This window comes from Somniosus microcephalus, chromosome 13, assembly GCF_052327205.1.
Source record: "Somniosus microcephalus isolate GS21.2 chromosome 13, FLI_Smic_1.0, whole genome shotgun sequence".
NCBI classification, from domain to species: Eukaryota; Metazoa; Chordata; class Chondrichthyes; order Squaliformes; family Somniosidae; genus Somniosus; species Somniosus microcephalus.
The window spans coordinates 23,068,587-23,140,675 of NC_140999.1; positions in this window are offsets into that span (position 1 = coordinate 23,068,587).

Consider the following 72,089-nt stretch of genomic DNA (forward strand, 5'->3'; position numbering starts at 1 on the left):
CTTGGACAGAGTGAAGCCCTGATGTAGTGTGCACTGCCTCCCATGGTGGAATAGCTTGGACAGAGTGAAGCCCTGATGTACTGTGCACTGCCTCCCATGGTGGAATAGCTTGGCCAAAGTGTAGAGTGCCGAATGGCCATTTGATGCTCATGACTGTCCCAATGCTGCTGGCTGAGGGCTGGCCAATAGGACTTTCAGGTCCCTTTGCCCATCATGTCAGGTGTACATGCAAGAATGAGGAGGAGACTGGAAAGGCTACTCACCTTCACAATCCTGGTCAGATCGTTGTATTTCTTACGGCATTGTTTGTGGGTCCTGGGGGCCTCGCCGGTGAATGTCACCCTCTGGGCGATCTGCTTCCAGGCTTTGGTGTAGTCATGGTGGGTTGGATTCCTCCCACTCTCTGGAAACAAGATCTTGCGCCTCACCTCCAGAGCTGTGACCATTATGTCCAGATCACCCTCTGAGAAGCGCAGGGCACGCTGACGGGCCTTCTCTGGCGTTGCCATGACTCCCTGGGGCTGAGCAGCAGTGTTGAGGCCTCTTTGCAAGGCTGCAGTGTGCAGGGCGTGGCAGCAGACCAATTCGTCCCTTCCCCCTTTAAGAGCTGGTCGGCACCACGGGGTCTGCTGTCAGTGCAAAAATGACCGCACCCGTGCTGCGCCCCGCCTGGGCGCTATCCCTCTGGACCGCCGGCTTAGCGCCTAAAGGTAGGAGTGGAACGCCTCTTTTAGCGCTCCACCACTCTCTTAGGGCGAAGCCACTGAATTTCCGGCAACGGGGCGCTACTTTGGGGCGGGCGCTAACTTCGGGCGGGCGCTAAGGTTAGCGCCCCAAAACTGTCTATACTGAAAATCTAGCCCTTTATTCTCTGGGAGTCGCTCGTTGTATCATTCTAGAATGATGGCCTAGAAATTGAGTTTGCGCTGCGCCAGGGCTTTAGCGCCGGAAGTTAGCGCCGGCGCTAAGTCCCTTTGCGCGCGCCAAAAATTCAGTAGCGCCACGCCCAAATGGCTGCTGGCGCTACTGAAGGGTTTTAGCGCCTGAAAACTGGCGCAACGCGCCGCATTGCGGCGCTATTCCGACGCTGCGGTGCCCGCTGCGGTGCGGCAGGCTCGGGAAGTGCAGGCCTCCTCCTTCCGTTAAGGAGGAGCTGCCTGCACCCGACCGCGGCACGCGCAAAACTCTTCAAAAATGAGCCCGGCACCTCGGACAAGTGCCGGGCTTGCATCTGTTCCGGGGGGGGGGGGGGGGAGAAGTCCGGGGAGGGAGCTGCGGGCAGGCGGCCGGCGGGAAAGCGGCCGGCCGCCGCGCCTCCTTAAAGCGCCGGCGCAGACTCCGGCAACACTCGTTTGCCGGAGTCTTAGTTGCGGCTGCCACTGGCGAGGCGGCCGCAACTGAAATTCGGCTTGGGGCCGGGTTACCACGGCAACCGGGACGCTGCGCACACCGATGACGTCATCGGTGCCGGCGCAGCGCTACCGGTCTACCGCCGCGGAAGGGCCCCAGGCAATTTAGGAACCGGCGCCAATTGCAGCGCTAGGCCCTCTAGCGCCGCAAAATCGGTGCTAAGGGCACTGAATTTCTAGGCCAACGTGTAATGAGTAAAGCAAGATCCAAATGCTTTAATTAGCTTTTTTATAACATGAAGAGAGACCCTGAAACATTGAATATCATCCATTAAATATAAAGGAATCCAGGCCTTCTTTTGACATAGTGGCATTGAATAGAATGGCATGTGTCTGATTCCACCACCTGCTTCCTGAGTGAGTTTACCTAGTAGAGAGATTTTTAACTAGTGTCCACATGGACTTTAACGGTTTATCACCCAATACGGTCAGATTATGTTAATCAGGGTGGGATAACAGTAATTGCTAGGCACCGAAAGATGGCCTTTGTATACAGGTGTAATGATGTAGAGACAAAAAAAATTGCAGCCTTATCATTGCACCATGCATTAAAGGTTTTTTTTGAATTTATATAGCACCTTTCATAACCTCAGGCGGTCCCAAAGCACTTTACAGCCAATGAAGTACTTTTGAAGTATAGTCACTGTTGTAATGTGGGAAACACAGCAACCAATTTGCACACAGCAAGCTCCCACAGACAGCAATGTGATAACTACCAGATAATCTGTTTTAGTGATGTTGGTTGAGGAATAAATATTGGCCAGAACACCAGAACTCTCCTGCTCTTCTTCAAATAGTGTCATGGAATCTTTTACATCCGCCTGAGAGAGCAGACGGGGTCTCGGTTTAGCATCTCATCTGAAAGGCAGCACCTCCGACAATGCAGCATCCCCTCAGTTCTACACTGAAGTGTCAGCCTAGATTTTTGTGCTCAAGTCTCTGGAGTGGGGCTCTGAACCCACAACCTTCTGACTCAGAGGCAAGTGTGCTACAAACTGAGCCATGGATGACATCTATGGGAAAAGATCAGGAGAGTGGGACTGATTGGATGGCTCTTTCAAAGGCAAGATGGGCTGAATGGCCTCCTTCTGTGCTTATGATTCTATGATAATTATAAATGCATATTAAACTTTTAGTTCCCCTTTAATTCAACATACAAGTGGAATATTATATTCTAATAGCTTGTGAATCATGGAGAATATTATTCTGCAGTGACGATATGGCAATAGCCTCTCATCATTTCAGCCCTAATTTTAATCATCATCACATTGATTTCAATTGATAAAAGTATCTATTTTAAAACATGTTTGATAAGCAGTGAGTCAATAGTGATGAATTAATGAAGGGTTTCAAATGTCGATAAACCATTCAAACTTCTCTCCTGTGGTTTTTGACACCTGAACCGTTGAATTACGTTGCAGCCTAATGATTCACCTCTATCTATCTCTAATTCTTTATTTATACGTATAGACTGGCTCATGATTTCGTAGGATAATATCGCTGAGCTACTATTTTCACAGGCCCAGTTTCACACTACTGTAAATTGTTATTTTACTTTACTTATAACTTTATTTATTATTTTCAAGCACTTTAAATGATAATTTGCCTTTGCCTCTGCCACATTGGGATTCCTATTGGATGCAATTTATAACATTAAAATCGGTATATGTGTCACATGCTTCATATTAGAGACAGGTAAACATCTCATCTGAGTTTTCCAATGTTAAAATATCAACAGTTGGAGGTCAGCATTCCCTACATGTCTGTAGCTGCTCTCTCGATAGGATTTCCCATAGTAAAGTGAGCAATTAGCTGGCGCGGCCCCAGTCAGACTAACAGGCCAAGCGCTACCATGAGATGGTGCTTCAGAGCCCCCACTTCCCCAGATCACAGGCAGTATTGCAGCCTTCCTGCCTGGATAGAGGCAGGTTCAGAACAACTGCTGAATATATCTTTTGCTTTCCTCAGTAATGTTATTAAATAATGAATTTGTATCCTTTTAAAAATAATCTGTGGTTCAATTTTCCTAGCTCAATCATACCTCTCTCCCTCCTCCTTGTCTTCCCACCTCGCCTTTCCCTGTTTCTTCTCCTTCCTTTTCTCCCTTCCTTCCCCCTCTCCCAGCACCTTCTTGCCCTTTCCTTGCTCCTGGCATATTCTATAGAGGCAAAGGGGTTTCCTGTGAGGGGAAGAGTGAGTGCACTGTCCTGCCTCCCTTTCTCCTTCTCCCCCTCACCATCTTTCTTCTCCCCTCCCTATCTCCTTTCCCTCCCCCCTCCTCATCCTCCCTGCCCTCATTTCCCCACCCTACCCTCCCTCTGCTATCCAACTTCCCCTCTCCCTCAGCCCCCTTTACCCTCTGTTGCTCCTCTCTACTCTCCCCCATTCTCTCTGCCCAACTCCCACATTGCTCTGTTCCCCTCCCCTGTCCTTCTCCACATCTCTCCCTGCCCCTCTCTGTCCCTGCTTCCCCGTTTCCCCCCCCCCTTCCCTGCCCTGCCCCTCCTCACACCTCCTTCTCCATACTTGTGTCACTGGGTACATCAGTGCAACCACTTCCCCTGGGCTCCAGCCCCACTCCAGCATCCTTTGGCAGCCTTCGACTCCCTCCCCAGCCTAGACCTCTAACTCTCCTTTGACCTTTTATTATGTTCTACTTTCCCCCTCTACCTCTCCTGGTCTCTAGCATCACAGTACTCCCTCAAGCCTGCTCCAATTATCCCCACCTCCCTGACCCCACTTGACCTGAAGACTGCATTTGGTCTTGACTCCCCATATGCAAGGCCACGAGACATTGACTAGTAGTTATCCAAATTACAGCAATTCCCCAAATGTATCTCCCTCGGGAGCTCCACTGATGGCTCCACTGATAACTGCACTGACCAGTGTCTAACTGAACTTTAAAGAACAGGAACATGTCCGGTTTGATTCCTGCTGTGTGCTGATTGAGCTGATCTCAGCTGCAAGGCAGCGGTTAGGGGTGTTACAATTGGCCTCAAGAGCACTCAGTCTGTGATGGAATAAGTACCTGCTGCTGCCTGCTATCCGGTAAAATACACCTTGTTTTAAGAACTTAGCTCCCATTGTGATGAAAAGCATATAGCAACCAAATTCCTGCAGGCAAATATTTACCACTTGGAATTCTGTCTGTTGTATGCAAAAGTTCAAATGCAGAGCTAACGATCACCTCTTAATCCTGATTGGTAGAGTATGCATCAGGCGACATTGCTGTCTCAGTATATTTTACGTGCGCCTGACCAATAGGGCCAAAGTTGTGAAACATCGGTCCTTTCACAGTTACCTGTAGCTGTTGTCCCGCTTTTGTAGCACTTCATCATTAAAATAAAAGATAGAATGTGGCCGGTAGCAGCCCCAGTGTATTTAACCCTTTATCCACACTCATTTCAAAACTTTTCCTAAGCAGATGGAATATGATTAGTTGTATTGCTGCAGAGGTAAAGAGAGCAGATAATGGAAGGCCTAACAAAGCAACTAAGTTGAGATTTTATTGTATCTAAACTTATTTAGTACGTTCGTACTCGTATGCATTCTTACACACTCAATCCTTCTTGGACCTCAGATGGTCTATGGGCCAGTAATGAAGTGACACCATCAATTTCTATCTTATGCTCTGCATTTGAATTAATATTATGATTATTGATATCGCTTAAAATGACTGCACGAGGAATGTCTCGATCCACATAGATGCCTCTTCCTTGAGTTGCCAGACCAAGGTAGATATTTATCATTTATTATTAGTACATGCAGTTAAATATGCTATTCAAAAGAATCATTTTCTTTATCACAGAAACCTCTTGAGTCTTTTTCGGTCACTCGTTGACAACGGAGCCTAGATATCAGTGTTTGGGTTATTAGTATATGAACACTGGAGATGTTTGAATGGCATTTCGCTGTCTGCTATTTTAATTTTCTTTATTCATTCACGGGATGTGGGATGCATTTATTTAGTAACTTTAACATACAACATGCATAATGTCACTTTAGAGAAACATAATAATGAGGCTAGGTCGGAGTGAAACAAGGCAAGGGCAGTTCCGCAGACCTGGACAACAGAGAAGAGGCAGTGGAAGAGGGCGACAGGGTCAAAAGTGCCAAATGTTACAGACGGGTCAGACATAATCTAGGCACACTCTGCAATACCTTTCAGAAGATCCAGCGCCAGGTCCATGGACGTGAACCTCAAATTCTCTTGCTTCGTGTGATTTTATGTGGAGAGGCTACATTGGGAAAAAAATATTTCTCAATCCTCCGAAGACTTCTTTATAAAGCTGCAAACAAAATAAGCTATTACGTTTCAATAAAATCAATGCTGATCGATGTGTGGTTACCACAGCAGTTGTTGCGGGGTAAATGTCTTATTTAAATAGCTGCTTGTAATAGCTTTTCCAGGAAAGATTACCGTTATCATTTATTTAGTTCTTTATTTTTGCACAATTTTCAGAAAATGCAGCTCTTCAACATATGCTAAACCTGTAATACCAGAAGCTTAAATTCCCAACGGTGTCAGGTTTCTCAACCAAGTGGTGTCAGTCCAATATATTCCTGAATATGAATACAAAGACATTGCTGAAATGTCATCCCTAATCGGAAGTCTGTTGTATTAATCATAATTTTAATATAGGAAAACAATTTATACATCAGTGCAATTTACTCACCTGATTTAAACTGCTCATTTTCCTGTCATAACAGCAGCATGTCATAGAAATAAAACATCATGCACATCGCAGTATGGTAAACTGACAAAATCCCTTTTCTCTGTGGAGCCATGATCCTGATTCCAGTATTACCAGAGATTCTCAACTTCATACTGTATTTGTGTAAGTGAGCAGTTGTAGGTTGCTACTTGTCATCCTATTTACAATTAAAATATTGCCCTTCAATTACTGAAACCGTGACAAACCCCCAGGAATAAATATTTGGATCAGCATGCCTACACGTTTGTAGCCCACAGCACTAACCACTGCTTTCAGGGGCTTGAATGCAGGATCATTCTCGTTCGGTTCTGGTCCCAGCTCCACTCCTGAATGTACCAGTGCTGCCATCGGTGATTCAGGCCACTCATATCAGCTGTGAGTACTCAAAATTGAAGCATGCAAAAGATGACTGTGCATGGTGTTGCTTGTACACAGTGGGAGTTACCTTTCCTGTGCATTAGAGCTAGCGCAAGCATTACCTGTGTGTTAATATTTTGTCCACAATACCCAAGTTGCTTCTTAGAGTTACCAAGGGGGAAAAATTGTGTATCGCCCATTTTGGGCGCTAATATTGGCCGGGCGCAAAGTTTAGCACCCGGCGCTAATTATCGTCACCGACTGCAAAATTCGCCTCCATCGCCCCTGGAGGTAATTTGAGCGCTAAATCAGGCACTACACACCTCTCTTAAGATGCTAACGTCGGGGAGCGAGGCGCTACCTCAGAACGCTACCGAAGCTCAGGCGATGTCAGTTACCACGGAGCTCAGACAGACTGGCGCCGTCCAGTTCTTAAAGGGGAGGGGCCATCTTGCTGGCTAGCCACACCCTGCTCATTGCAGCCTTGAATCTCAACCTACAAATACCTAAACCACCATTGTGCTTAAAGTAGTGATGGATAAGCCCAGGGAAAGAGCTCGGCGCTTTAGCGACCAGGCATTGGTGGCTCTGGTTGGCACTGTCGAACGGCGAGAGTGGCAGGAGGCCATTGTCCCGGGAGTTTCGAAGATTGTGGAGGGAGGTGGCCCAGCACGTGTCATCAAGGAGCCTGGTGCCGTAGACACATACTCAGTGTTGGAAGAAGTTCAAAGACCTCACTCGGGTGGTCAGGGTGAGTACCTACTTTTCAATACCTCTACATCCCACCATCTCAACTTCACTCTGTGCCCAGGTGGTGTAAATAACCAAATGCCCAACACTCATCCAACAACTATGGCCATCTCATAAAACTCACATGCACACTCATTCACACACTGTGCTTTTTCTTGCAGGCCAAGCTTTCACATAATCGAAGAGAGACGCAGCGGATGGGAGGAGGACAGGCGGACCTACACCCCCTCACTGAATTGGAGGACAGAGTCCACAGAGTCATTGCGAGCCAGGTTGTAGTTGCGTGACTGGTGGAGAGGTCGACCCCCTCGGGGACAGCAATGGTGATGTAAAAAGACTACTGAGCCCTTGGTTTGAGTATAAAACAAGGCTTTAATCAACTGTTTCAAAACCATGGGATTCTAGTTACATCACTAGTTCCTTGTTACAGAAACATCCTGAGCAAGCTGGGCCCATGCCCGAGTATTTATACTCCTTGGACAGCGCCACCAGCTGGCTGCCCAGTGTTACTTCATGAGTCATGATAAGATTCATGACATCCTTCCCGCCTGAAAGTTTTGGAAGTCCGACGACTTCCTTCTAGTGGATTAGGCGGACCACGAATAGGCGCAGTCATTTAGATCTTCGCTTGTGGCTGGAAGGCATGTCTCCTCGGGCCATGTCTTGGTCCCTGGGTCGCTTGGTCCATACTGGTAGATCGACAGGGCCTGTGTCGCCTTGATCGACCTGCGGAAGACGGGGGAGATCGTGACTCTGGGTGCAGGTCCCCACAGGCACAGAGCTGGTGTCATCTTGGTTGGTAGCTGGGGATTGACCGGCGTCCTGGCTTCGGGTGGCCATCCCATGGGAAGCGCTCGGCTCCCCGAGTTGATCCGGTGGAGTAGCCGGCAGATCCCTTGATGTCCCAGGTAGGGCGTCATCCTCAAAGGAGCACAGAGCGTCGGCATCATTACCATGGGTTCCTCTACCAGTTGGGTCCGTGGGACTGGTTGGACAGGGAGCCAGATCTCGGAGTGAAATGGTGGACTCCCAGCCATCAGGGTACCGCACATGCGTGCAAGTGGGATTAACGTCCGTTAGTTCCACCTCGTCGACGTGGGGATCGTTTCTGGAAGATCGGACGAATCTTCGGAGCAGCACGGGCCCGGGAGCTGCCAACCATGATGGTAGGGATGTCCCATGATTGGAGCGACGCTGGAACCTGAAGAATCGCTCGTGAGGAGTGACATTGGTGGATGTAGAAAGAAGAGACCTGATGGAATGCAACGCGTCAGGGAGCATAGTTTCCCACTGCTGGTCTGGTAGGTTGTGTGACCTCAGTGCAAGACGAACAGTGTTCCAAATGATAGCGTTATATCTCTCAACCTGTCCATTACCGATGGGATGATACGGTATTGTTTTACTTGTTGCGATTCCCCGTTGGGAGAGATAACTTTTGAGTTCGCTTGACATGAAGGAGGGACCCCGATCAGAGTGGATGAAATTGGCCGTACCGCAAAGGGAAAAGACTTGATCAAGGCATTTGATCACTGTGGAAGTAAGCATATTGGGACACCGGAAAGCAAAGGGAAAGCATGAATATTCATCCACCATAGTAAGCAAGTAGGTGTTTCGCGTTGAGGAAGGCAATGGCCCTTTAAAGTCAATGCTGAGTTGCTGCATAGGCTGCATAGCGTGTATGAGCGAGCCATCCGACGGACGGAAGAATTGCAGTTTTAATTCCGCACAGATTCTACAGGTGGAGCAAGTTCTTTTCACATCTTCCGTAGAAAATGGGAGATTTTTAGGTTGCACAAACATACGGGTAACGCCAGGATGGCATAAGTCAGTATGAAGGTCCGCAAGAGTCTAAGTTGACATAGAAGAGCAGAATGCATGCATGAGGGTGTCCGGGGCCAGATTCTCTTTGCCGGGTCGATAATGTATGGTGTAGCCAAAGGCGGCCAATTCCATCCTCCAGAGTTGTATTTTGTTATTCTTGATCTTAATGCGCTTCCGGTTATCCAGCATAAAGGCCACGGAGCGCTGATCGGTTATAAGTGTGAAATGGTGACGAGCGAGAAAATGACTCCATTTACGTACTGCTTCGATGATAGCCGTAGCCTCTTTCTCGACAGGAGGATAATGGAGCTCACTACCCTGAAAAGTTCTGGACAGAAATGCAATGGGTCGACCATCTTCATTCAAGGTAACCAAGATCGCCACCTCCGATGCATCGCACTCGACCACGCAAGGAAGATTTTCATCGATGGAACGAAGCGTGGCTTTTTCCAGTTGTTGCTTGAGGAGGTTAAAAGCTGAAATAGCCGTTGCCTCCAACGGAAATGACTTTGCGTGAAGCAGGTGCTGGATCTTGTCGGAGAAGTGGGGTATCCACTTCACATAATAGGCAAACATGCCGAGTGCCCAACAAAGAGAGCTGAGATTCATTGGGGGAGGGAGCTCCTGAAGCGGACGAAGTCGCTCCGGATCTGGTTTGATGACACCGGTGCCCACCCAGTAGCCAAGAATGTTGACTGATGGTACTGATTTCACAGATTTGGACTCATTTAGGGTTAAGTTGCGACGACGGAGAACATCAAAAAATTTCTGGAGGTTGGCATCATGCTCCTTCTGGTCATGACCAGCAATGGTGATATTATCCAGATATGGAAAAGTGTCCGTTAAGTTCTCCTGTTTGACTAGGCTATCCATTGCCCGTTGAAAGACGGCCACCCCATTGGTGACCCCAAATGGAAGGCGACAAAACTGATAAAGCCGACCATTGGCCTCAAAGGCCGTATACTTTTTGTCAGAGTCCTTTAACGGTACTTGATGGTATGCGCTCTTTAAATCAAAAGTTGAAAATACCTTGTAGTTGGCAAGGTTATTGACCATGTCATTGATGCGTGGTAGTGGGTAGGCATCCAGGTCGGTATACTGGTTAATAGTTTGGGAGTAATCGATGCAAAGACGTTTCTTGTGTTGCTTCAGAGGATTTTTAACAACGACGACTTGAGCCCGCCAGGAAGATGAACATGGCTCAATGATACCGTCAGCTAGAAGGCGAGAGATTTCTGCCTCGATAAAGGAGCGATCATCTTGGCTGAAACGTCGTGATTTAGTGACTATGGGCTTACATCGGGGGGAAAGATTGGTAAACAAGGAGGGCTCGTCGAGTGAAGCCGCCGAAAGCACACAAAACGGTACTTTGGAAATAGTAAGCTCCGGCTTTGACCCTCCAAACTCGAAAGTGAGTCTTTTGTGTTGTTTCTGGAAATCCTGTCCCAGGAGCACATCACTGCATAGGTTTTTGAGGACTCCGAGCTGGGTGGAGAAATAAGTGTGGCCATTGAGAATAAGGTCAACAAAGCAAAAGCCGGAAGAGTTGGTGGTCAGTGTCGTCAGAGCCATTGCAATTTCCCTGTCCGAGGGGTAAATACGCAGTTTTAACTTACTGACAGCCCGCTCACTAATGAAGCTGTCAGAGCTGCATGAGTCGATTAGTGCACTCAAAATGTGTCCATTTACCAAAACCTTCGTGGCTGCATGGGACAGACTTTGGGAAAAAACAGCTGTGATGGGAGGAGGGGCAGTTTTACCCTTGACAGCTGTAACCTTAGTAGTGGTTCTTGGGGGAGGAGCAGTTTTATAGATTGCAGCTGTAACCTTAGTAGTGGCTCGTGAGGAGCAGTTTTATAGATAGTAGCTGCAAAACTAACAGGGGCTCTCGACCGGTATACCTTAGAAAAGTGGCCTTTCTTACTAACAGAGGCTCTTGACTGGCATACCTTAGAAAAGTGACCTTTCTTATTTCAATGATTGCAGGTTGCGTTACGAGCAGGACAAAATTTCCTATAGTGGAATGCACCTCCACAGAAGAAACACTTCCTTCCAGATTGCCAAGATGCCGCTAGGGCAGGGTCGTCATCAGTGAAGGCTTCTAGGGTAGGGTTGTCATCCGCTAGGTTAAAGTCATCATCAGTGAGGGCTTCTGCCCGAGACCTATCGAAGGAGTCATTAAAAGTGATAGCAGCAGCCCGTGCACGTGGTAAAAGATAGGTATCTGCATTTCTCTTTGCTAAGTCCAGGGAACATGCCTGGTCAAAGGCAGCCTGTAACTCAAGGGTTTTATCCTCCAACAGATGCTGGCGTATGAAGGGAGACCTAATTCCGTTAATAAAAGAATCACGAATTAGTTCCTTCTGGTACTGCTCAGCTGTGACAGCTTTAAGATTACAATCCTTGCTGAGCCTGCGAAGCTTTTGGAGGATTTAATCAAGTGATTCCCCAGGTTGTTGTCGAGTAGTGGCCAGTAGATGCCGAGCAAAAATTTCGTTTGGGGCCTTAATATATAGTCGCTGTAATATTAGGATAACGATGTCATAGTCTACACAGTCTTCGATATAATCAAACGCATGAGGAGATACATAATTGGCAAGTATCTCTAATTTATCAGGAACATTCTCACCACACACCCTGAGGAAGTTGCTGAAGGTACGATACCAGTGTTTCCATACCTTAGCAGTTGTAGGTGAATTCGGGTCCAGGTCAAGACGGGCGGGTCTGAGTAGTTTGTCCATGATGGATTGATTACTACATCAGAGTTCTCTTCTACAGTTGAAGTCATAGCTGGCTGTTCCCGAAATTACTCCGAGCGTGGAGCCGATTAGGCCACTTTTCTAAGGTATGCCAGTCAATTAAATTGATGTAAAAAGACTACTGAGCACTTGGTTTGAGTATAAAACAAGGCTTTAATCAACTGTTTCAAAACCATGGGATTCTAGTTACATCACTAGTTCCTGGTTACAGAAACATCCTGAGCAAGCTGGGCCCATGCCCGAGTATTTATACTCCTTGGACGGCACCACCAGCTGGCCGCCCAGTATTACTTCATGAGTCATGATAAGATTCATGACAAACAGTATGTTCATCAGCTTTCTCTCCTCTCTCATACCACTTCCCCCACACAACACCAGCCTTTTACACTTTCAACCTAACTAACTCTCTCCAGCCCTTGCTCCCTTTCTGCCCCCTGCCCTCATGCTAAAGCCACTCCTGTGCCTTCCTGCTTTCAGATAGTGAACCACCAGCTGACCAGCCTGTCCCTCAGCCTGCCAGTGGCAGCGATGCACCAGAGAAGGAGGAAGAGGAAGCCGGAGCCCCACCGCCTGCGTCTCCCGAGGGTGACACTTCTGACACTGGGGTCACACGTTCCATGGAGGGGAGCAGTTAGGATCTGATGTGGGTGAAGCTCCTGGACCCAGCGGGCTGCAGCAACGCCATGGGGGTAGGGAAGCTTGGGGGCCATCTCCCCGGAGGGTGAGTGCTACACAGGACTCGGATGAGGACCTTGACATCGGGGCCATGAATACGCAGGCCTTGAGCATGCACACCGAGCTCATGGGTACAATGGCAAGGGTGCCCAACAGCACTGATGCACTGGCTAGGAGCGTGGAGGAGTCCGCCGCTAGCAAAGCTGTCACCTGTGTGCAAACCCTTGAACCCATCCTTGCCTCGTTGCAGTGGATGGTTGAATTGTACAGAGACCGTGGGGACCCAGAGCCCAGGCCGCGTGTAATGGGTCAGGTGGCAGGATCCATTGCAGCACAGGCCGACGCAACGCAGTGGCTTAGTGCTGCAATTGAGTCATTGGCTGGTGCCATCCAGTCTCAGACTGTTCTCATGCAGTCTCAGATTGATGCCACGCAAGCGCTGACTGCTGCCACCCTTGCTGGGTCACCCACAGTCCACTGCGGATCTCACAGTGCCGCAGCAGGCCAGCAATCTGTGCTTGAGCAGACTGCTCCGGTTGCTGAGGTTCTGCCCCGGGGGAGTGGCAGTGTGTTGGTCGAGCAGGAAGGTGCTGTCCTCTCTCTAGATGACAGCACTCCTGCCCCCACCACTGCCACTTCCCCATTGCACTTGCCTGTAACACAGCCAGCCCACACTGCTGCCGCCCATGCAGAGTTGGTGCAGTCTGCAGCTGGGCCCTTCAGGCCCAGAGCTGGTCGAGGGCGTCTTTCAAGGCCATCGCCAGTCTCTGGATCCAACATTCAGCAGCCTTCCACCAGCCTTGCTGCAGCCACTGAGGCCACATTACGGAGGAGCAATAGGGTGGGAAGGGGGGAAGTGCACAGGGGAGGGAGATCACCCTCGAAGGCCGAAAACTAAAAATCTATCTATATATATATATCTAATATATATATCAATAAAAATTGCTCTTCTGTCCTTCCGTCTGTCTGTCTGTCTGTCTGTCTGTATGTACGCTATAAACTCAAAAGTTATAGAGTGTACCTACACGTGTGTTATATCAAAAGAAAGCTTATGATTCCGGAATGGTCATAAGTGTATTTACTTTTTGGTCAGACAAAAATTGTTCAGACAGTATCCAAAAAACGTTCAAAATTCTGCTCATTATCCGCTCATTAGCATTGAGTGACGTGAAGGTTGACCAATCGTACAGTTGAGCGACCTGACGGTTGACCAATCACTGTGTCACGGGGGCGGGTTCATTGCGTGTGCGGGCGGGCCATCCTAGAGTTGAGTGACGTTACGATTGACCAATCCTACAGTTCAGTGACCTGACAGTTGACCAATCTGTGTGGGCGGGCCTAATCCTTCTGAGCTGAGGTGAGTGGCCGCCATCTTGATTCTAACTATTTTTTTATTTTTCCCACTTTCTGTGTGTTAGGGAACTAAGGAAAAGAACAAATTAATTCAGTTTTAAATAGTATTTAGGAGGCTCGCCTACTTTGACATTTTAAATAGTATTTAGGAGGCTCGCCTACTTTGACGGCCATTTCGAGCGGCTGTGCCGGCGCCGGGCGCGGCCCTGCAACGCAAGAAGCCTGGGCCTTAAGTTGAAAGCCCGGGGGAAGAGGGGAGCGAGCAGGTGAGCGATGGCATCTCGCTCTCCCCCCCCCCCACTGCAGCAAAAGGCGTTCGTCTGCCGCCCAGCGAAACACCCCCCAGTCTCTCTCTCTCTCCAGTGCTCGGGAGGGCGGGGTGCCGGGGCTCAGGAGGGCGGGAAGGGTTACCCCGGCAACCGGGCCCGGCCCTCTCTCCAGTGCTCAGGAGGGCGGGACTCAGGAGGGCGGGGGGCCGGTGCTCGGGAGGGCGGGGCTCGGGAGGGCGGGGGGCTGGTGCTCGGGAGAGCGGGGCTCAGGAGGGCGGGAGCGCGGGGCTTGGGGGGGTGGGGCTCGGGAGGGCGGGAAGGGGGGGAAGGGTTACCCCGGCAACCAGGCCCGGCCCTCTCTCACAGCCTCAAGCCGGCTCACGCGCGGTCCCGGGGCTTGGCTCCATTTGCGTCCGCAGGCCGGGGACTCGTCCTCTCTATCTCCTTCCCTCTGTCTCTCTCACCTCCCCCCGCCCCTCTCCCCCCTCCCCTCTCCCCTCTCCCCCTCCCTCTCCCCCCTCTCCCCCCTCCCCCTCCCCTCTCTCTCCCCCCTGCCTCACCCTCTCTCTCTCCCCCTCTCTCTCTCCCCCCTCTTTCTCTCCCCCCTCCCTCCCCCTCTCTCTGCCCCCTCCCTCCCCTTCTCTCTGCCACCTCCCTCCCCCTCTCTCTCTCTCCCCTCCTTCCCCCTCTCTCCCTCTCCCGCCTCCCTCCCCCTCTCTCTCTCCCCCTCTCTCTCTCTCCCCTCCCTCCCCCTCTCTCTCTCCCCCTCCCTCCCCCTCTCTCTCTCCCCCTCTCTGTCCCCCTCCCTCCCCCTCTCTCTTTCCCCCTCTCTCTCCCCCCCTCCCTCCCCCTCTCTCTCTCCCCCCCGTCCCCCTCTCTCTCTCCCCCTCCCTCCCCCTCTCTCTCTCCCCCTCCCTCCCCCTCTCTCTCTCCCCCCTCCCTCCCCCTCTCTCTGCCCCCTCCCTCCCCTTCTCTCTGCCACCTCCCTCCCCCTCTCTCTCTCCCCCCTCCCTCCCCCTCTCTCTCTCCCCCCTCCCTCCCCCTCTCTCTTTCCCCCCTCCCTCCCCCTCTCTCTCTCCCCCCTCCCTCCCCTTCTCTCTCTCCCCCTCTCTCTCTCCCCCTCCCTCCCCCTCTCTCTCCCCCCTCCCTCCCCTTCCCCCCTTCTCCCTCCCCTTCCCCCTTCCCCTCTCCCTCCTCCCTCCCCTTCCCCCCACCCCCTTTCCCTCCCCTTCCCTCCTCTCCCTCCCCTTCCCCCCACCCCCTCTTATCTCTATATTGTGTATATTCTCGCTTCCCCGCTCACTCACCATATCCCGGGAACTCCAGCTCCAACACAGCATCACTCGGGCCGGGCCTGACAACCGCTCGGCCCGAGACACAGAGCGGGGGAGCGGCAGCAGCCGGCCGTCAACCGCGTGGCCCGAGACACAGAGCGTGGGAGCGGCAGCGGCCGGCCGTCAACCGCGTGGCCCTCTAAACTGCCCTGGCACCACCGGGCCCCCCCAGCTAGTCTATATATATAAAAGGATCGATCTGTCTGACTGTCTGTCTGTGTGTATGTCCGGGCATCACTCAAAAGTTATAGAGCGTACCTACACATATGTTATATCAAAAGAAAGCTTATGATTAGGGGAGCGTCATAGGCATATTTACTTTTTGGTCAGACAAACATTGTTCGGACAGTATACAAAAAACGGCAAAATTCCGCTCATTAGTGGTTGACCAATCCTACCGCTCATTAGCATTGAGTGACGTGAAGGTTGACCAATCCTACGGGGGGAGCGCGCTGCATCACGGGGGGCTTTTCATGGCGTGTGTGGGCGGGGCCTAATCTTTCAAACTGCCGTTAATTCGGCCATCTTTACCTCAGCTTTTACTTTTATTCACATTTTAACAGCTGCCACCTTCCTGTTCTATATGGCTTAATGCCAGATCATGAAGTGCAGTTGTCTTCTTAGCTATGGGGTGCTTAAAAACCTGAACTTTAATACAGGGAACTAAGGAAAAGAACAAATTAATTCAGTTTTAAATAGTATTTAGGAACAGTTAGAAATGAAGTGATCCATTTCAAGTGTGAAGGAACTCAGTTGTCTTCCAGGGAAGGTCTCCCCACCTTGTGGAGCTGGAGGCCCCAGCCGGGGACTCGGGCTTTCCCCCCCTCGGCCCGGTCCTAGGCTTCGTTTGCAGCCGCGGGCCGGGGACTCGGGCTTTCCCCCCCTCGGCCCGGTCCCGGGGCTCGGCTCCGTTTGCGGCCGGGGACTCGGCCTTTCCCCCCCCTCGGCCCAGTCCCGGGGCTCGGTTCCGTGTGCGGCCGCGGGCCGGGGACTCAGCCTTTCCCCCCCTCGGCCCGGTCCCGGGGCTCAGCTCCGTTTGCGGCCGCGGGCCGGGGATTCGGCCTTTCCCCCCCCCTCGGCCCGGTCCTGGGGCTCAGCTCAGTGTCCCAGCACCGATAACCATGTGACACCCCCGCCCGGGTATCACCCTACTCGGTCCGCTCTCAGTGTCCCAGCCCAGCAACTGCCGGAGGGAGTCTGACAAACCCGGCTCCGAGAACCACGTGACACCCCGCCCCACCCCCGCCCATGGGGTTCACCCTACTCGGTCCGCTCTCAGTGTCCCAGCCCAGCAACTGCCAGAGGGAGTCTGGCAAACCCGGCTCCGAGAACCACGTGACACCCCGCCCCACCCCCGCCCATGGGGTTCACCCTACTCGGTCCGCTCTCAGTGTCCCACCCGGGGAGGGAGGGAGCGGGTGGGCAAAAGCGATCACGTGCTTTCTCCAATGGTTTTGTTTGATTTCAAACTCTGGCGCGCTCCCTGTTTCTCGCTCCTTGTTTCTCGCGCGCCGCCCACTCGTGCTCTTGCTTTTTCCCGCCTTCCCCGCCCCAATGGCCGGCCATTGGCAAACCGCCGCCATCTTTCCTGTGGCAGCTCATTGAAGCTCTCTCCGCTTTGCATTTTTATTTTTGGAATTAACTGTCACTTTTCTTCTCCAGCAATAATAATTCACTTTTTTTTTAATGGCTTTCTCCTTCAAAAATCTGAAGTAATGTCTGAAACAAGCCCAAGGTGTTTATTTTCCCCCCTTTCATTTGAAGTTTCATCCACATTTGTTCAATTTCCAAATCTGGTAGCCTTTGACACAAACATTGGCATCTCAGATGACTGGTAAGAGTGGTAGGGGGGGTTTTGTTGTTGTTGAGAGAAACAGTGAGGTGAATTGCCAACCTCATTAGCGGTTGACCAATCAGGGGAGTGTCATAGGCGTATTTACTTTTAAAAAACGTTCAAAAAACGGACAAAGTCCACTCATTAGTGGTTGACCAATCAGGGGAGTGTCATAGGTGTATTTACTTTTTTTAAATGTTCAAAAAATGGACTAAATCCGCTCATTCGCGGTTGACCAATCCTACCGCTCATTAGCGTTGAGTGACGTGATGGTTGACCAATCCTACGGGGGAAGCGCGGTGCATCACGGGGGGTGTTTCATGGCATGTGTGCGTGGGGCCTGGGTTAGATACAGAGTAAAGCTCCCTCTGCATTGCCCCATCAAACACTCCCAGGGCAGCGACAGCACGGCTTAGATACCGAGTAAAGCTCCCTCTACTGTCCCATCAAACACCCGAGATCCCGGGGGAGAGGGAAGCGAGCAGGTGAGCGCAAGATAAACTGCCTACCCCTTCCCCGCGGTATCAACTGCGCGGCCCGAGAGCCCGGGGGAGAGGGAAGCGAGCAGGTGAGCGGTGGCGCACGGGGGCTCCAGGTCACCAAGGCCTCTCTGTCTCTCTCTCCTTCCCTCACACTCTCTCCCCTTCCCTCTCTCTCTCTGTCTCTCTCTCCTTCCCTCTCTCTCTCTCCTTCCCTCTCTCTCTCTCTCTCCTTCCCTCTCTCTCCTTCCCTCTCTCTCTCTCTCCTTCCCAATTCCAATTCCAATTCCAATTCAAATGCTTTATTGGCATGAAAGTTTACAGAGAACCATATTGCCAAAGCTTACATAGCAAAAAGGTACAGTTTTCCAACATTCTGTAGGTGTCAATCGATTTGACATTTGTTGGGTACATACAATATTACTTTTAAACAATATTAATTTTAAACAGTCTTTGTACTTCATTTGGTACGTTCAATATTAATTTTAAACAGTCTTAATTTTAAACAGTCCTCAGGTTGTGACATGTTGTTACATATTTGGCCCCAAGGTATGGTCTGTCTCCTTCTCCTAGGACTAATCTCAATTTTGACAGGTCATCCAATTCCTTGAAATCTGGGGTTGTTTGGCTTAGCTTGTTGAATAATATGTTTCTTGATGTGTTGAATTTTTCGCATTTTAGGAGGAAATGCATCTCTGTTTCAACCTCGCCGGCCAGACATTGATCGCATATTCTATTCTCTCTAGGCTGCCAGGATTTCTTGTATCTGCCTTTTTCAATTTCCAGTTGGTGGTCGCTTAGTCTGTACCTGGTGAGGGTCTGTCTCTGTTTTGTGTCTCTGATGGTCGTGAGGTAGTCTGCCAGTTTATATTCTCTTTTTAGGGCCCGGTAACATTCTAATCTGCTTTGGCTTTCGGTTGTTTTGTTCCAATGTTCCAGGTAGGTTTCTTTGCATTTTTTAATGATTTGGTTCACTCGGATTGGTGTTTGGACGGCTGTGTTGGTCTGGGGCTGGTCAGGGTCCGGCTGAGTACTTAGTTTCCGTAGCAGCTGACTCAGGGGACTCTTTTCTGGGTTTAGCTCTTGGGTCTGAAAGGCTTTGAAATGAAGGGTGTCTGGGGAGCTAGATTTGAGGTGATTTAGGAAGTTTAGTGCTCGTTTTTGGATGTTTATTATCAGTGGGTATCTGCCTAGTTCGGCTCTGCATGCATTTGTTGGCGTTTTTCTTTGGGTGCGAAGGATGCTTCGGCAGAATTCTGCATGTAGGGCTTCTATTGTATGTTTTTCCCATTTAGTGTAGCTTTGGTGATTTAGCGGGCCCCATACTTCACTACCGTACAGTGCAATGGGCAGGATTATGCTGTCTCTGTCTCTCTCTGTCTCTCTCTCCTTCCCTCTCTCTCTCTCCTTCCCTCTCTCTCTCTCTCTCCTTCCCTCTCTCTCCTTCCCTCTCTCTCTCTCTCCTTCCCTCTCTCTCTCTCTCCTTCCCTCTTTCTCTCTCTCTCCTTCCCCCTCTCTCTCTCTCCTTCCCCCTCTCTCTCTCTTTCTCCTTTCTCCTTCCCCTCTCTCTCTCTTTTTTCTCTCTCTCTCTCCTTCCCTCTCTCTCTCTCTCCTTCCCTCTCTCTCTCTCTCCTTCCCTCCCTCTCTTTCTCCTTCCCCCCTCTCTCTCTCTCTCCTTCCCTCTCTCTCTCTCTCTCCTCCCCTCTCTCTCACTCTTCTCTCTCTCCTTCCCTCTCTCTCTCCCTCCCCTTCCCGCTCTCCTTCTCTCCCTCTCTTTCTCCTTCCCACTCTCTCTCTCCTTCCCACTCTCTCTCTCTCCTTCCCACTCTCTCTCTCCTTCCCTCTCTCTCTCTCTCTCCTTCGCCCCTCTCTCTCTCTCTCCTTCCCCCTCTCTCTCTCTCTCCTTCCCTCTCTCTCTCTCTCTCCTTCCCACTTTCTCTCTCCTTCCCACTCTCTCTCTCTCCTTCCCTCTCTCTCTCTCTCTCCTTCCCCCCTCGCTCTCTCTCTCCTTCCCCCCTCTCTCTCTTTTTTTCTCTCTCTCTCCTTCCCTCTCTCTCTCCTTCCCTCTCTCTCTCTCTCCTTCCCTCTGTCTCTCTCCTTCCCCCTCTCTCTCTCTCCTTCCCTCTCTCTCTCCCTCCCTCTCTCTCACTCTCCTTCCCTCTCTCCTTCCCTCTCTCTCTCTCTCCTTCCCTCTCTCTCTCTCTCCTTCCCTCTGTCTCTCTCCTTCTCTCTCTCTCTCTCTCTCCTTCCCCCTCTCTCTCTCTCTCCTTCCCCCCCCTCTCTCTCTCTCTCTCCTTCCCCCTCTCTCTCTCTCTCTCTCTCTCTCTCCTTCCCACAGACAGACAGACGGACAGACTCATTGATATATATAGATAAAAATTATTTCTACTTTTTTCATAACAACATGCCCTCAAAAAACCCTCGGCACCGCCGGGCACTCCAGCTAGTTATTAATAAATGGGGGAATGTTTGTGGGAAAGTTTGATGTTCATCTTAATATATTTGTTTACTGTTTTGACACTTATCTCGATGTTGTGAGAATGAGTTTTGTTAGTTTATGAATTGTTGGATTTGTTTCTAACTGTTTGTCTTGAATAAATAAGACAATGTTTGTAAAATAAATAAAACATTTTATTGTTACTTTACATTTTTGCTGATTTGACTCATTGGAGCTTTGCCTGGCAATTGGGGCTGTGGGATGCTTGCGATGATGTGCTTCTTCATCCCAGAAGCCATCTTCTCTGTAATTGGTTAGAAGTGGTGTCTTATCAGGCGTTCACAGACGGCTCTTGCAGAGGCAACATTGAGCGCCTCCCTCCCACGTTGGAGCTGCTGATCCTCCTCCTCCTCCTCCTCCTCCGCCTCCTCCTCCTCTCCCTCTTCCTTCTCCTGAGGTGGTGCACCAATCCCTGGTGGCAATGGGTCCCCATAATTGCCAGGTTGTAAAGCATGCAGCACACAACAATGAAAAGCGAGACTCACTCGGGAGAGTACTGCAGGGCGCCTCCAGAGTGGTCAAGGACCGGAACCGTTGTTTCAAGATGCCGATCGTCTGCTCAATGAGGTTCCTGGTGGTGCTATGGCTCTCATTGTATATGAGCTCAGCAGGAGTGTTGGGGTTACGGAGCGGTGTCATCAGTCAGGTGCAGAGTGGATAACCCTTGTCCCCAAGGAGCCATCCACAAGGTTGACGCGGTGGTTGGAAGAAGCCTGGGACACCAGTCTGGCACAGGATAAAAGCATCGTGGCTGCTGCCAGGATAGTGGGCATTGATGGCGGGGATGCGCTGTCTGTGGTCACACACCAACTGAACATTCAGAGAGTGGAAGCTCTTGTGGTATCGGAACACCTCTACATTCTCATGAGGTGCCCGCAATGCCACATGCGTGCAGTCAATGGCGCCCTGAACCATGGGGAAGTCCGCTATCCTAGCGAAGCCACATGCGCATTCGCGCTGTTTGTCCCGGGTCATGGGGAAAGATTTCCAGCATCTGCAGTATTTTCTTTTCGTACTGCCTTCTCCTTTTGTACAGAGCATTTGTCACCTCCCAGATGCAACAATGGACAGTGAACTGGGAGATATTCGCTTTGTCCCCAGTTGAAGCCTGGAAGGAGCCGCTGGCGTAGAAATTCAGAGCCACCGTCACCTTCACTGCCACCGACAGAGATGCCCTGGTCCTGAGCTGAGGCTGGAGCTCTGGTTGTAGGAGGTGGCAGAGCTCAGTGATCACCTCTACAAAAAGAAAATACTGCAGATGCTGGAAATCTGAAATAAAAACAGAAAATGCTGGAGACACTCAGCAGGTCAGGCAGCATCTGTGAAGAGAGAAACAGAGTTAACGTTTCAGGTGACCACCTCCTTGCTGAAGCATAGCCTTCTGAAACACTGCTCCGCAGACGAATGAATATAAGAGAATAGCTCCCGGAATACCCTGGGAGGGTAAGGTCTTCTGTGCAGAGCCCTGTTGGCCCTCCTCCCTCTGGCCATGTTTGCCACTCTCTCTCTGCGCCTCTGCTGCCTCCAAAGGTGAAGCTGGAGGACGACGCCCCGAGTTACTACAGCCCCCATAAAATCTTCTAAATGTGCTAAATATGAAGGTCACATAAATAGGGACCTCAAAAGTGGTGCTGAGGACCAAAACTCCTTAGGGCAACGTTAAATCTCTCCAGATGTCTCTCTCCCTCTCAACCTGCGTATACCAAAAATGTTGCCAACAATAAAAGCAGGAAGTGCACGCCTTTAAATAGCACTCCCCCAGCCCCTTCCCGACTTGAAAACGTTCCCCTCTACCTGTAGATCCTAGCGGCAGGTGCTAAGGCAGGGGGCACAAATCAATTTCCGGTCCGGGGCGTTGCACACTTGCATGACGTCACGATATGTGGGTGCAAGAAATCGTGGCGGTAGTGCTTAGTGCCACTGCAAAAACGACAGGTCAACTTTGCAAGCAGTGCTAAAATCGCTATATTGCTAGCGCCCCATTAGCGCCCCCGGAGGCACTAACAGGAGGTGCTAACCAACTGAATCCCCCCCCCCTAAGTTATGCACATTAACGCATGGATCCAGTGGTTAAATGTTTTTGGTTTAAGTCTTTGTTAATGAGTAATTAACAGGACACAACTGCCTGTTCAGGTGATTGTAAAAGATCCCATGGCATCACTTAAAGAGGAGCAGGGAGTTCTCCTTGTGTCTTGCCCGACATTCCTCCCTCAACCAAACCACCAAAATACAGATTATTTAGTCATTCATTCATTTGTTGTGTGTGAAACCTTGCTGTGTGCAACTTGGCTACTGCATTTTCCTAAATAACAGTGATTGCACCTTTAAATAGTCATTGACTGGTTGGGCAGAGACTTTGGAACAATTTCCCATTCTATACAAGTACTGTGCTGTTTAGTGTTTTGGCTTCTGTGAATCATTTTTAATTGTAAATAAGATTGATTTGTTGGTAAACCTGTATAAAACAGTGTCACATTGTGATATTTTCCACCTTCGGAATATACAGTGGGCATCCTACATGTTCTCAATTAAATAGTTCACCACGTCAGGATTAACTGTTGGACCTCAGCTACACTAACTCATTGCAACAAAATATACAAGACAAGGCTATAGGGGACACAGTCTGCTTACTGAGTTGTTGTTAAAACTCTTTACTTGAGAAACAAGTGTTGGAAAAAACCCAAACCTTACAGTCTCCTTGATTTCAATGCGGGTCCTGTGAAGTAATGTTCATAAAGTGACTCAGTGGTGGCGCTGGACCTCTGTTCTGCAACAGCCAGCCCCTCTTCCACCCCTTGTGTCAGCTGTGGCTCAGTGGGTAGCACTACTCGCCTCTGAGTTAGAAGGTTGTGGGTTCAAGTCTCACTCCCGGGACTTGTGCACATAAATGCTAGGCTGACACTCCAGTGCAGTGCTGAGGGAGTGCTGCACTGTCGGAGGTGCCATCTTTCAGACGAGACATTAAACCGAAACCCCGTCTGCCCTCTCAGGTGGAGGTAAAAGATCCCACGGCACTATTTCGAAGAAGAGCTGGGGAGTTATCCCCGGTGTCCTAACTAATATTTATCCCTCAACCAACATAACAAAAACAGATTGTCTGGTCATTATCACATTGTTGTTTGCGGGAGCTTGCTGTGCGCAAATTGGCTGCCACATGTCCCACATTACAACAGTGTCTCCACTTCAAAAAGTACTTCATTGGCTGTAAAGCACGTTGAGACGTCCGGTGGTCATCAAAGGCGCTATATAAATGCAAGTCTTTCTTGCATTCCCTCTTCATACTCATTGAGACCATCTGAAATGGTATGTCTGAGCTTTCAGTGCTGAAATGAGCATTGCAATCCCACAGAACTGGTTACCTCCTTCTCGCCAGCTTGTGGCCTTTCTGGGAAATAAACAGATGGGCGTGGTTCAGCTTATTGTTGCGATGGGGCACAAACACCGCCTTTCACCTAATAACCTCAAAACTGTGAAGGTATCACTCCACAAACCAGAGCACTGTTGTCTTTAACAATTTCAGCATCCCCCAGACTCTGTACTACCACCCAGCCTTTGACCGATGACTGCCTCCTTATACTGTAGTGAGTAAGGGGCTTTATGTGTGCACTCCCAAGTAGGCTAGATACCCATTTGTATGAATGATGAGTGATCCTACACCGTTACTCTAAGTGAGCCCAGACTGGCTCCTCAAATGTGCGTTAGTTGTGACACATCAGACCTCCAAGGCAGCAGACTGTGGCCTATCGATACAGTCCGCACACAGCCTGGGCAGCTGCCAGCGTGCACGAATGAGCTGACCTTGCCTGATAACAGAAAATCAGCTCATTTGAATCATTTTCTGTCACTCCAAGTGCATCGCCCTTAGTGACAGAGCCTTTAGCTGCTTCAGCCCTAAACATGGCAGCTCCCTCTCCAAGCCCTTCTACCTCCAACTACACCATTGAAAGCTTTCTGAACAATGTTTTATGCAAGCTTTCGCTCGATTCCCCTGCACCTCCCACAAATGCTCATTTCTAACTCCTTTTCTGTTCTGTGAAGGGCATTGGGACATTTTTCCATGTTAAAGATGCTACATAAATGTAAGTTGTTCTTGGTCTAATTTACTGTAATTCACTATAACTTAGTATGTGGTAAACCAAACAACAGGTACTTTAACCAAACCAAAGGATACAACGATTCCAGAGATTCAACAGTCAGTGGTGTGTCAAAGCAACAGGCGGAAGTCCCACCCTGCTACACTTGCTCCACCCTGAACAGGTTTACACAATCTCTGCCCTATACAATTTAGCTCATCAGAGCTAACCTGACCTCAGTGATTGAAGGCTTTGACTTTTAATTAAAAATTTGCAGCAGGATTGGATTTTGGGGCCGAGAAAGCACCTAGCCACCAGGCATGCGGAAGGACTAATGCTAATTGAGTCGAAAATGCTAAACGTTTAAGGATAATTCAATAATTGACCACAAGGACGTTTTCTGCTGATTGTACACCACAAGTTCTTATGGATCTCGTATTCTTTTAATCATGATTCATCTGCAACGCCATTCATTATGACAAATGGGAAGCACCAGGGGACACTACTCTGAATGCACCAGCACCACGCACTGTTAGGGTCCATAGAAATATGGGGATCTATGTTCCTAAATTACAACAGTGATTACATTTGAAAACTGCTTCGTTGGCTGTAAAGCGCTTTGGGACGTCCTGAGGTGGTGCAAGGCGCTGTAGACATGCAAGTTTTTTCTTTCTTTCCTTTACTGTACTGTGTGCAGACAATTTTTTTTTGCTATGTGGTAGATTAAGATGGTTGGTCAGAAATACTGTTGTATTCAGAGGTTCCAATGTTAGGTTGAGGGCACTAGGACAATGAGACAATGCTTTATTTGGCTAGGGCATTGGGCACAAGTGGAAATGACGACTGTGCTTTGGCTGTATCATGCAATTAATGGACAGTGTCTTCCAATCTGAATGGTTGATCAGTGATTGGCTCTTGGTTAAGATCCTCTGCTGCAATTGGTTGTTGCATCTCTTAAATTGTATATAATGTAGCAAGCAGCAAGAATTCTGTTTCAGGCATCTGAGCCTTTGCTTCAGGCTACCACGGGTGTGTTTCGTTAAAACCTTGGAAATCGCATGTGTATCATATCGCTCTTCACCTCTTGCCTTTGGAACCCTCAATGGGTTAAACGACCGTGGCTGCAGGGGATAGCCTTTGACTCCCAGTTTACAGTCATCCAATTGTGACCCTTCAAATATTGGTGGAACTGTGATTTGCTGTAAAATGAATGAATCATGGCAACCATCAGGGTAGCAGGAAATAACAGGCAGGATTCAGTATCTGTGGTCACAGACTAGCTGTACTTTGATGGAATGGAACCCATTCACGAATGGGGTGGCATTGGGCGTAGGGTCCATATGGCTGTTTATGTGGCATCAATAATACCTGCACTTTGGAGAATTCAACCAGATGGCAAAAGTGCAAGATTCTCTCACGTTGCTGCCTCTTTTCCTGAGGTTGAGTGGCCTGGGCTAACAAGGTATATATCACCTGCATGATACAACTCCATACTACAGGTTGGGAGGTTTAGCAGCCATCCTCTGCTGTTAGCTTAGAAGTCGAATAAAAGTTCATATCTGCGGTCTTCTTGATTGTAACTGACGGAACCATCCTGTTATTGTTTGCAGGTCTGGCTGCAAGAGTGTGAAGTTCAGGGACTGCCTCCTCGAGAAATCACACTTTCCACATTGATGTTTCATCTGATATGTCTAGGTATGAAAGTTTGAGCTGTAAATATGGCTGGTGGCATAAGGTTGTGTCCTAAATAAAATTGAATTGAATAAGTGACCCATGAGGTGCCAATGCACCTGTTTGACATGTCTCCTCCGATCCTCCTTCTTTTCCATAACCTACAAAGGGATGTCCAGAGGGGTCCCCAAAGCTACGATATCGAAAGCATACAATGAAATATTCCTTGCAAAAGTAACACAGAAGCAAACATGCTTCAACTTTAAGAAGCTCTTGGTAAATTCTTTTCTTGCAAAACAATAAACCAGTTGAAAAGGTTAACAGGTAAACAGGGAGCCCACTGGTTAACACTTCATTGTTTAATTGAATGTTAACCTTTCCTTCTCCAAAATCAGATTTTGTATTCTTTGTACCAGCACGATGGTGTTTTTGTGCTAGGGTTGAAAAAGATCACTGCAAATATTTGTTGCCCACAACATGAGTTACAACTGTGGTTTTGGTGGATTAGTCAGAGCATCAAACCACCAAATTTGCATCAATGCTCTGACTAATATTTGTCCTTAAGAAAGGACACTTATCCCTGGTGGAATAAGAGTGGTGGAATCACGCTGCCCAGTTTTAGTGCAATCATACGATATCCATTTTTTCATTTACGTTGCTGTGAAACACTTTGGGGCCTTCTTCTGCATTAAAGTTGGCCGCACAAATGCAAGCAGTTGTTGCTGTTGTTGTGTGCCCACTATTTTAACTGAGGCAATGACCCATATTCATTAAAACTGTCAACAAAGAAATATGAATGCACGAAACATGTGTGCACTAATTTTACATGGCAGTCTTTCAGCTCTAAGATATTTTCAGTCCGCCTCACCCATATATTTTTGTGAAATATTGCTTTTAATACAGAGAGATGGTGTTACCTGTAGTGTGAGAAGCCAATCACTCAGTACTGCAGCAAGACTTAGTGGCTTTAGCACTATAGAACCTTGTCATTTGAATTATATTGGTTTAACACTAACATGGTGATAGAATGTATAGAGCTTTGTGTTATAGTGCAGGAACAGAACCTTCTTAACACTAGTTTGCAACTGCGTGTATTAAAAAACTGAAATGGCCTCGCTTTCTTTTTCATGGCTGTCAAGCTTTAACAAAGGAAGGAAAGATGTGGTAAACCCTGATTGGCTTTTCACAAGAAGCTCTTCTCACTGTGCGATCGTACCTTTTAAAATTATAGAGAACTCACGAACAATGTCTGCCAAACGCAGAGCTGCTCTCAGCTAATAGACAACAAGCACCTGAATCAGTCTCTTCCTTAATGGATTTTAACACACTGGTTGTATTTTCTTACTGTAATTTTGGCAGATGTATAGATTATTAAAATTACAGTAAAACCTGCAACTTCCCATCAAAGACGTATCTAGAGGGATGTAGAAATGAAAACAAGGGCAGGCAGCTGCAACCACATGACTTGCACTGTACCCTGAGTACATTTACTGGAGGCCGTCACTCCCTTTCCCATCACATGATTTACAGTTGACTGCTAATACAGAAATATCACAACACAATACTGAAATGGTCATTGCTTATATATGCAAGGCACTTTCACATCAGCTTTGGTGGCACTCAGGAGCACGTCACACTGAATTATCTCAACTATCGAGAAGTTACTGAAGAAAGATCAGAAATGTTTAAAGGCTTCAACGATTTTAGTAAACATTGCTTGTTTTGGGGAATTATGTTAAGATTTGTGAGAAAAATGGACCTTTGATTACAAAATTTGAATATTTTGTCAGTGAGCACTTATCAGCCTTGGAATTGTATTTGCTGAGAATGACAGTAATATTTAATTTTACTTTCCTATTTATTTTACTCTTGTGTGTCACAACACTATAAAAAAAATGAAAAAAGCCATGTGATGTTTAAATAAATATCCCTGCTAAACATTTCCAGTAATGGCACTGAGCTGGATATTCCTGTAGGTAGTAAGATTTTTAAGTGTTTATTTTAATCTAGTAATAAAGGCGGCAGCAAGTCGAAGTGACCCTCCCACTGGAATCACTGTTTGTCGTAATCGGAGCCATTTCCTGATTTTTTTTGTATTTCCATTGTCAATGGTGATAAGGCCGACCAAATTTTTTGTTTTGATTAATGGCTGATGGAATAAAGGTCTCTGAGCACAAAACACCAATTCGTTTGGCATCAAATTGGCACCACAATGGCAACCTTACTCAGGCAGTCCTCTCAACTGGTGTTGAAAAAGGAAATGTCAAACTGGTGCAGAAAGCGATGCTCTTTGGAGGTTGAGGTTAATGCATATTTTGCCGGATAGAACTGTGTTCATTCATTTTAGCAAAAAAGTTACGAGTAAAATGTTATAACGTTGGGACAGAGCATCAATGCACAAAATCTAGGCTGACACTCCAGTGCAGTACTGAGGGAGTGCTGCACTGTCAAAAGTGCTGACTTTCGGATGAGACCTTAAACCGAGGCCCCGTCTGTCCTCTAAGGTGGACGTAAAAGATCCCATGGCACTATTTCAAAGAGGAGCAGGGGAGTTATCCCCGGTGCCCTGGCCAATATTTATCCCTCAACCAACATCACTAATAGCGATTATCTGGTCATTATCACACTGCTGTTTGTGGGAGCTTGCTGTGCGCAAATTGGCTGCCGTGTTTCCTACATTACAACAGTGACTACATTTCAAAAAGTATTCAATTGGCTGTAATCTAATGACGTTGGGATGTCCTGAGGTTGTGAAAGGTGCTGTATAAATGTAAGTCTTTCTTTTTTTGTCTGTTCAGCATTCCAGAGCCTCAATGTCAAATTAAAAAGCAAGTATTTTACTACAGTTCAAAGGTTAAATTAGTACCCTGGATTTCCCTCTGCTTACCATCAGACTTTCGGGCAGCATTTGTGTGGCGGGGGCTGGGGGGGGGTGGTGGAGGCGGTGCAGGGGGCTACGAAATGGTGCAGGGATCTGTTACACTCGATCTCCCATGCAATTTTCTGCCATCATTTGCAGCAAATGCCCACCCAAAAATGGGCAGGTGCTTTCAAATGGCACAGTGGCATCAGACGTCCCATTTCCCACCATTATTACCTCAGTTGCACCGACTGAAGCTCTCATTTGAATCACACGAGTGTGCAAGGTTGCTTGGCACCACAGAAAAGGTGAACATGAGTTCACCAGTTATTGTAAGGTTTTACCAAAGCTTTATTTCTCACACGATTCGAGTGATTCATTTCTATTTTTGGCGCTGCTGACAACTATTTAACCATTCCCTTTATGCCTTTTTGCTTTGGGTCTCCCATTTCCCCAGACCCCCTCCCCCTCCCCACCGCCAATTAGAGAAAAGAAAAAGGATGAGAAAAGGTTTCTCATTGGGAATTTTCCTGTATCTTTGTTTTTCGAGGAAGAAGAGGAGCAATGGAGGGAGGCCAGACTGGTCAGGCAATATCCCCATGTTAGAATATACAGACCAAGGAGCAATGCTTGCAAAGGCAGAAAAGAAGACATCAATGAGTTTATGGCACCTGCTGCAATCCTCCCTACAGCCCACCTCCGCTCCAGCCACTGTACTGACAGCGACTATAAAGGTCACAACTGACCTGAACTATTATGCTACAGGGTTATTTCAGACTGCCACTGAGGACATCATTGACATTAGACAATCAGCTATGCACTGAAGCATTTGCTGGAATAAACCGTTTCATCCCACTTCTCTATGGACAACCGGCAGTAAAGTGACAGGACACTGCTCGCCTCATTGGCAGCTGCCGCGATGTCTCCATTTTAAAGCAAACCAGCCAGCATTCCAGCACTCTTCAATCCTAAAAGGGAAGTCTCGGGGTGTCTCCTGGGCGATCAGCACCATCCCAGACTGTGTATGTGCCTAGTGCCTCTAACCACCATGCTTCTCCTTGGTGCCAGTGCGTGAAATGTGAACACCGAACCCTAATCTAGTGCTTCCTGAGTGGCAGGAGGGCATGAAGTGGCTGGCTGCTCTGCATCAACGCAAGCCTTCTTGGGGTGGTCCCCAAGGTGAACCTGCTGCAAGCTGCATCTCTTGGCCTTCTACGTGGCAACCTGGACCAGCCTCCTTTCTGCCACATCTACAGGCATCGAAGGGGTTGGCAATATGACATAAATGTGCTGCTATCATGAGAGTCATCATCATCTGAACGCCTTCCTGCCATCCTACTAATACTGGGCACTGGCTCAGTATGGCCACTGATCTGTGGGAAAGCAGATCTAATGGTCCCAGTTAGATCAGTGAAGCCTTGTGTGATGCTTGTCTAAAACCTGTCACAAACCCTGTCCAAAACAGAGAAAACAATCCTCTCCAAAGAGGAAACAAAGACTGCCCTGAAAGCCTCGGTTGTGTGGGCCTCTGCGGCAGATGTCCCTGGAGCTGCTACACAATCCATGGTGGGCTCCAAAGCTATTACATGACCCTCTAATGTGCTGCACATGTTGTCAGTGGACTCCTCACCTTAGCAGCCATCTAGGCCACACTGTCTGATACTCATTGAATGCTTGCACCAATGCTAGATGCTTTGTAGGCATCACTCTTTTCAATGCAGAGTGACACCTCTTGACTTGCAGACAGAAATATCTTCCTCTCCTTGTGCCACCACCAGCTGCTCCTGCTCATTTATGCTTTGTGTTTCACCCAGGGCAGTCCCTGTTTCCTCTCTAAGTGTGGATGCCTCTGGACTTGTGTTAGGAGAGATGGAGTGAGTGAAAAGTGCCTGGCATGAAGGGCTTGCATCATTAATGCCTGTTGCCATTTGATGGCACAGAACCACAACCTGGCCATATCTTCATTTGGGCCATGGTGGGAGCATTCACGATACACAGCCCTACTGTACCTATGATCTGTATAACGGAAGTCTGCACTGCAGAGACCACTTGTCATATGTTCAATAGCAGACATCAGTTCATGCAGTGAACTGCGGTTCCTATCTGGGTTCTGGACTTCCTGTGTAGAGTACATGAAGGAAAGTGATCCTGCAATACTGCTGCTGTAACACAATTACTATTTGAAATGTAGTGAACCGTGTTATGTAGGGACATCGGGTTACAATTATATTTTTCTAAATGTATTCTTGATTATTTGCATTTTTTTTTTATATTTCCCACTATTTTTGATCTTTTTTCTCAGTCATTTTACCTCACGTACCATTCAACAATAAAATGCACAGAATGTGGAAAATCACTTTGCAAGCTCTCCCAAAGGCTGAGCGGGTTCAGGCAGTGAGCAGCTCAGCAATACAGATCGGTGAGACCCAAGACTCCCAGTCCTGATCACTGGACGTGCATGTCGGTGGAGGTCAGGTGAGAACACGATAGAGCTCAGTTTGATGTCTCCCCACACCCAGTTGACTCACTGGCTACACTCACACATAAACAATGAACAGGCATGCCCTTTGTTTGTGGCACTATATCCTAACAAGGATTAAACAGCTTCAGGAGAGGAAATGTTGACAGAAAAATGAGGAAGGAAAATATTGAAAAATAAATCACTTGACGTGAGAGGGTTAAGTGCAAATTACATTGGTTCCGTCACTCTCTCTGCATCAGGCAGCCTGTACTGAGTTTGCAGAAGATTCCTAGAAATATTAACTATTTCCTGTAGTTAGTTTGTATTTTTTTTTCTTGCCACTGTTTCTCCACTTCCCTCATCTCCTGAAAGCGTTGCCTCCTCACAGAATTCCACAGCTTCCATCTGATACCTCGCCTGAGTGGACATTGATCATGTGTGAACTTTGACCGAAGGGGATAAATTTTCAGAGGCCTTAACTTCCCCAACCCAGGAGTGCTGGGGCCAATTTTAGCTCCCCTCCCAGTGTCACTGATGTGACCAGCTAACTCAGTGTAGGCTGGACATCAAATCGGTGACTTTTGTAGCCTAGATGGCTCAGCTACTCACAGAATGAACACACTGACATGAATCTTGTCATTCATGTGGAAATGACTTATGAAATGATACTGGGTGGCCTGCTGGTGGCGCTGTCCAGGGAGAGTATAAATACTCGGGCATGGGCCCAGCTTGCTCAGGACATTCTTTAACAGGAACTAGTAAAGGATACAACTAGATCTCCATGTTGAAAAACAGTTGATTAAATTGACGTAAGAAAACTACTAGAGCCTTGTTTAATACTTAGACCAAGTGCCTAGTAGTTTTCTTGCGTCACACAAGCGTATATTTTCTGATCAATGCTTTGTGCTAAAGTAGAAGGGTTAGCGCCTGCCTGCAAATAGCATACAGAGGAATGTAGTATGCATGAAGCATTTGTACTTGAACATCACTACATGATGTGCCAAATAACTGCCTGAATCCAAGAGGTTAAAGCTTAAAACTAAAGGCTTTTATTAAGTAAGAACATGGCATCGAGTTAATACAAGGCAGCCATCATTCATCACCGACCCAGCCCTTATGAGTAAGACTCACACCAATCCGGAGGATCCAGAGGGGCGGGGCTAGGGAGGAGCATTAGTGGTTACATCTGTAGAACATTCCAGACATTAGCAAGTACAACAACAACAGACAATACAAATGCCAGAACACAGGGTTATTTCATCACACTACAGGAATATATATATATCTCAATGAGGCATCCAGCAAGGCCATTTCACTGTAAAGTTTCATATATGCATTTTCACAAAAATCATTAAAAACATCTTACAACAACAATAACTTGCATTTATATAGCACCTTTAATGTAGTAAAACATCCCAAGGTGCTTCACAGGAGCGTTATCAAACAAAATTTGACACCGAGCCACATAAGGAGATATTAGAACAGATGACCAAAAGCTTGGTCAAAGAGGTAGGTTTTAAACAACGTCTTAAAGGAGGAGAGAGGTAGAGAGGCGGAGAGGTTCAGGGAGTGAATTCCAGCGTTTAGGGCCTAGGCAGCTGAAAGCAAGGCCGCCAATGATGGAGCAATTAAAATAGTGGATGCGCAAGAGGCCGGAATTGGAGGAACACAGAGTTCTCGGAGGGTTATAGGGCTGGAGGAGGTTACAGAGCTAGGGAGGGGGCGAGGGCCATGGAAGGATTTAAAAACAAGGAAGAGAGTTTTAAAACTGAGGCGTTGCTGGACCCGGAGCCAATGTAGGTCAGTGAGCACAGGGCTGATGGGTGAATGGGACTTGATACGAGTTAGGGTATGGGCAGCAGAGTTTTGGATGACCTAAAGTTTACGGAGGATGGAAGATGGGAGCCCGGTCAGGGGAGCATTGGAATAGTCGACTCTGGAGGTAACAAAAGTACAGATGAGGGTTTCAGCAGCAGCTGGGCTGATGCAGGGGCAGAGACCCAGAGGTCTGGAGGCATTCCTGGAGTGACCTGGATGGCAGCTGTCAAATCAGAAGCCCACTCCCTGGGGGAGAAGGTACGATAGCATACATGCCCAATAGAAAACTAGCAGAAGTTGACCGAGTTTCAAAAAGCTGAACCCAAAGAGCTTGCAACTCAAGAACAGCCCGGATTATAAGCCTATGACATGTGAAAACATGTAGTCATACAGCGATGTAATTTAAGCTGTAAGTAAACCAACATTCCTTCACTTGTACGATAGCAAAATACTGCAGATGCTGGAAATCCAAAATAACAACAGAAAATGCTGGAAAAACTCAGCAGGCCTTGATAAAGGGTTTTGACCCGAAATGTTGACTCTGATTTCTCTCCACGGATGTTGCCTGGCCTGCTGAGTTTTTCCAGCATTTTCTGTTGTTATTCCTTCACTTGTATTGGGGAAAAAAAGGCATAAATACATGAAAGCCTGAAACTGAAATCCAAATATTGAAGGCACAACATGTATTTTCTATAGGGGGTGGGGAGCATATCGTCGTCCCCCTCCACCTCCCCTCCCACACAGCCCCACCACCCCCCCCCCCCCCTCCACTCTTCAGAAAATTTTGATTTTTGATACTCTGGCAGAAAATTTAATTTAACTATCACCACATGGGCGATGACCTGGTGGAGTGGATCATCGGCCCGTTGTAGAACCCGGACGATTTTGGGATGAGAATCGGGCTGGTTCTGCAACACGCGGATGATCCACTCCACCAGGTTACCGCCCATGTGGTGAAGGTTAAAATTACCCCCTGCATTTGTTGCTTTTTCCAGTATTTCTGAACCTATTTTAAATATTACATTTTTACCGAAAAACAAATGGATATTTTCTGAATTAAAAAAGCACTCTATTTGCCGTTTAGAAATTAATCATTTTTCTTTGTAATTTAAAATTTATTTCTGTCAGAAGCAGCAAATAATGTATTAGTTTGGAGATAAATGCTTTAATTAACTCGCCTCTGAGTCAAAAGGTTGTGGGTTCAAGTCCCACTCCAGGGACTTGAGCACATAAATCTAGGCTGACACTCCAGTGCAGTGCTAAGGGAGTGCTGCACTGTTGGAAGTGCCGTTTTTCAGATGAGACGTTAAACCGAGGCCCCGTCTGCCCTCTCAGGTGGATGTAAAAGATCCCACGGTACTATTTCGAAGAAGAGCAGGGGAGTTATCCTCGGTGTCCTGGCCAATATTTATCCCTCAACCAACATAACAAAAACAGATTATCAGGTCATTATCACATTGCTGTTTGTGGGAGCCTGCTGGGCGCAATTTGGCTGCCACGTTTCCCACATTACAACAGTGACTGCACTTCAAAAGTACTTCATTGGCTGTAAAGCGCTTTGAGAAGTCCGGTGGTCGTGAACAGCGCTATATAAATGCAAGTCTTTTTAAAAAAATACTTTTATACCTCGCAACAGATAGATTGTTAATCTTTGAAAAAAAGAGAAACAAAGTGACTTTTATGATTGATGTTTTGCAATATGATGGCAATAACTTCAATAACTTTTACAGCATGCATTTATGTACAGTAGTTAGTTGCTTACTGGTAATGGAAATCAGATACCGTTTGAATTATCATTCACTAAGTTAGTCAAGAGCAATGCAATCTTGAGGGATGTAGAAAGAGTTCATGAATCCTCACAGCGCCAGGGACCCGGGTTCGAATCCGGCCTCGGGCGACTGTCTGTGTGGAGTTTGCACATTCTCCCCGTGTTTGCGTGGGTTTCCTCTGGGTGCTCCGGTTTCCTCCCACAGTCCAAAGATGTGCAAGTTAGGTTGATTGGCTATGATAAAATTGATCCTTAGTGTTAGGGGGATTAAATACATGGGGTTACGGGGTAGGGTGGGATATGTGTTGGTGTAGGAGTTACAGGGATCGGGTGGGATATGTGTCGGTGCAGGCTCGATGGGCCGAAATGGCCTCTATCTGCACTGTGGGGTTTCTGTGTGATTTCTGTGATAATTTGAACCCTTTGCTTTCACAAAATGTTTTTTATAATAGCTGTTCATTTTGGTGGGGGGGCGAATTGTTCAATCTGAAAGGCAAAGGGTTAAGGTAAGTGTGAATAAATGTTCTGTGAGGCAAAATGAAACTGAAAAAGGGAAGCCATTTTCTGTTGACACCCAGAGTATTTGTTCCTTCACCTTGTCCTTTAGGTACAGGTTATTACTTGTAATTAGGTACAATTGTGACTGCAACTTTATTTAAGAATGATAAACACAGCAACAAAACATCGAAAACAGAACGTTGGTAGTCTTGTAGATGTCACAAGATAAAAAAAAACAAGGACATAAGTAAATCTGATCTGAACAATCAACATCTTTTGATAACACTAACTTTACAACATCGGTACCAACTTTGTTTGTGAAGAGCACATAGATGAAAATTTGGGGTTTATTTTACTTTGTGTATAAGGTTAAAGAAACATAATTTTACTGAGCCGGGGAGCTTTATAATGCCAGCTTTATAAATAACACATTGCGCAAAATATACTCCAAAATGTAAATTTATTGATCAGCTGTTCAGTAACACATCCAAGAGGAAGATTTCCTCTGGTATGTTAATAACATCCTGAACATAGTGAGAAGATCGCCTCTACTCTGTATGTTAGTAACACTGAACACTGTGAGAAGATTTCCTCTGCCGGTGTATGTCAGTATGATGAATGGTTGATAAATATGTAGTGCAATCACATTATCAACTTGCAGAAACGAAACAAGGAAGCACTCATGTCAAGGCAAGCAAAGCATACAACCGAAAGAGGTGGTTTAATTTGTGCTGACAAAGGGCCCATTAATGCAATGTGACTTGCCTTTGGAAGCAGCCATACTTTTTGGGCTGTTGCATCGAATGGTTTGAAGCACTCATGCTTGACTGACCTTACTGAATTCTTTGAAGAAATAACAGAAGGGGTAGATAAGGGTAATGCAGCCGACGTAATATGTTTGGATTTCCTAAAGGCCTTCGATAAGGTATTGCATAACAGACTCATGACTAAGGTCCCGTGGAGTCAGGGGACAAGTAGCAGAATGGATAGCAAGCTGGCTACAAAACAGAAAGCAAAGATTAGGGGTTAAAGGTAGTTACTCAACTGGCATCAGGTGGGAAGTGGTGTTCCACAAGGATCGGTGCTGGGACCACTGTTGTTCTTTATTATTTGCATAAACTAATTTATACTTGGAAATCGCAAGTACAATTTAAAAATTTGTGGACAACACCAAATTGGGGGGTTTAATTAATACAGATGAGAATTGCGACAAAATACAGGAAGACATCAATAAACTTGCAGAATGGGTGTGCAATTGGCAAATGAACTTCAATATAGATAAGTGTGACGTGGTACATTTTGGTAGGAAGAATAATGAGGCCACATACTCCTTGGAAAATAAGGGCTGGATTTTGCCAGGCCCGAGGAGGCGGGAATGGAGGCGTGTGAGGTGTTAAAATTGCAAAAAGTGGCGGGTGGGCCCGACCCCGCCTCCGTCCCGCCTCCAAGCAATTTTTCCAAATGCGTGGTTTCTGATCCCGTCTCCGTCCTGCCTCCACGAGGCGGGATAGGCCCTTAAGGCCCTTAACAACCACTAAATTGCCTCTATAATCCCATTTTGAGAGGCCTTTCTGATTTTAACACATTTCCCACGTGATTCACATCTCCTCTGAAACATGACGGTGAAACCTGGCGGGAGCGCAATTGGATTGCTGACTATCAGCTGCAGCTCCACCATTAAATAGGAGATTTGATCAGCCATCATTTACAGGTGGCAGGACTTTGTTGTCTCAGGTCTGGGGGAACTTTTAGCAGGCATAACCATAGCTGTGGAAGTTTGGAGTCTGACACCCATCTCCAGTGTGACCTCCTGGGAAACCCCTCTCGCCACCTTGACTGAGCGCTTCCTCAACTGAGGCATCTACCAGAAGCATGGGAACCATTTATTTCCTTTCCTCCTGGACATCAGATTTGGACGAAGACCAGCCGCGGCAGCAGCAGAACCATGAACAACAGCAGCACCAACAGCAGCAGCAACAACAGGAGCGCCAAGCTGCTGCTCACACACCTGAAGCTGCACAGGCCAGAAGGCGCCAGCTCATGGAAGCCCGTCGGTGCAGGAGATACCCCCCAAACAGGGTCTACAGACAGAGAATCAGCTACCTCAACATGAGTGAGCAGCAGTGCCAAAGGCGGCTCCGACTTTTGCGAGAGGTAGTGGGTGACATCTGCGCAATGGTGCAGCAAGATGTGGAGCCCAGAGGAGCAGGTGGACACCCCTTACCAGTGGCTGTCAAAGTCACCACCGCACTCAATATTTTTTGCTTCAGGTTCATTCCAGGGATCAGCAGCAGACATCAGCAGCATCTCCCAGGCGGCTGCACACACATGCATCACGCAGGTAACTGATGACCTTTTGCCATCGCGCACAATCACATCCATTTCTCCAAGGATCAAGCAAGTGTCACGGCGCGTGCGATTGGATTAGCTAATCTGGCAGGCTTTCCAAGGGTGCAGGGTGTCGTTGACTGCACACATGTGGCCCTTAAGGCACCCCATCGTAATCCAGGTATTTTTGTCAACCGCAAGGGCTTCCATTCCCTCAACGTGCAGCTGGTGTGTGACCACAAGAAGGAAATTTTGCATGTTTGTGCCAAGTACCCTGGCAGTTGCCATGACTCCGTCATACTGCGCCAGTCTAGTGTGTCTCCGCTCTTCAGTCCGCCAGACCAACTCAACGGATGGCTACTTGGAGACAAGGGCTATCCCCTGAAGACATGGTTAATGACGCCGTTGAGGAGCCCATCCAATGAAGCTGAGGAGAGCTACAACTTCAGCCACATTTCTACCAGAGCCATAATCGAGCAAACCATCGGCACGCTGAAGATGCGCTTCTGATGCCTGGATAGATTAGGTGGAGCCCTGCAGTACTCAGCAGCCAGGGTCTCCAGAATCGTTGTGGTTTGCTGTGCATTTCACAGCATGGCACAGCGTCGTGGCTTGCAAATTCCTGAGGACCAAGTGGCTCCTCACATATCCTCCTCAAATGAGGAGGAGGAGGAGAGCGAAAACGAACATCTTGCAGAGGCCCATCAACCATCGGCAGCAGTGCGTGAGAACATTGCTGCCCGGGATGCAAAGAACGCACTCATCCTGGCCAGATTTGCTTAGCCTAGCCAATCAAGCACTTTTGCCTCGCGGCTTCTTACCAGAGCCTCGACAATGGCCAAGAACCAGCGGATTCCTAGCACTCTGACCACCATACTGACAATTGTAAGTAATCCTAAGCCCTCAATGTGGAATGCCATTTGCGAAATGACACACGCCACAACTGCAACAGTTGCCATCAGAATTTTTATTTACAATAACCAACTGATGGCATTTTTAAAATAAACACATTTCACCCAAGTGACTATCCTTGTGACTATTTGTGAAGTATCTTTCTCTTACACATGCTCCTACGTGGTGCTTCCCCTGTGGCTTCAGCAGATGTGGAGGCCCCTTGCTCACTTTCTTGCTGCTCCTGTCTCAACACCTTTGGCGGACGTCCTCTGGGGTTGCGAACCTGTGAGGGCTCGGCAACAGTCTGCTGCTCCTGCGGCTGTGCAGGGGTTGAGACGCCAATCTCAGTTGGGTGAGGACTCTGGTGGGGCTCTGACCGAGGACTTGGCAGTGGCTTGGAAGTGTGAGCGCTTGGAGAGGAGCCCCCACTTCCTTGTTCTCTGCCACCAACATCCCTCTCATGGACCAGGTCCACCTCAGCGCTTGCAAGTGGCTTGAGAGCACCTTGCTGCACATCAGGGGGGCCATGGGGACCCGTATCTAATAATAATAATAATAATCATCAACTTTATTGTCATTGTTAGTACACAAGTGCAGTACAACGAAATGTAGGCTTGCGGCTCCCGAGAGTGTACATTTAGATTAAGACATTTAAACATTCAACATTCATTTGGCTTGTAATACATTAACATAAACATAACCATAATAAAGTGCATTGGCAGATGTGCAGGCTTTAGAGTTTATTTGTGGAGTTCAGTAGGATGACAGCCCTGGGAAAGAAGCTGTTCCTAAATCTGGTCGTTCGGGTGCGAATGCATCTGTAGCGTTTCCCAGATGGCAGGAGGGCGAACAGACTGTGGCTGGGGTGGGTAGGGTCTTTGATGATGGTCCGTGACCTCCGTAAACAGCGTTTCTGGTATATGTGCTCTATGGTCGGTAGCACTGGCAGTCCTACTCAGAAGGACTTCCATGAAGATCTGGGTCTAGAAATTCAGTATAGCCACGTTTGGGGCGCTACAGCATGGCGTTTGCTAACTTTTGCACCCGGCGCAACTTAGCGCCACCTTCACCGATATTCAGTTGCATCGCCCCAAGAGGTTGCTGCTGCGCTAAAGCAGGCGATGCACGACTATCATTAGGCGCTAAGCCAGCAATCCGGGGCGCAAACACCGAAGGCGGGCGCAGCGCAGGTGCGGCGAGTTGCTCATTGAGGGCAGACAGTCAGGCGCCAGTCAGCACTTAAAGGGGGAGGGTGGAATTGCTTGGCTGCCACGCCCTGCACACTGCAGCCCTAAGGCAAGGCCTGAACATTGCTTCTGGAACAGCTCCACGCCCAGGAGAATGGAGAAGGCCAGGGAGAGAGTGCAGCGCTTCGGCGAGGGTGACCGGAGGCTGCTGGTTGGCGTAGTGGACTGCAGGCGCCATATCCTCTTCACTGAGGGTGGCAGGAGGCCGCTACCCGCCAAATATCGGAAAGCATGGAGGGATGTGGCAAACAGGGTCACGTCCAACAGCGTGGTTGGCAGGACTCCCACCCAGTGCCGGAAAAAATTCAACGACCTCGGGTTGTCAGGGTGAGTACCCTTTTCAGTATCCTCCTCATCCCTGCATGTGCACCTCACTTTATGACCAAACGGGTCTGAAAGCCCTAATGGCCAGCCCTCATCCAGCAGCTATGGGACTGTCATGAAAAGCACTTGCGCATTCAGGACTTTAGACACTGTCAGGGCTATTCAACCATGGGAGGCAGTGCGGGCAAGATCAGGACTTGACACTGTCAGGGCTAATCGACCATGGGAGGCAGTGCGGGCAAGATCAGGGCTTGACACTACTTAGAGGCTGTCCTTTCTCTTGCAGGCCAAGCTGGCGCATAACAGAAGACAGCAGTGACAGACCAGGGGAGGCCGTCCTGACCTGAAACAGCTGAGCGACCTCGAGCAGCGAGTGGAGCGGATCATGGCAGGCCGGCTGAGTGGCCCCGTTGCCACTGGAGATGCTGACCCTGTTCTGGGCACCAATGGTAAGGTCATCACCTTTTTGACCTCTCCCTTTCCACTTGCGCCTCACACCAGCATCCTTTGCCACTATCGAACCAATACAGTGCACAGCAGCACTCATGCCTCCCTCGCTGCCGCCCTGTCCTCACTCTAAAGCAATTCTTGTGCCTCCCTGCTTTCAGATGGTGACTCGCCAGGTGAGGAGGCGGCCCCTCAAGCTGGCACTGTGTCCGAGTCAGACATAGAGGAGGAGGAAGAGGAAGCCAGCCCATCAGGGACACCCTCAGCCGAGGCAGCCCATGGCCATGATGGTGACACGTCTTCCCTGGAGGGGAGCAGGGGGGAAGGGTCGGAGGACAGTGAAGCTCCGGGGACCAGCGGGCTGCAGCAACGCAGGAGGGGTGGGGAAGCTCGGCAGCCTTCTCCCCGGAGGGTGAGTGCGGCCTCCAGTCCTGCTATGGTGAGCGCAGAGGAGGTGCGGCTCCTAGCGGAAATGGGCGCCCAGGCTGAGCGCAGGCACACTGAGCTCATGGCTGCAGTGGCAAGGATGCCTGACTCCATAGAGTCACTGGCAAGGAGTGTGCAGGAATTCGGGGCAGCACAGGCCAGGAGTCTGCAGGACATCGCGGCAGCACAGGCCAGGAGTCTGCAACAGTTCAGTGCAGCACAGGCCAGGAGTCTGCAGGACGTCACGGCAGCACAGGCTAGGAGTCAGCAGGACTTCGCTGCTTCACAGGCGGCTTCTAGTCAAGTGCTCAGTCGTGCCGTGCATTCACTGGCTGTTGTCATGCAGACACAGACCAGGGCCACACGGGCACTAACTGCTGCCACACTCGCTGGATCGGCCAGGCATCGCCGGGGCACTCACCGTGCCGCAGCAGCCCAGCAGTCTGTGCCTCAGCAGATTGCTGCGCATGCTGCAGCGCTGGCCCGTGCGCGTGCCAATGTATCAGCCGACCAGGGAGTGCCTGTGATCTGTCAGGTTGGCAGCATTCCTGCAGCCAACACTGTCACTCCTCCATTGCAGCTGCCACCAGCTGTTGGACAGACTGCTGCCGCCCAAGCAGAGTTGGAGCAGTCAGCAGCCGGCCCCTCCAGGCCCAGAGCTGGTCCAGGCAACTGCCGTCTCACCATCTGACCCTCAGCAGCCTTCCCCCAGCCTTGCTGCAGCCACTGGGGTCCCATTGAGGAGGAGCTGCAGGGCGGGTAGGGACCAGTCACGGAAGCGAAACGGATCATCCTCGCAGGGGAAAAAGTAGAAGGTATGGCCAAATGTTTTGTTTCATATATAAAGGCCGAGACTGGTGTATTTGTTTCATATTTAAAGGCCGAGACTGGTGTATTTGTCTCCTGACTCCCCAAAGCCTTTCCACCATCTACAAGGCACAAGTCAGGAGTGTGATGGAATACTCTCCACTTGCCTGGATGAGTGCAGCTCCAACAACACTCAAGAAGCTCGACACCATTCAGGATAAAGCAGCCCGCTTGATTGGCACTCCATCCACCACCTTCAACATTCACTCCCTCCACCACTGGCGCACTGTGGCTGCAGTGTGTACCATCTACAAGATGCACTGCAGCAACTCGCCAAAGCTCCTTCAAAAGCACCTTCCAAACCCGCGACCTCTACCACTTAGAAGGACAAGGGCAGCAGACGCATGGGAACATCACCACCTACAAGTTCCCCTCCAAGCCACACACCATCCTGACTTGGACCTGTATCGCCGTTCCTTCACTGTCGCTGGGCCAAAATCCTGGAACTCCCTTCCTAACAACATTGTGGGTGTACCTACACCATATGGACTGCAGCGGTTCAAGGCGGCGGCTCACCGCCATCTTCTCAAAGGGCAATTAGGGATGGGCACTAAATGCAGGCCTAGCCAGCGACGCCCACATCCCATCAATGAATAAAATTTTTTTTTTAATATATATATATAAAGGCCGAGACTGCTGCATTTGTTTCATATTTAAAGGCCGAGACTGGTATATTTGTTTTACTTGTAAAGGCCGAGACTGGTGTATTTGTGTTTTTGGGGGGGGTTTCTCTCCATTAGTTTGTCATGTGGGAAGGGCACAGAGGTATCACAGTAAAAAAAATTCTTAAATCGCACTGTCCATGCTTTCTTACATAGATACATAGAAGATAGGAGCAGGAGTAGGCCATTCGGCCCCTCGAGCCTGCTCCGCCATTCAATGAGATCATGGCTGATCATTCAAATTCAGTACCCGGTCCCTGCCTTCTCCCCATATCCCTTGATCCCTTTAGCCTTAAGAAATATACCCAACTCTTTCTTGAATATACTTAATGAACTGGCCTCCACCGCCCTCTGTGGCAGAGAATTCCACAGGTTCACCACTCTCTGGGTGAAGAAATTCCTCCTCATTTCAGTCCTAAATGGCTTACCCCTTATCCTTAGACTATGACCCCTGGTTCTGGACTCCCCGGCCATCAGAAACATCCTTCCTGCATCTAGTCTGTCCAGGCCTGACAGAATTTTATAGGTTTCGATGAGATCCCCTCTCAATCTTCTAAACTCCAGTGAGTATAAGCCCAATCGACCCAATCTCTCCTCATACGTCATTCCTGCCATCCCAGGTATCAGCCTGGTGAATCTTCGCTGCACTCCTTCCATGGCAAGAACGTCCTTCCTCAGGTAAGGCGACCAAAACTGCACACAATACTCAAGGTGTGGTCTCACCAAGGCCCTGTACAACTGTAGCAAGACATCCTTGTTCTTGTACTCGAACCCTCTTGCTATGAAGGCCAACATACCATTTGCCTTCTTAACCGCCTGCTGCACCTGCATGCTTACCTTCAGCGACTGGTGTACAAGAACACCCAGGTCTCTTTGCACTTCCCCTTCTCCCAAACTATTACCATTCAAATAATAATCTGCCTTCCTGTTTTTGCCACCAAAGTGGATAACCTCACATTTATCCACATGTTTCTGCCCAATCACCCAACCTGTCCAAATCGTGCTGGAGTTTCACGACATCCTCCTCACAGCATACCCTCCCCCCCAGCTTTGTGTCGTCTGCAAATTTGGAGATATTACATCCAATTCCCTCGTCCAGATCATTAATATATATTGTGAACAGCTGGGGTCCTAGGACCGATCCTTGCGGTACCCCACTAGTCACTGCCTGCCACTCGGAAAACGACCCGTTTATTCCAACTCTTTGCTTTCTGTCCGCCAACCAGTTCTCTATCTAAGTCAATACCTTGCCCCCAATCCCATGTGCCTTAATTTTGCACGCTAATCTCTTATGCGGGACCTTATCGAAAGCCTTCTGAAAGTCCAAATACACCACATCCACTGGTTCTCCCTTATCTATTTTACCAGTTACATCCTCAAAAAATTCCAGTAGATTAGTCAAGTATGATTTACCTTTTGTAAATCCATGTTGACTTTGTCCGATCCAGTCACTGCTTTCCAAGTGCTCTGCTATTACATCTTTTATAATGGACTCTAGCATTTTCCCCACTACCGATGTCAAGCTTACCGGTCTATAATTCCCCGCCTTTTCTCTACCACCTTTTTTGAATAGTGGGGTAACATTAGCTACCCGCCAATCCATGGGTACCGTTCCAGAGTCTATCGAGTTCTGGAAGATGACCAGCAATGCATCTATTATTTCTAGGGCCACTTCCTTAAGTACCCTGGGATGTAGATTATCAGGCCCTGGGGATTTATCGGCCTTCAGTCCCATCAATTTTCCTAACACCATTTCCCTACAAATACTGATTTCTTTCAGTTCCACCCTTTCATCAGACCCTATGTTCCCCGGCATCTCTGGGAGGTTATTTGTGTCCTCCTTTGTGAAGACAGAACCAAAATATGTATTTAGTTGGTCTGCCATTTCTTTGTTCCCCATTATAAATTCCCCCGATTCTGACTGCAAGGGACCTACGCTTGACTTCACCAATCTTTTTCTCTTCACATATCTATAAAAGCTTTTACAGTCAGTTTTTATGTTCTCTGCAAGCTTACTCTCATATTCTATTTTCCCTTTCTTAATAAATCCCTTTGTCCTCCTTTGTTGAATCCTAAACTGCTCCCAATCCTCAGGGTTATTGCTTTTTCTGGCCAATTTATATGCCCTCTCCTTGGACCTTATGCTATCCCTAATTTCCCTTGTTAGCCACGGTTGGGTCACCTTTTTTGTTTTATTTTTATGCCAAACTGGGATGAACAAATTCTGTAGTTCATCCATTCGGTCTTTGAATATTTGCCATTGCCTATCCACCGTCAACCCTTTGAGTGCCATTCCCCAATCAATCCTACCCAACTCGCTCCTCAGACCATCATAGTTTCCTTTATTTAAATTGAGGACCCTAGTCTCCGAGTCAACTACTTCATTCTCCATCTTAATGAAGAATTCGATCATATTATGATCACTCCGACCCAAGGGGCCTCTTACAACAAGATTGCTAATTAATCCTTTCTCGTTACATAATACCCAGTCTAAGATGGCCTGATCTCTGGTTGGTTCCTCAACATATTGGTCCAGGAAACCATCCCGTAAACACTCCAGGAATTCCTCCTCCACAGTATTGTTACTCATTTGGTTGGCCCAATCTATATGTAGATTAAAGTCACCCATGATGACTGCTGTGCCCTTATTGCACGCTTCTTTAATTTCTCTTTGAATGCCATCCCCAACCTCCGCCTTACTGTTTGGAGGTCTATAAACCACTCCCACTAACGTTTTTTTCCCCTTAGTATTTCTCAATTCTACCCATACAGATTCCACCTCATCAGAGCTAATATCCTTCATTACAATTGTGTTAATCCCTTCTTTAATCAGTAATGCTACCCCACCTCCCTTTCCTTTTTGCCTATCTTTCCTGAATATCGAATACCCCTGGATGTTGAGTTCCCAGTCCTGGCCTTCCTTGAGCCATGTTTCCGTAATCCCAACCAAATCGTATTTGTTTACTTCTATTTGCGCAGCCAATTCATCCACCTTATTACAAATGCTCCTTGCATTAAGACACAAAGCCTTCAGGCTTGTTTTTTTAACGCTCTTAGACCTATTAGAATTATTATTTACTGTGGCCATGTTTGATTTAAACCGTTGATTTCTCTGACTGCCACTTTTGTTTTTCTCCTTCCTATCTTTTGCTTTTATCCTTGTTTCCCTTTCCTCTGTCTCCCTGCTCAGGTTCCCAACCCCCTGCCATTTTAGTTGAAACCCTCCCCCACAGCACTAGCAAACACTCCCCCTAGGACATTGGTTCCAGCCCTGCCCAGGTGCAGACCGTCCGGTTTGAACTGGTCCCACCTCCCCCAGAACTGGTTCCAATGTCCCAGGAACTTGAATCCCTCCCCCTGGCACCATTCCTCTAGCCATGTATTCATCTGAAGTATCCTTCTATTTCTACTCTGACTAGCACGTGGCACTGGTAGCAATCCTGAGATTACTACCTTTGAGGTCCTGTTTTTTAATTTATCTCCTAACTCCCTATACTCCGCTTTTAGGACCTCATCCCGCTTTTTATCTATATCGTTGGTGCCTATATGCACCACGACAACTGGCTCTTCACCCTCCCCTTCCAAGATGTTCTGGAGTCGCTCGGAGACATCCTTAACCCTTGCACCAGGGAGGCAACACACCATCCTGGAGTCTCGTTTGCGGCCGCAGAAACGCCTATCTATTCCCCTTACAATTGAATCCCCTATTACTATAGCTCTACCCCTCTTTTTCCTCCCATTCTGTGCAGCAGAGCCACCCCTGGTGCCAGGAAGTTGGCTGCTGCTGCCTTCCTCTGATAAGCCATCCCCCCCCAACAGTACTCAAAGTGGTGTATCTGTTGGAGAGGGGGATCGCCACAGGGGACCCCTGCACTACCTGCCTGCGCCTAGTACTCTGCCTGTTGGTCACCCGTTCCCTTTCTTCCTGTCCAACCTCTACCTGTGGTGTGTCCAACTCCATAAATGTGCTATTCACGTTGTCCTAAGCATCGTGAATGCTCCAGTATGTGTCCAATCGCAGCTCCAGCGCCGCAATGCGGTCTGTCAGTAGCTGCAGCTGGATGCACTTCCTGCACATGTAGTTGTCAGGGACACCGGAAGTGTCCCTGAGTTCCCACATATTGCAGGAGGAGCAGATCACGGGGCCCGGCTGTCCTGCCATGACTTACCCTTTAATTAATTGAATTTAAATTAAATCAATCAATCCCACTAATTACACTACAGTTAACTGGTTTACCAACAGTCCCTGCTACACCAGAGAGACCAGGAAGTCCTGGTTGCCCTGCTCGGCTGAGGGCTTGTGGAGCGGCTACATTCATCTTCTGCCATTGGCACAAGCCATTCCCTGAGAGGGGGCCTAGAACCGACTTGCAATAAGCCGCCGACGAGCGGCCCTTGCACTTTCTGCCTCCCTCCTGTGCTGGTCCTCCTCCTCCTCCTCCTCCTCCTCCTCTGGTGGTCCTCCAATGTCTGCTGGCAGTGGCTGAGTCCTGCGGATAGCCAGGTTGTGCAGCATGCAGCACACGACAACGAAATGGGAGACTCGCTCAGGCAATTACTGTAGAGCTCCCCCGGAACGATCCAGACAGCGGAACCGTTGCTTCAGCACGCCAATTGTTTGCTCAATGATGTTCCTGGTTGCTTGATGGCTGTCATTGTATCCCTCTTCAGCAGGGGTGCTGGGCGCATGGAGCGGGGTCATCAGCCAGGTGCACAAAGGATAGCCTTTGTCCCCGAGAAGCCATCCTCGTGGGTGAGGCTGGGCCTCGAACATGTCTGCCACAGAAGTCTGGCGCAGGATGAAGGCATCGTGGCTGCTGCCTGGAAAGCGGGCATTGACAGCTAGGATGAGCTGCCTGTGGTCACACACCAAACTGCACGTTGAGCGAATGGTGGCCCTTCCGGTTGCGGTAATCCTCGGCATTCTCTAGAGGTGCCCGCAAAGCCACATGCGTGCAGTCAATGGCGCCCTGCACCATGGGGAAGCCCGCTAATGCTGCAAAGCCCATTGCATGCTCTTGCTGCTTGTCAACGGTCATGGGGAAGGAGATGAACTGACGTCTCCTTCTGAAAAGGGCATTGGTCACCTGGCGGATGGCAGCAATGTACCGCAAACTGGGAGATGTTGGAAATGTCCCCAGTAGCGAATTGGAAGGAGCCGGTGGTGTAGGAGTTGAGAGCCACCGTCACCTTCACTGCCACCGACAGAGACGTCCTGCTCCTCAGCTGTGGCTGCAGATCTCCGCGAAGCAGGTGGCAGATCTCAGTGACCACCGCCCTTCTGAATCGCAGCCTCCGAACACACTGCTCCTCAGACATGTTCAGATATGAGAACTGCTGGCAGTATACCCTGGGTGGGTAAGGCCTACTTTGCCGACGCCTGTTGGCCCTTCTCCGTCTGGCCATGACTGGCACTCTCTCACGGCGTCTCTGAGCCCTTTGAATGCAATGGAGAAGCCCAACGTTTCCACCCATTGCAGCCCCCATTATATGTTTCCAATCAATGCTATGACACTGAAGTTAAAGACAAGTGCAAAGCTGTGGCCTGAAGCCACAAGTACCTGTGCGAGTGTTGAGCCAAACCAGAAAGCTCTCTACCTTTGTCTCTCTCCAAAGAGCCGTCTCTCACAAAGAAGGAGTGGTGCAAAATGGCTGCCATTTATACTGCAGGAGGAGTCCCCTTTAATTAGCGCCCCCCGCAGCGACTGGGAACCGTTCCCCTCTACCAGTCGCTAGGGGTGCCAGGCGCACAATAGGCCGGCGCCACTGAATTTCCGGTTCGGGGCGCACAAAGGGCGTTGCACCATGAAATGACGTCAGGATCTGTGCGCGCAGCTGAGTGCACGCAAAGGTTTTGTGCCGCCACTAAATCTTAACTGAAGTTCACAAGAGGCGCAGATCGCGCCGCGCCCGGGCGCTAGCCGCTTAGCGCCCCACTTCTCCTCCTCCTAAGGCGCTAGCGGCTGGCGCAAACAACTGAATTTCTAGGCCCTGGTTTCTCTGTTCAATAGCTGACCATCGCTCCTCCAGAGATGTCAATCTATTCTGAACACTCACCATGTTTTCTACACTCTGGCGACTTAGCTCCTCCATGGCCATAGCCATCCTCTCGTCTACTGTAGCCATCCTTTCCACGGAGGTTGCCATCCTTTCCGTGGTGCTGCGTTCATGCGCCAATGACTCCACAAAGGCTCTGCTCATGTTTGCGATGGACTCCTCCATTCGCTCCACACTCGCAGCAACCCTGGAGACAAAACCTGCCAGAGACTCCTGCACCTGTTCCCGGAGTTCCAGCACCGCTGTTCTTCTGGATGGACCCAGAGGCAGAGGGTCGACATGCTGAAGTGTGGGATTCCCAACGGCTCCAAACCATGCCAAGTTAGAGGAGTCAGGCCGTCGGGTTGAAGGACTTGGAGGGGTCGAGATGTCGGTGTTCAGGTGAGTGATGGGTGCATGAGTGCAAAGGCCTCTATCTGCACTGTGGGGTTTCTGTGTGTGTGTGTGTGTGTGTGTAAGTGTGTTTGGTGTGTCTAAAGTGTGTAAAGAAGTTTAAATTACCTGTACTTACCTTTACAGCCTTCCTTCCTTTAGGTTTTGGGAGTCCATCATCTAACCGGCACAGAAAGCAGAATGGCTGTAATCTGTCAAAAGTGACAGCCTGCAGCTTTCTGTGTCGGTGAGATTTCTAACTGAGTCTGTGTAGAAGGACTCAGGTTACAAGTAAGACTGTCAGTGTTTGACAGCTTCAAACAGCTGTGAAACACTGATATTTCATCTGTCAAAACGTCTTGACAGATGAAATTTCAGTCTGTGATGTCACCTGTTGCCGGGTGGCCCTTAATTGGCCTGCTGAGCCCGCCCAGCGGGCTCAACAAGGTCAATCAAGTTAAAATCACATGGATTGGCCGCATCTCGATGGAGGCGGGACTACAACCCCGAAAGTTGTAGTCCCGCCTCCTTCCCGACTTCTGAATGAAAATCACCCCCATAATCTTAAAATCAGAGCCAGGCCATTGAGGAGAAAAGTTAGGAAACACTTCTTCAAACAAAGCAGAGTAGAAATGTGGAACTCTCTCCCACAAAAAGCTGTAGATGCTAGCTCAATTAATAATTTTAAATCTGAGATCGATAGATTTTTGATATGGAGCCAAGGCGGGTAGATGGAGTAAGGATACAGATCAGCCATGATTTCATTAAATGGTGGAACAAGCTCGAGGGGCTGAATGGCCTACTCCTGTTCCTATGTACCTGCCACATGGTGGAAGTGGAGTCCAAATGAGGGTTCAGGCCTGGGCGGTGGTCTGGACTCCCAAAGAGGAAGTTCTTTTTTTTTAAATATTTAAACGTGGCCCTCTTACAAAGGGAACCACTGGAGGCACCTGAAAAATGTTTCCGAGGGGAAGCCAGCAAATCCCAGCAGCTGGTCACTCTTCTGCCAGACTTTTCAGTATTTTTGGCAGGTGGATACCCTAGCTGCACCCTGAATGGTATGGATGCCCACCATTGCCACGCTTTGACCCCATGAACTTTGGTGGGGTCAGCGGTGCAGATCACAGGCAGGCACGTCTCAGCCAGGATGTGCCGTCCCGCACTTGGAATTTTGAGACCGCTAAGTCTTTGGTTAAACAGATTTATCTGTTATAAAGAACTCCAAAGCACGTTAATAAATCCCCAGAATATTAAGATCTGCTCAGAGTACCTGCAGTGCATCATATAGTAGGATAAATTCACCAGAATAAAGCAGGGATCGTGCTCAAAATAATTGGTCGGGGAATCCACCCTACAATGTTGTATCCCTTTCTCCCTTTGAATGCAGGATCAATGAATTTATCTCTGTGTTTGATGTTCTGAAGCTAGCTCCTAATACACAAACATTTCTCTTTATGACGTTCACAAGGAGATCACACTATTTTCTTTTCCACTCACACTACAGAAGGGATTTGAGAGCTCCATGGAATCTGAATCTGAATCAGAAGCTTCAGTTCTTAGATTGTGAAAGTGGAAGCTCTGGTTTAGACATGTAAATCAGTTTAATATCTTTTATACCTGTCACAGCACCTATTGTTCCATTACTTGGAACAAGCCGTGGTAGTCTCCACAAGCCAAATTGCGTAACATGACTAAATTTGGACCAATCCAAATAGATCGTAACCGATCACATTTCAGCTTTTTCTTCCCGAAAGGCTGAAATCCCCGTCAATCACGTTCTTGGAATACGCAATGCCAGCATCCCAATGACCTCAACAACAAACTAACAGTGTCAATGAAAAGGAAGGGTGCGACCGCGAGGCAAAGCACATGAATAAATATTACAGCTTCTGGCTACTTTGTTACAGTTTAAATCAGATTAAAATAATGGAGACTTTTACTCATTTTAATTTCACAATTGGAACCCTGGAGAGCGATTCAAAAATGGCCACTCAAAAATGTGGACTTTTAGTTGGACCTAACTGAATTCACATGCAGCTCTTTATGTACTTTGAAAAGCTGGGAATAACTTTTTATAAATTACTACTATTTTACATAGCTTTTTTCCCTCTTTCAGAACCCTTATAGCACATATCATTCACTGGCCATTATACAAAAAGGTCTTGAAGGTGACTTGCTGGCAGGTGTCACTCAATGGTACTCGTGACTGATGGCTCTGATTCTCCCATTTGGGAATACTGGTCTCCATTTCCTACCCCAATTAACACAGCAACTGAGGTTAGGAATTTGGTAGGTCGGCGTCTCCTGTATATACCCAGCACTCCCTGGTGTAATCATTTGGTGCAAATGTGTATCCGTTATGGGTTGTCATCAGCTTCAATCTGGTGATTGCTGACTGCCAGTTCTTGCCTGGACTATTAAATGAAGTGTGAAATGAGATTGATATATTTTTGGGCTCTAGGGGAATCAAGGGGTATGGGGATAGGGCGGGAAAGTGGAGTTGAGGTAGAAGATCAGCCATGATCTCATTGAATGGCGGAGCAGGCTCGAGGGGCTGAATGGCCTACTCCTGCTCCTATTTCTTATGTTCTTATTGGGCCTCTGTAACCTGCTCCAGCCCTACAACCCTCCGGAAACTCTGCGTCTCTCCAACTCTGGCCTCTTGTGCATCCCCGATTTCCTTCACCCCACCATTGGCAGCCGTGCTTTCAGTCATCTAGACCCTCAGCTCTGGAATTCACGCCCCAAAACTTCGCCTCACTACCTCTCTCTCCTCCTTTAAGACCCTCCTTAAAATCTACCTCTTTGACCAAGCTATTTGTCACCTGTCCTAATGGCCCGTAATTTGCGGCCCCCACGGGCGCATACGAGGTACGTAAGGGCCGCGCAAGTTTTGGATTTTCTCGCACGAAGCGCTTGCACGAAAACCCGGAACTTGCGATCTGTCAAGAATCTACTTGACAGATCCAACACATCCCCGGGAAAAGGGCATCCGCGGGCAGAGAACTTCTGCCCAGCGAATGCCCGGGAAATTCTTACACCTGGTAAAAGCAGGCTTAAGGTCTGCTTTTACCAGCGTAAGAGTTTAAATAAACATTAAAATAATTTTTTTTCAATCATTTAAACATTAAAAAACCTGTACAATAAGGTACGGTGATTGTAAATTTTTCAAAAAAGTACATTTTAAAATAAGTAAATTTTTGTTTTAAATATTTAATTAAATGGCAGTTTAATTCAATTTAAATATGTAATTTTTTAAAATTTATTTGATGTGTAGATGTATTTTCGGGGGTATTCCCATTCATGCTTATGGGGATTCTGTACATATGGAACCCCCATAAGCATGAATGGGGGATCCCCTTCTTTCATTCATTGCGCTGGCCCACGTGATCCAGGGGCACTTGTGAACCGCCTGCGCCCCGGAGATACGTGGGCCTCTACCTGCGGGCACCCGGAGAGGCCCAGGACCGCGAGTCTCTGTATCTCTCGGGCCACCAGGTACGCGGGCGTTTTATTTGTGGACAAATGTAAGAAATCACACAACACCAGGTTATAGTCCAACAGCTTTATTTGAAATCACAAGCTTTCGGAGCGCTGCTCCTTCACCAGGTGAAGTGGAGGGATGGATAAAAACACAGCTTATATAGTCAGAGAATAATGTCAGATGTTTACAGGTAATCTTTCTAACTGCCATTTATCACACCTCAGCAGAGAGATAATCACAGCAATCAAAGGTGTAAATGGTGTCCAAACAGGTTAGTCAGGAAAACATTACATCAAAATTGTGCAAATTTGTGGATCGGAGGCATTTCCCCACGGGAAGCCTCCGACAATTTTTATTTGATTACGTTCCTGTGAAGCATCTTGGACCCTTTTACTACATTAAATGTACTATATAAATGCAAGTTGTTGTTACTGGAAGAGAATTCTGGAAGATAAAGTATAATGACTGAAAGTGTGAGGCGGGGGGTGGGGGGCGGTGTGGAGCAACAAGCAGACATTCAGGCCTCGACCTTATCTCGGAGGCGTGGAGGGAGCCAGGGGCAATTTTGCAGTTGGGAAATCCAGAAGAATAGGGTTCCCTCAGGTCCTGCAGAATTTAAAGCCCCCAAATTTTTCAATGTACCTGTGGATGTCCTTTTGACAGAAGTGAAAGCCAGAAGACTTTTGAGAACTGAGGGCATGAAGCCCCATAAAAGGGTGGTTCAGGCAGTATGGAGGGATGTGCAATTTCCACCACCTCAAGAACTGCTTCTCAAGGGTGACCAGATAAGTCACGGTACTGTTGCCAATCCCAATCCTGTACCACTGGTACAGCCTTCTCTCGCCTTCTTAGGTATCAGGCTCTTTGTCTGTCAGCGCCTAGGTATCGTGGAAATTCAGTTTTGAAAAGGGCAACCTCTGCAAACACTCAAGCACCATCTTTACGCCAAGCCACTCTGCCAGCTCATGCTGCCTGTCACAAGGGTTTCTGTCTTCAAAGACACTTGATTTAAAGGGACAACGCATCTTCACCTCTGATCATCATGGGATGTCGGTGATTTTTGAGGGTAGTGTTATTGCTACTTACACACCTTCAACATTCTGAACAAAAGGCCATAATTCAAAGAGAAATCCAGTCCCTGACCTCGAAAGATCCAACAGTATTGGACACACAGATTTTCACGCAGCTCACAAGCTGCCATCAGGGGTTAATTTTTTGAGTTCAAAATGGTCAGAATATTGTCAGCAGCCCTGCCTGCTTGTCTGATTCCCGTTAGCATCAAACGAGACTTCCCCCCAGCAGCACAGGCTCATAAAATGAACCCCCTAGGTCTTCACATACAGCTAAAGCAAGTGGCAGAATCCCTCCCCTTCAGTTTTCGGGTCTCCCGGAGCTTTGACGGGAGCAGCAGTAGAAAGTAAAGTAAATAAGGAAGAGTGCGTATGGGGGGCTTGTGACTCTATTTGAGTACCGCTCCCCTGGTACCCATAATGACGATGTAAAAGTGTCTTTAGAGACTGCCTTGTAAACAAGATTATAACTGGCTTTCTCTTCGAATGTCAATAATTTATTATACAATACACTTGGACAGCTCTTGGAGAAGCAGTCATAGAAAGAGCTGAGTCATGTTCCTGGAAAACAAGTATGATACCGAAAAGATCGTATACTTTCGGTAAATTGCAAGCCTGATGCAAGCCTTAAGATGTTGAGGACTTTTGTACTGTATTCCTATAACTTCTTCACCATAAGAATCCAAATTTTCCAGTAAATGATCCTCCTTAAACTGAACAGGAATATGGATTATCTCTTTCTCGACTAGGCAGCAGGGAATACAGTTACACACGCTCTAATGTCGTGGCCATTAGCCCTAAATTTGGCAGCAGCACTGTAGGGTAAGTGGTGCCTCTGAGGGAACCAAGAGCTAGTAAAAGAGGTGTTTATGTTTAAGTCGCCTCTCAGGAGGCACCCAGTATTGTTTTGTAGAGGTTTGTTACAACTGAATGGCTTGCTAGGCCATTTCAGAGTCAACCACATTGCTGTGGGTCTGGAGGCACATATAAGACAGACCAGGTAAGGATGGCAGATTTCCTTCCCTAAAGGACATTAGTGAACCAAATGGGTTTTTAACGACAATCCGATAGCTTCATGGTTACTGATACTAGCTTATTAATTCCCAATTTATTTAATTAACTGAATTTAAATTCCCCAGCTGCCGTGGTGGGGTTTGAACTCACATCTCTAGGATCATTAATCCAGGCCTGTGGATTACTAGCCCAGTGACATTACCACTATGTTACCGTTCCCTGTAATAGTATTATGTCATACAATGCCATTCCTGCATTTGCAGGTGAGCAACAACAAAAATGAGACAGGATTAATTAAAAATGTCCTAGTAAAGGATCCCCTTGGAATGAGTGACCATAACATGGTTGAATTCCATATTCAATTAGAGGGTGAGAAGGTTGGATCTCAAACAAGCGTGCTGAGCTTGAATAAAGGAGACTATGAAGGTATGAGAGTGGAATTGATTAGAGTGGACTGGGAAAATAGATTAAAGGGTAAGATGGTACATGATCAGTGGTGTATGTTTAAGGAGTTATTTTACAACTTCCAAAAAATATATATTCCACTGAGGAAAAAAGGGTGTAAAAGAAAAGATAGCCATCCGTGGCTAAGTAAAGTAATTAAGGATAGTATCCGACTAAAAACAAGGGCATATAAGGTAGCCAAATCTAGTGGGAGGATAGAAGATTGGGAAGTCTTTAAAAGATGTTTAAATGTCTTAATCTAAATGTACACTCTCGGGAGCCGCAAGCCTACATTTCGTTGTACTGCACTTGTACACTAACAATGACAATAAAAGTTGATTTGATTTGACATGGTTCTATTCACAGGGATTAGTGGAGACATTGAACAGGCTGCCAGCTAGGTGTCCTTCAAGAGTAAATTGGGCCTGTTCCTGGCTGGGATGGAGATCACCTTTTACAGAAGGTAAGTACTGTAGGAAATACAGGGACAGAGTGATCTCCTGGATGAGTTTCGATCGCCTAGATGGGTCGGAGAGGAATTTCCCAGATTTTTTCTCCCAAATTGGCCATTGGGTTTTTTATCTGGTTTTTCGCCTCTCCCGGAAGATCACATGGGTTCAGGTGGGATGGAGAGTGATAGTAGATTTGAGGTTAGGATCAGATCGGCCATGAACTTATTGGGTGGTGGGGCGGGCTCGAGGGGCCGATTGGCCTACTCCTGCTCCTATTTCTTATGTTCTTATGTTCTCACAGTTTCTGGCCCAAGCAGTTAAAATCCCAAGCCATACAGATTAGATTCTGATTCACATGCAGGAATACAAGGGTGGGTTCTGTGTGACAAATGGAGTATATTTGTCCAAAGTTTACTGAATCGCTCTGTGTGCTACTACATTATGTAACTTTGAAATAGAAAGGTCAAAATTCCACAATGTCACATTCTGGAAGGGCAGGGTGCAGATACTGGCAGAAATCTGACTACACCAGGGCCCCACTCCTTTTTCCATTATCAGAATTTCCAGCCCATTTAGGGCCGTGCATAATATGCTCACCCGCAAATGCAGGAATGGCATCATGACATAATACTGGGTGAACATAAGCACATAAGAATTAGGAGCAGGAGTCGGCCATACGGCCCCTCGAACCTGCTCCGCCATTCAATAAGATCATGGCTGACCTTCGACCTCAACTCCACTTTCCCGCCCTATCCCCATATCCCTTAATTCCTCTGGAGTCCAAAAATCTATCTATCTCAGCCTTGAATAAACTCAACGACTGAGCATCCGCAGCACTTTGGGGCAGAGAATTCCAAAAGATTTACAACCCTCTGAGTGAAGAAATTCCTCCTCATCTCAGTCTTAAAAGGCCGGCCGCTTATTCTGAGACTATGACCCTGTAATGTATGTAATGTATATATACCTTAAGGGAGAGAACTACTTTTTACAGCTCCTGTATACTGTAGTACCGGCAGTGACCACACCTGTATATAAACCCTGAGTAGTGATCTGTACAGTTAGTTCTAGAGTAACCGTCATTCAGTAAACACCTGTTGAATCGTTCCCTGCAGTCTGTTGTCTGATTATTGAAGGACACAACATTAAGATACACGGACATAACATTGGCGACGAGCAGATTCGAACCTACCTGCAACTCTGCATCACCTCCCAGGGATTCGCTCCTGGAGAACAGTGGAAGAAGGTCGAGTCCAGAAGCACGGGCGTCGACCACGGGCAACCGCCCAGTCATCCAGCGGAGATTTGAGCATCGCAGGGGAGGCTGTCGAGAGCCAGGCTTGGCTTTCCAGTCATGGTGGTCCAGCGAAACGGGCTGGCAACAGGTACTGCGCAGACCCTTCCCGGACAGCGATGGGCTAGAGCCCGACCGAGCGGCACAGAAAAAGGCCGAGCAGCGTCGACGGGGGAGAGAGAGAGGGCAGAGCGCACAGGGCACAGCCGGTGTTCAGGACCGAGCGGCGTCAACGGGGGAGAGAGGTGAGAGAGAGCAGAGCGCATCCGTTGTTCAAGGGCCGAGCAGCGTCAACGGGGGAGAGATGCGCACAGGAAAACGTGCAGAGCGCAGCCGGTGTTCAAGGGCCAAGCAGCGTCAATGGGGGAGAGAGGCGCGCAGGAAAACGCGAGGCGCTGCCATTGCCACGAGGACCGCAGAGAGCGGCATTGGCAACAGCGCAGGAGCAGCGCACAAAACCCACAGGGCGTCACCATTTGCCACGAGGACCGCCGAGAGCGGCGTTGGCAGCAGCGCGGGAGACGCCATTTTAAGCTGCAGCGGGGAAGGAAAGCGCGGGAGACGCCATTTTAAGTCAGTCTAACCACACCCAAAAATGCCGAAGAGTGGCAGTATCACAGCGTTCGACAATGAAGTCGAAGATTGGACGAAATATGTCGAACGCATAGAAGTATACTGCAAGGCGAATGAAGTGCCAGATGACAAGAAAGCGCTGGTATTGTTGAATTCAATGGGTGCAAAAACGTATGGCTTACTACGAAACCTAGTAACCCCAGAGAAGCCAGTAGAAAAAAAATTTGAAAACATAGTGTCAATCTTACAGGGCCACTTAAACCCCACACCGCTGCTGATAGCAGAAAGATTTAAGTTTCAAAAAAGGAACCAGCATAAAGATGAAAGTAATGCTGAGTATTTAACGGAACTGCACAAGCTATCGAAACACTGCCAGTTTGGAACGGGACTAGCAGATACTTTAAGGGACAAGTTTGTGTGTGGGCTTCAAAGTGAAGGAACCCAGAAATGGCTTCTATCAGAAAAGGATCTTACGCTGGATAAGGCTTTCAGCATTGCAGTATCACATGAAGCAGCAGCACGGGGCGCTGCAGAGATACAACAGAGACTGCAAGAATATGGCACAAATGAAATGTCATACGGAACAGTGACGTGCTATCGCTGCGGCAGAACACACGACCATAATGATTGCTGGTTCAAGGACAAAGTGTGCAGACAGTGTGGAAAAGTAGGACACATAGCAAGAGTCTGCAGGTCGGGAAAGAAAACCAGCAGCAAGCAATCTCCACAGGAGAAGTACAAGAAGGTACATAAGGTGACGGAGAGTAGTTCAGACGAACAGAAGAGTGATACAGACTCCGGAAGCAAGGAGCTGGGTTGTCTGAAACTACATAATGTGATCAAAATGGAGGATCACCAAACTATCTGGGTCACGCTCAAGATAGCAGGAGTCCAAGTGAAAATGGAATTGGACACAGGATCAGCCCTAACAGTCATAAACCGAAGGGACTACAAGCGGCTATTCTCACATATACCCTTGAGAGATACAAAGATTGTCTTGAAGACGTACACGGGGCAAAAGGTCTACCCCAAAGGAAAAATAAGGGTGAATGTTATATATAGCGGCAAGGAAACACCAAAAATGGACCTATATGTATTGCCAGATGGAGGACCACCAGTACTAGGACGTGAATGGATCCGGAAGATACAGCTAGATTGGCATTCCATACAAGCACTGACTGTAGATGCCAAAAAGGATGACGACGTCACACCTGGACGACTGTCAAAAATGTTAACTGACACACAAGAAGTGTTCCAGCAGGGACTCGGAACACTAAAAGGCATAACAGCGACGATCAAAATAGAGGAAAATGCAAGCCCAAAGTTTTTTAAGGCCAGACCGGTACCTTATGCGATCCGCCCAGCCGTCGAAGCAGAGCTGGAAGGTTTGGAACATTCAGGAGTACTGTCCAAAGTGGACTGGAGCGAGTGGGCTACACCCATCGTTCCTGTAATGAAGAGGTCGTTGAGTAATACGCCTGGGGAACCAAAGAAGGTTCGCATCTGTGGGGACTTTAAGGTGACAGTGAACCCAGTTCTTCACACTGTACAATATCCGCTTCCGCGGATTGAAGATATTTTCGCCTCGCTATCTGGAGGGAAACTCTTCACTAAGATTGATCTGGCCCAGGTGTACCTGCAAATGGAGGTAGAAGAAGCTTCAAAACAGCACCTCACGATCAATACTCATAAAGGTCTCTACCAATACAACCGTCTGGTGTTCGGGGTAGCATCAGCTCCGGCTATTTGGCAAAGGGCAATGGAACAAGTCCTGCAAGGGATTCCAGGGACCCAGTGTTATTTGGACGACATCCTGGTCACGGCGAAAATGACAGTGATCACCTCGCCAACCTGGAGCAGGTGCTCACTAGATTGAAGGAATATGGGCTCCGAGCTAATCGCCACAAATGCGAGTTTTTCCAGAAGCAGATCTCGTATTGTGGCCACGTTATTGATAAAGAGAGGTTACATAAGTCCCCTGAGAAGATTGAGGTAGTAGTCAAGGCTCCAGCACCGGAAAATGTGTCACAACTGAGGTCGTTCCTCGGGCTGGTGAACTACTACCATAAGTTCTTGCCGAATTTGTCTACCGTACTACACCCACTGAACACCCTACTGCAAACGGGGGTACCATGGAAGTGGAGTGACGAATGTAAATGAGCTTTCCAGAAGAGCAAAGCATTGATCACATCACAAGAGGTGTTGGCTCATTTCAATCCAGCACTACCAATTCGGTTGGCGTGTGATGCATCACCCTATGGCATTGGAGCGGTGCTGTCGCACAAATTCCCGGACGGCTCGGAGAGGCCAGTAGCCTTTGCGTCTCGGTCACTAACCTCAGCCGAGCGTAACTACGCCCAGATTGACAGGGAGGCCCTCAGCCTAGTGTGGGGAGTGAAAAAGTTCAATCACTATCTGCACGGGCAGAAGTTCACCTTGCTAACTAACCACCAACCACTTGTCTCCATCTTTAATCCAAAGAAGGGCATTCCGGTGATGACTGCGCAACGGCTACAAAGATGGTCCCTTTTTCTAGGGGCGCACCAATATGAAATCGAGTATAAGGGCACGAAACAGCATGGAAACGCTGATGGGCTATCACGCCTGCCACTGCCTACTGCGGTGGAAGCACCAGCAGTGGATCCTGTCGAAATATTTCATTCGACTATAATTGAATGCTTGCCAGTAACTAACGCTGGTATAGAGAAGGAGACCCGAAATGACCCGACACTGTCTCGGGTATATGATTTGACAGTGAAGGGATGGCCAGCACATGGCGACTCACTGTTGCCAGCATTCTCATCCAGAAGAGAACAGCTGTCAGTATGCCAGGGGACCTTGATGTGTGGATCCCGAGTGGTAATTCCACCCAAGTTAAGGGAGAGAGTGCTCAATGAGCTTCACGAAGGTCAACTGGGAGGGGTGAAAATGAGAAGCCTTGCTAGGGCTTATGTGTGGTGGCCGGGGATCAATCAGCAAATCGAGGACCTGACAAAGAGCTGCTCAGGATGCCAGAAGGTCCAAAATGCACCACCACATGCCCCTCTACACCCATGGGAGTGGCCCTCATCTCCATGGCAACGGGTGCATATTGATTTTGCTGGTCCATTCATGGACTCAATGTTTTTAATAGCCGTGGATGCGCACTCGAAATGGCCTGAGGTGACCAAAATGTTCTCCACCACCACGGAGAAAACTATTGCAGTCCTACGGACCATTTTTGCCAGGAACGGCTTGCCAGAGCAGATTTGCTCTGATAGCGGACCACAGTTTGTGTCCGAAGAGTTTCGAAGATTTATGAAAAGGAATGGGGTAAGGCATTCTACATCCGCCCCGTATCATCCAGCCACAAATGGATTGGCTGAGAGGTTCGTACAAACCTTTAAAAAAGCAGTAAAGGCCATGTGCGATGAGGACATTCCACTGCAGCATAAGGTGGACAATTTCCTGTTAGCCTACAGAAATGCGACACATGCAGTCACCAACCAGGCCCCGGCCATGATGTTCTTTAACCGAAGGTTGAGATCTCGTCTGGATTTGCTCAGACCAAATGTACGAAGAGATGTTGAGAGTAAGCAATTCCAGCACATCAATGAGAAGCCGACAAGGAGCTTCAATGTAGGGCAACCAGTCTTGGCCCGCGACGACCGAACAGAGAAATGGCAACCAGGAACGATATGCACACGGCAGGGGCCACTAATGTACACAATGGATGTTGGGGAGAACATTGTGAGACGCCATGCTGACCAGATCCTAGAGTCACAGGAACGAGTCAACCCCATGTCTCGGCCATACGTACCTGGTGAGGAACCCGACGTACAGGTCGCATCTACCTCAGAAACAATAGCATTGGAAGCTGATGAATCAACTGACGACAGGGTGCTAGAATCGCCTCCGCACCAAGAGCGAGACACTCGGGAAAGGCGTTATCCAGAAAGAATCAGGAAGCCTCCCCAGAGACTGAATATATGAATGGACTATTTTCATATAACATTGTATATTAAAAATGTTAATTGTTAAATGAGTATTATGGTACTGTTAATCTAAAAGGGGAGGAATTGTAATGTATGTAATGTATATGTACCTTAAGGGAGATAACTACTTTTTACAGCTCCTGTATACTGTAGTACCGGCAGTGACCACACCTGTATATAAACCCTGAGTGGTGATCTGTACAGTTAGTTCTAGAGTAACCCTCATTCAGTAAACACCTGTTGAATCGTTCCCTGCAGTCTGTTGTCTGATTATTGAAGGACACAACATTAAGATACACGGACATAACAGACCCCTAGTTCTAGACTCTCCAGACAGGGGAAACAACCTCTCAGCATCTACCCTGTCAATCCCCCTCAGAATCTTACATGTTTCAATGAGATCACCACTCATTCTTCTAAACTCCAGAGAGTATAGGCCCATTCTACTCAATCTCTCCTCATAGGACAACCCTCTCATCCCAGGGCTCCATCTAGTGAACCTTCATTGCACCGCCTCTAAGGCAAGTATATCCTTCCTTAAATAAGGAGAACAAAACTGCACAGTACTCCAGGTGTAATCTCACCAGAGCCCTGTACAAATGTAGCAAGACTCCAGCCCGCGATTTTGCCGGCGCTCAGAGGGCGGGTTTGGAGGTGGGTCCGGAGTTAAAATCAAAATGATTGACGGCGGGTTGCGAACCCGCCACCATCCCGCCTCCACGCAACTTTACAGAGTGTTGGGTCTGTAAGTCCCGATCAGACCCAACACCAAGCGGCGGGAGAGCCACTTAAGGCAATTAACAGCTTGTTAACTGACTGGATGATTCTATTTTGAGAGGCTCTTCCCATTTTGCAACATTTTCAGGGTGACAAACTCGCCGGCTGATTGTGCCGGGTTCAGTAACTCGCTGATTGGTTGACAGCTGCACCTGCAGCATATAAGCTGACCTGTAACTTGCGTTCATTTTCAGATGGCAGAACTTTCTGTTTTGAGGTTTTGGGACACATTTTGCAGGTGTATTGAGGTTGTAAGTGTTTAATCTGAGATCCATATGCACTGTGACCCCCTTGGAATACCCTCTCCCCACATTAACTGAGCGCTTATAATATCTCTTCCTCAACTGAGATATGTAGCAGCGGAATGGAAACCATTTATACCCTCTCATCCTGGTCCTCAGAATCGGAGGAAGAGCAGCCGCGGCAGCAGCAGAACCAGGCACAGCAGCAGCACCAACAGCAGGAGCGCCAACCTTCTCCTCAGCCACCTGATGCTGCACAGGGCAGAGGGCGTCAGCACAGGGCTGCAGCACACCACAGGAGATACCCCCAACACAGGGTTTACAGGCCGAGGATGAGCTTCCTCAACATGAGTGAGCAGCAGTGCCAAAGGAGGCTGAGACTTTCGCGAGAGGCAGTCACTGACAGCTGCACAATGCTGCACCAACACCTGGAGCCCAGAGGAGCGGCTGGACACTCCTTGCCAGTGGCTGTTAAAGTCACCACGACACTCAACTTCTTTGCTTCAGGGTCCTTCCAGGGATCAGCTGCAGACATCAGTGGCATCTCCCAGTCAGCCACACACACTTGCATCACGCAGGTTACCGATGCCCTCTTTGCCAAGTCGTACAATTACATCCACTCCTCCACGGATGAAGCAAGTGTTACCGTGCCTTTCAAATATGGCAGGTTTCCCAAGGGTGCAGGGCGTCATCGACTGCACATATGTGGCCATTAGGGCACCCCATCACAACCCAGCTGTATTTATCAACCATAAGAGCTTCCACTCCCTTAACGTCCAGCTGGTGTGTAACCACAGGAAGATAATTATGCACGTTTGCGCCAAGTTCCCTGGCAGTTGCCATGACTCGTTCATCCTGTGGCAGTCCACTGTGCCTCAGCTCTTCAATCCGCCAACCCAACTTTCCGGATGGCTACTTGGAGACAAGGGCTATCCCCTGAAGACGTGGCTAATGACACTGATGAGGAGGCCATTGAACAAAGCTGAGGAGCGCTACAATGAGAGCCACATTTCCACCAGAAGCATCATAGAGCAAACGGCTTGCTCAAAATGCAATTCAGATGCCTCGACAGATTTGGTGGAGCCCTACAGTATGCACCAGCCAGGGTGTCTAGAATCATTGTGGTCTGCTGTGCCCTGCACAACATAACACAACAGCATGGCTTACCTCTGCCAGAGGAACAAGTGGCTCAGTGCACAGCCTCCTCAGAAGAGGAGGAGGAAGAGGAGGAGGAGGAGTAGGAGGAGGCGGCTGTGCCAGTTCCACCAGCACGCGAGCACATTCCTGGCCATGAGGCAAGGGATACACTAATCCATGCCAGATTCGCATAACTTTATGCAGCAAACACATGTGGCTGGCACATGGAAATGAGTATCTGCACGACCTTCTTAACACACCATACAGCATCTGTACAATAAACTGTGTTTTCCTATCACTCTCCCCACCATCACTACAGATGAAAGACGCCCTGACCCCTCACTGTGCAACTTCCATTTCTGAGCACACATAGGCCAACTCTTTGAATCTTTGACATCACATTTCTTTAATACAATTGAAATAACGATGAGAAACGTAACTTTGTATTATATCAAAACACCCAAGTGACTACCCTTGTGACTATTTGTGTGTTAACTTCCTCTTACGCATGCTTCTACGTGGTGCTTCCCCTGTGGCTTCAGCAGATATAGAGGCAGCTTGCTCACTTCTCTGCTGCACCTGCTTAGACGCCTTTGGCGGGTGTCATCTGGGTTTGGGAGCCTGATGTCGATAGCAGCCTCCTCAGCGTTGGTTAAATGCACCATGGAAGGTGGCCCTCCTCCTGTCCTCCCCCTCTCCCTCTTATTGTGAGCTCTCTTTTCCTGCAATGAGGGAGACAAGTGGAGTTTGAGCGAGAATGTTAGAGTGAGTGTAGAGAATCCATAGCATAGATGCTTAGAGGGAGACAAAGATGGAGTGAGGTGCCAATACCAAGGACCATCCCTGTGTGTTAATAGTTGTTGTCATTGCATAACAGTGAGAGCGAGTGTGAGGGGTGCATAGTAGAATGGTGAAGTGATTCTGTACATAGAGAGAGAGGGATGGTTAAGGGTGCAAGGGATGTAAGGGTAAGTTGGGATGTGCAGGAGTAGGTTGACAATGCAGAGTGCTGGTGATGAGAAGAGATGGGGAGCAGATTGAAGGTAAGTGTGATGTTATACTCACTTTTGCTGAGCGTAGCAGATCATTGAACCTTTTCCTGAGCCAAGGTGCGACCACACAAAGGCCTGGTGTTCACCTCCTCAGCAGCCAGGCTGCCTTGGTTTGTTGAGGAGGCTTCTTACATCCATTGGAGGGAAACAGAACCTTCTTGCGGCCTCTCACTCCCTCCACAAGAGCATGGAGGGAGTCATCATCAAATCGGGGAGAATCCTTGGTTCTTGCAGCAGTTATCTCACAAACAATACCACTGATGAGCATCAGAAAGTGAATAAAACCCAAAGGCTGCATGGGTCCCTTAAATGCAGCTGAATCGAAGACGTCAGCAGAGACGAGCAGCAGACCCGAACCCACTGATTGGGCCGGGTAACGTGCACGGCGGGCTTAATAAGCCCAGTTACTGCAAATGAAAATCGTTATCGCAGTGTGGCTGAAACCGGCAGCGGGACCGGAACCCGCCGAGCAACGATTCCGGCGCGAACCCGCCTCCAATGGCAAAATCGCAGCCTTCCTTACTCTTGTACTACAACCCTCTAACAATAAAGGCCAACATGCCATTTGCCTTCCTAATTGTTTGCTGTACCTGCATGCCAACTCTCTGTGTTTCTTGTACGAGGACACCTAAATCTCTCTGAACACCAATATTTGAAAGTTTCTCACCATTTAAAAAATATTCTGTTTTTCTATTCTTCCTACCAAAGTGAATAACCTCACATTCCCCCACATTATACTCCATCTGCCACCTTACTGCCCACTCACTTAATCTATCTATATCCCTTTGCAGACTCTTTGCATCCTCCTCACATCTTACTGTTCCACCTAGCTTTGTATCATCAGCAAACTTGGATACATTGCACTCAATCCCTTCATCTAAGTCATTAATATTGATTATAAATAGCTGAGGCCCCAGCACTGATCCTTGCGGCACCCCACTAGTTACAGTCTGCCAATCTGAAAATGATCCGTTTATCCCTACTCTCTGTTTTCTGTCTGTTAACCAATCCTTTATCCATGCTAATACCTTACCCCCAACCCCATGTGCCCTTACCTTGCTTAACAACCTTTTATGCGGCACCTTATTGAATGCCTTTTGGAAATCCAAATATACTGCATCCACTGGTTCCCCTTTATCTACCTTGCCTACATCCGCAAACATGATTTCCCTTTTATAAAACTATGTTGACTCTGCCTAATCATATTATAATTTTTGAAGTATCTTGTTACCACTTCCTTAATAATGGATTCCACCATTTTCACGATGACTGATGTCAGGCTAACTGACCTGTAGGTTCCCAGTTTTCTCTCGCCCTCCTTTCTTGAATAACAGGGTTACATTTGCTACCTTCCAATCTGCTGGGACCTTTCCTGAATCTAGGGAATTTTGGAAGATCACAACCAATGCATCCACTATCTCTGCAGCCACCTCTTACAGAACCCTAGGATGTGGGCCATCAGGTCCGGGGGATTTGTCAGCTTTTAATCCCATAAGTTTTTCAAGTACTTTTTCTCTACTGATATTAATTACTTTAAGTTCCTCGGTCTCATTATGGGGTGCAAGGGGTGGTTTGTGTGTTCTTGGTGTCCAACCCTGAACCTGCATATTTGTCCAGTTTCTCTTCTTTCTCTCCTCATGCCCTCTCTGAGCTCATCTTCTCTACAAGACCCACCTCCTGCTCCCTTGACCCTATTTCCACTAAATTGCTGACCATCCAACTTCCTTTCCTGGCCCCCATGTGAGCTGACATTGTAAATGGCTCCCTTTCCTCAGGTAAGGTCTTCCTCCCTATTAAACAACTGTCATCACCACTCCACAAAAAACTCACCCTTCACCCCTCTGTCCTTGCTAACTATGGCCCCATCTCCAACCTACATTTCCTCTCCAAAGTACTTGAACGTGTTGCCACCACCCAAATCCATGCACGTATTTCCTGCAATTCCATGTTTGAATCACTTCAATCAAGTTTCCGTCCCTGCCATAGCACTGAAACAGCCCTAACTAAAGTCACAAATGCCTCAGCCTATCTGCTGCTGAAGCCCTGAAACATGCATTTGTTGAGATTCCACTATCTCAATGCTCTGCTGAGCGTCTTCCCGACCTCCATGCTCTGTAAACTTCAGCTCCTCCAAAACTCCGCTGCCCATATCCTATCCCACCCCAATCCCTGCTCACCTGTTACCCCTGCTCTTGCTGACCTTGTTGGCTCCCAGTTCCCACAATTTCAAATTCTCACCCTCATGTAAAATACATTTATGGCTTTGCCCCTATCTCTGTAACCTCCTCTACCCCCCAAAATCTCCAGTCCTCTGACTCTGGCCTTTTGTGCATCCTTCCCCCTCTTTGCCTCCCCATTGGTGGCCATGCCTTTAACCGTGAGGCCGTACGTGCTTGAATTCCCTCCCTAAAACCCTCCGCCTCCCTCTTTTTTAAGGCCTTCCTTAAAACCTACCTCTTTGAACAAATTGTTCTTTGTCTTGGGACGTTTTTCTACATTAAAAGCGTTATATAAATGCAAGTTGCTGTTGGATGTCAGAAAAATGTCAAAACTAATAGGCTGGGATTTCCCCTATAATCAGTCACAGAAACCAACCTACTAAAGTAAGAGAGCTCACCTCTTGGCAGCAGGTTTGTGTGTTGGGAGTGAAAAAAATAAGAGTTTGAATCATCTGCAGAAACACCATTCCCTTTTGCTAAATACAGATACTAACTATGCAGTGCCTGTATTAATAGGGACAGAGCAGTAATTCTAACCTGGGGAGAAACCAATGCTGTCAGTTTGTGAACTGCTGTCAGTAATGGCCTCTGCTCTCACACACACATACTGATTGTTGTGCAAACCAAGTTTTTCAGCAGACCATTAGTCAGGTGTGACTCATTCTCCATCAGATACGTTATTCAGTTTTTATTGCTGAATTAAATAAACCAAAACGAATGCAAAATAGTATGTAGAGAGAATGAGGAAACTGAAAAGTGTTGCTTCATCAATTTAGTGTTTTACTAGTTAAACTATTTATCCAATGTAAAAAATGTGTGCATTATTTCTCAGGAAAAGCTTTTGTCTGTTTGCAATTATTAATAACTAATCACTTCACAGGAACTCAGCACAGACTTCAACTCGCAACTTGTAGTAGTAAAAAAATGATAGTAGGAATATTGAAATAAGAGACTCCAAGGACCATATTTCCTTCAATGATGACATTTTCTGCTTAAATTATAGGTCGCTGTTGGCTGTGATAAGGTAGTTCAGGGATACTGGGAAGTCAGGGGATTTCCAATTGCATAACGTTTTCGAGAATAGAAACAGTTGAACAACATCTTTCCAAAAGTTAGTTAATTTATGAATAGTTGTTCATAAGGAGAGCTGTCGTGATGGTTTCAACCTTCAAACCAACTGTCAAACCTTTTTAACCCGTTTTTCTTCAGTTTTCCAGCTATAGTCCCACCTTTCCCACCCTGTCCTGAAGGCAGTGATCCATGATGGGAAATGGTCCCAGTAACAGTGGCCCTCTTATACGTCATCTAAAGTGTTGGCAGGCTAGTCAATCAAAGGAACTGAGCCTCATCCTCCTACCATTCAAATGCTACATATTTCATGGAACTCCCCACATTTCAAATGAGAATTTTCCTTTATTCCCAGCAGTTCCTGCCACTGACTGTTCAATAATGCCTCTGTCTTTTGTTTTCACCAAGTATTTTTGGTGGTTTGGAGTTATTTTTTTATCAGTTTATTTCTAATCTAAAACACATGTGCCCGCTGTTTCCTTTCACCGGTTCTGTTGTCACTTGGCAATAACCTCCAGAAAACACGTAGGAGCTTTGGTTCACACCCAATACCTTCGTGCACTCTAGCCACAATTTTCCAAAACCGACACGAGCGGTGTTTCACATCCCTGTGGCACAAGCACTCCACGCTGGCAGAGGGAGGACTGGCATGGTCAACTTTTGTGAGGCAATCCACACCAATTCATTCAAGTTTGTGCCCTGTACATGAAAAACGTGGGCAGGAATTCAGCCCAGGAGTAGTATTGGCTGCCAGTCGCATAATCTGACCGGCCAGCAGCTCTTAAAGGGCTGCAGCTGGCTTTTAAAGGTGAGACGCGTTTTTTGAACTGCAAACGAATCATTTGTTTTGTGACAATGGGGGCGAAGGGGTGGGATTTGCGGCATCCACCCAAAATGGGTGTGAATTCGGCAGAACATTCGTACCACCCGCCTGAAGCTGGGCGTGGGAGTCTTAGTTATTTTCAGGATCGCGCTTTCATATGAATGTGGTTCCTCTGGCACCACAAAAATGAAAAAAAAAATAAGTTTGAGTTCTTCTTGTAAAAGGGCAACCAGCGGTTCCTTTGCGGGACCATTAAATTTACCATTTAAATGAGGCTCACACATGCATTTGTTTTCTCAAAAATGCCCATTGGAGAACCACAGATCAGGCACATGAGGTTGGGTGTCCAATTTTCCAACCCAAACCCACCCACCAAAGAAGCTCCACACTGCCAGTAGATCTTCGGAAATGATGCATGAAAAAGATGTGCTGCACATTTTAGTCATGTGTTATTCATTGTGTTTCATCGTGGAGCATTAAATGGTTCAGCTTGGCTCAGAGGTAATACTCTTGCCTCTGTCAGAAGGTTGTGGATTCTAAGCCCCCATCCAGAGAGTTGAGCATGTAATCTAGGCTAATACTTTAGTGCAATATTGAGAGAGTGCTGCATTGTTGAAGGTGCTATCTTTGGACTGAGACATTAAACCCAAGGCCCCTCTGCCCTCTCAGGTGGACATAAAAAGATCCCGTAGCAAATTGATGAGCATAGGACCCCAATTACCTGTTGCTCAGCGGTAGCACACTTGGCTGAGTCAGAAGGTTGTGAGTTCAAGTCCCACTCCAGGGACTTGAGCACAAAATCTAGGCTGACACTTCAGTGCAGTACTGAGAGAGTGCCGTCTTTCAGATGAGACGTTAAACCGAGACACCGTCTGCCCTCTCAGGTGGATGTAAAAGATCCCATGACACTATTTTGAAGAGCAGGGGAGTTATCCTGACATCTTGGCCAATATTAATCCCTCAACCAACATCACTAAAATGGATTACCTCATTGCTTTTCACCCGAAACGTTGACTATTTTCTCTCCACAGATGTTGCCTGGCCTGCTGAGTTTTTCCAGCATTTTCTGTTGTTACCTTAGTGCTGTTAGTGCAACCTTGCTGTCAGCAACTTGGCTGTCTCATTTCCTGCATTACAACGCTGACTACAATTCAAAAGTATTGAATTGGCTGTGCAGCACTTCTGAGGTCATGAAAGGCCCTATATAAATGCAAGTTCTTTCTTTTCAGAGGTTTGTTGACCCTTTTATCTGTACTTCCAACATGGGTTAACTTGCATTTATTCTTATTGTAGTCACTGTTGTAGGAAACAAGACAGCCAAATATTTAGGAGCTGGAAGTCTAGCCAATTTTCTCTCATCTCTAACTTGGGAATACTAAAGCCAATTATAACACTCCCACTCCTGCTCCAAATTAAATTTAGCTGACTGGAGGCAAATCTGGAGCCTTTCTCACTTGTATGTTCCTATGATTCAGAAAACAAAGCCCATGGTACATTTACTAACTGAGCTAGAGGAGACATTCTTTCAGCCTTCCTTATAGATGCGAGTGCGATTCAGGCCGCTGATGCAGCAGTCATGCTTGACCTCGGGATATAATAGTTTTAATTTCCCACATTTTGGATAACTTTACAAAAATCTTGCGTTTCTGCAAATTTCACCTCAGCCTATCTGAGGTGTTGTTATTAATTTTTCTGTTTCCTCGCCTCTTCTTACAGTGGTCATTTCTCACAGCAAAGGATTAAAAAAAAAACTCTGATTTAACATGTAGTCATCTATAGAGCAAGCCCGATAACAAATTGGTGTGGGAACCTGACTGACACAGGATGTGACATCTTTGAATGAAAACAGGAGGCACAGGGAGTGCATCTACCTACACTTTAACTCTGAGCCAAATGTAAAAATAAGAGATAACTTTGCCTTTTATTGAAGTAATGCTGCAAATTAAAAAATAATAAAGTAAAATGGTGATCTTCAGTACCAAAATGTGTGTTTGGGTGTACCCATGAAACAAAGCACAAGTTCAAAACCAAAGGAAGACGCACCCCCTACACACCCTTTACCTCGTTTATAGTTTCAGCCCTTCACAGGCTGCATTCAGTTGCCCCAAGTCAACCTGAATTGTGCAGCCTCTCCAAGATTTATATTCAAGGCCCTCCCCCACTCAAAGTCAGTCCATGCCCCAGAAGGTATTAAATTACTTGCCTGACACGGGTGTTAGTTTTTGGTTAACTACTGAAGTCAGCAGGATACAGCAACAGCTGCTTGTAGTACCCTAATGTGAAACCCCTGCTTTACTGACCCAGGCAGCACCATCAGAGAAGGGGCAGGGCCTTGGGTTGCCAAGCCTCCAGGGTTACCCAGGAGTCTCCAGGTATTGAAGGTGAATCTCCAGGACACTGCTGCGAGCAGCCCAAGAGAAAAATCACAGGGGCAGTAAATAAAATTGTATTTTTCTTTCATTTTCTTTGAACACTTTCAAGGGGCAGGGAGAAGATTCAGTGGGCTGGGGGAGGATTCAGGGAGCTGGGGGGAGGATTCAGGGAGCTGAGAGAGGATTCAGGGAGCTGGGAGAGGATTCAGGGAGCTGGGGGGAGGATTCAGGGAGCTGAGAGAGGATTCAGGGGGCTGGGGGAGGATTCAGGGAGCTGGGGGAAGGATTCAGGGAGCTGGGGGAGGATTCAGGGAGCTGAGAGAGGATTCAGGGGGCTGGGGGAGGATTCAGGGGGCTGGGGGAGGATTCAGTGAGCTGGGGGAAGGATTCAGGGAGCTGAGAGTGGATTCAGGGAGCTGAGAGTGGATTCAGGGGGCTGGGGGAGGATTCAGGGAGCTGAGAGTGGATTCAGGGGGCTGGGGGAGGATTCAGGGAGCTGGGGGAGGATTCAGGGAGCTGGGGGAAGGATTCAGGGAGCTGAGAGAGGATTCAGGGAGCTGGGGGAGGATTCAGGGAGCTGAGAGTGGATTCAGGGAGCTGAGAGAGGATTCAGGGAGCTGAGAGAGGATTCAGGGGGCTGGGGGAGGATTCAGTGGGCTGGGGGAGGATTCAGGGAGCTGGGGGAAGGATTCAGGGAGCTGAGAGAGGATTCAGGGGGCTGGGGGAGGATTCAGGGAGCTGAGAGAGGATTCAGGGAGCTGAGAGAGGATTCAGGGAGCTGAGAGAGGATTCAGGGAGCTGAGAGAGGATTCAGGGGGCTGGGGGAGGATTCAGGGAGCTGGGGGAGGATTCAGGGAGCTGAGAGAGGATTCAGGGGGCTGAGAGAGGATTCAGTGGGCTGGGGGAGGATTCAGGGGGCTGGGGAGGATTCAGGGGGCTGAGAGAAGATTCAGGGAGCTGAGAGTGGATTCAGGGAGCTGGGGGGAGGATTAACGGAGCTGGGGGGAGGATTCAGGGAGCTGAGAGTGGATTCAGGGAGCTGAGAGTGGATTCAGTGGGCTGGGGGAGGATT